This window comes from Odontesthes bonariensis, chromosome 7, assembly GCF_027942865.1.
Source record: "Odontesthes bonariensis isolate fOdoBon6 chromosome 7, fOdoBon6.hap1, whole genome shotgun sequence".
NCBI classification, from domain to species: Eukaryota; Metazoa; Chordata; class Actinopteri; order Atheriniformes; family Atherinopsidae; genus Odontesthes; species Odontesthes bonariensis.
The window spans coordinates 31424137-31496225 of NC_134512.1; the positions used below are offsets into that span (position 1 = coordinate 31424137).

The 72089-nt window shown below is 39.0% G+C and overlaps 3 protein-coding genes and 1 pseudogene across 3 annotated transcripts in view; 2 read left to right on the forward strand and 2 right to left on the reverse strand.

Annotated features, from left to right (window-relative positions):
- LOC142384792 (D(4) dopamine receptor-like) overlaps positions 1-10029 on the reverse strand; it is a 23114-nt gene extending 13085 nt beyond the window's left edge. The window contains exon 1 of the mRNA XM_075471098.1: positions 9737-10029. Within this exon, the coding sequence (XP_075327213.1) occupies positions 9737-9970 (234 nt within the window). The 5' untranslated portion in view covers positions 9971-10029. The remainder of the gene's footprint in view (positions 1-9736) is intronic.
- Positions 1975-2126, forward strand: LOC142384941 (U2 spliceosomal RNA; annotated as a pseudogene).
- Positions 10030-15351: 5322 nt separating the features above from the next.
- On the reverse strand, positions 15352-21711 carry LOC142384360 (cytosolic 5'-nucleotidase 1B). The gene is made up of 6 exons (XM_075470543.1): positions 21188-21711; positions 20400-20513; positions 19816-19951; positions 19581-19703; positions 16906-17036; positions 15352-16791 (listed from the first exon to the last, which is right to left on the reverse strand). Exons 1-6 carry the CDS (start codon positions 21221-21223, stop codon positions 16546-16548), a joined length of 786 nt encoding a protein of 261 aa, XP_075326658.1. The 5' UTR covers positions 21224-21711; the 3' UTR covers positions 15352-16545.
- LOC142384359 (GRAM domain-containing protein 4-like) lies at positions 21401-42575 on the forward strand. The gene is made up of 19 exons (XM_075470542.1): positions 21401-21633; positions 24453-24661; positions 24770-24875; positions 26797-26917; positions 27022-27092; positions 27168-27300; positions 27524-27549; positions 28613-28704; positions 28841-28932; positions 29355-29403; positions 30377-30448; positions 31282-31325; positions 31421-31530; positions 32601-32755; positions 35874-36021; positions 36165-36258; positions 36611-36701; positions 40236-40304; positions 41751-42575. The coding sequence occupies exons 2-19, from the start codon at positions 24494-24496 to the stop codon at positions 41856-41858; spliced, it is 1749 nt and encodes a 582-aa protein (XP_075326657.1). The 5' UTR covers positions 21401-21633; positions 24453-24493; the 3' UTR covers positions 41859-42575.
- The last annotated feature ends 29514 nt before the right edge of the window (positions 42576-72089 follow it).

The window sequence follows — 72089 nt, forward strand, 5'->3', positions numbered from 1 at the left end:
TGACAAAATACAAAGATGAGACGTGAGCAGGAAACAACAGGAAACTATGAGGAATGTATAAATAAGCAGACACAGAGAAAAAGCAAGGTTACTGACAAAATTCTCAGCTAGATTATGGACTCATTGTAGTTGTTTTACTGTTTTTTTTATAATCCATTGTGAGATCGGCCCTTCAGGCCCCTCGCCTGAACTCTGGACCCTGGATGAAAGCAACCTCAAGAGGAATGTAGCCCCCCGACTGTGTTTGGTTGTTGTTCTCATAGCTCCAAGAGACAAAGACGGCACCAGGGCACTGATTGCAGTTTGACCAAGACTCTGCCTCCAACAGTCAGCTGTTACTGTGTTAAAGAAACAGACATTGATTTATAAAATTGATTTATATTAAAGCTGGTGTAAGAACAAGACTTAGTATGCTCTGTTTATCAGATATTTGTGTCTGTTTTAGACTGTCATTAAGCCTGGTCAGTGATGTCAGAGAAAGGTTTGGGCCACTGTGTCAGGAAACACAAGGAGCAGCTGAGGTTCGGAGTTAACACTTTAAGAGACGTTATACTCATTTCATACACAGACTGAGTTTGGATGCAGACTGCAAGGTAAAATTCTGAGGTCCCATTAGAAGGACAAAGAAAAATTAAGTTCATATCAATGATGAAATAATAATCCGACAAATGTAAACTTTCAAATTACAGATACGGTGGCCTGCAAAAGTATTCACCCCCCTTGGCATTTTTCATATTGTTGCCTCACAACCTCGAATTAAAATGGATTGTTTGAGAGTTTGACCATTTCATTTACAGAACATGCCAACAATCTTGAAGATGTATTATTTCTTTTTATTGTGAAGCAAACAACAAAGAGGAGAAAATAACAGAAAACTTCAGCGTGCATAACTGTTCACCCCCCTAAAGTCAGTACTTTGTAGAGCCACCTTTTGCGGCAATTACAGTTGCAAGTCGCTTTGGATAAGTCTCTATGAGCTTGCCACATTTTGCCACTGGGATTTTTGCTCATTCCTCGATGCAAAACTGCTCCAAGTCCTTCATGTTGGATGGTTTTCGCTTGTGAACAGAAATCTTCAAATCTAACCACAGATTCTCAATTGGATTGAGGTCTGGACTTTGACTAGGCCATTCCAACACATTTAAAGGTTACATGTTAAATTTTCTGTGTCTCATCTGACCAGAGCACCTTCCTCCATACATTTGGGGAGTCGCCCACTGTTGTATCGTAATAAGAAGCAGCCGTGACTTTACTTTACCCACTTTATTAATACAAAATAAAAACAGGGAGGACGTTGTGTGTAGCATGGCCTGTTGCTTCTAGGCGGTAACCTCTTCTTCTCTCCTTCTGCTCTGTCTCCTCTCTACTCACAGCGCCTCTAGCATTCAGGCGGAAACACCACATATCCCCCTTAAAGGGACATTATGTAATTTCTTCCACCATCTAGTGGTGCAATTTTATTTTGCAAAGTCGAATGAATTTGCTCTCTAGTGCCTCACGTTTTCAAATGTGCGTTGCAACTTCTTGAACTACGGCAGGCGGTATGTGTCAAGATTCAAGAAGCTATAGCTTCAGACTCAAGGTCCATACAAACAAAAAGACATCAAGACACACAGTACAAAGGATTACATAACACACATACAATAACACTATAAATACAGATGTCAGATAACAGAAGTTGACAGCCTTTGGTGTGCAAGCAATGCAATTAGTCATATTCCGGGAGTTACCGGAAGTGACGTTGACGCAGCGGTAGCGTTAGCAGCAGTGTGTAGTTGCTATCTGGATGTTCTTTTAAATAAACTCCCGGTAAACTTACAAACTTTCTAATGCCTCGTTTTGTGAGTTAAGAGCCTATGTGTACTACGGCAGAAGTTTGGTAACAATCAATGCATTATTAGTGGGATAATTTACGAGATAAAATCTATTTACCATTAGCGCCGGTAGCGGACGTGACGTCAAAATGACGTCATTTCCGCTTCCAGGCCTGGCGTTGGGATACGTCCCCTACCCGGGGACCATATATTAAATTGATTTTTGGAACAGGGAGATGGAATAGGGGCTTGCTCCGTCCACTCCACGCATCGACCTGGTTTTGCAGTATCTCCAGGAACGGTGCACTAAAAAAAAAAAAAAAAGGCCTGGCGTTGGGGAAAACGCGATTCGAAGTGCTTTATGTCCCTCTCGGCACTTCGTCGTTTTTCATTGGCCCGGAAGGACATGGCAGCCTCCATAGAGCTTGCCCGCTCTATGTAGATACAGACAAGTTATTCTTCACTCAGGAGGATAAGTGATATTTTTGACAGAGATAATTTTACACCAATGAGGACTAATTTATGAATGAATATGTTGATTTGAGCTAATAAATGACTTAATATATTACATTGTGTCCCTTTAATAAGCAAACCTTGTCTATTTGAACAATAGCTTTCACATTTCAAAGTAAAATGTTTTCTTTCCTGCTCTAACTTGTAACATGACATGTATGACACTGTCTGTAAATTATTTTCATAAAGAACTTGAAAAAAAAATGCTAGCACGTTTTTTGTTACAAATGTTATCGTGGAAAAATGGCAAATATTTTGGTTACATGCATTTAGTATGGGCCTTTTACGGCCAGTCATTCTTACAGAAGGGCACATCAGAGTTCCTGGCCTGCAGAATATCCTGTGTGTGGGGGTAGGGTGCTGGCAGGGACACAACTCAATAATTAGGCTTCTTTACACAACAATAGGAGGCAGTTAGTGGTATGTTAGACTTATTCATATTCTAGTGATATACATTTTTTTTTTCTCATTTCACTTCACCAACTTAGAATATTTTGAGCAGATCCAGATTTATTCTTAATCACAGAATGATCCCTCTTAGGCATCCCAAAGCTCTTCTCTGGATGTTGGCTGCTTTTTGTTCTGTTCTCTGTCAAGATTATCTCACATTGTTTCAATGTTGAGGTCTGGCCTCTAGCTAATTAACCATAAGCTTATGAAGCTTATTCTTAGGGATGGCTCAGGTGATATTGAAACATCCCATTGTTAAGCTGCTTTAAGGCTTTAGCATGGTTGCTGCGTCCGCTCGCGTGAGCGTTGTTGATGACGTCACGATTTCGTGCCGGCTATTTATAGTGGCGCGAGTCAATGCGCCAGTAGTTGCAATCTTCTCCGTCACAGAGGTGTCGCTGCTACGTAAAGGTTACATCACTTCGACTCTCTGCCCTCGTCTTTACTTTCACGTATCTGTCCCGTAGCTTCTTCCACACTCTCTTACAGAACTCTCCCTCTTTCCCCAAAGTTCTGCCCATCTCTGTCCATGAGTTTTGGGTGTTTACGTGGTCCCTGTCCTGTTTCACTGCAGTGTCGTACAGGTGCTGTACAAACGCATCTCCTCCCTGAGCCTGGTCTTACATTGGTCCATCCGGTTTATCGTTCTCAGCACGCGCAAAGTTACAAAATTCGACTGGTGCACGACAACGCGCTGCGCCGCCTTTTCATGGCACGCACCAGGCCTGAAACATCATTTTGACGTCACGGACCGCCCACGCAGTGAGCGACGCGTCAACTATAAATCCAGCTTTAGGCCCATGCACGCTCAGGACCATGGAATTGGATCCAAGAGACGTTTCGCTGCAATCTGTCGGTTTTGTTAACTAGGAAATTGTTTTTGAATTGGCTCTGTATGTATGAATTGGACTCATTTTTAATCTAATGAATTGGATTTGAATGGATTATGATTTCAATTGGACTGTAATTGACTTGAATTGGACTGTATTATTGAAGTGCCTTGAGATGACATTGGTTGTGATTTGGTGCTATACAAATAAATTTAATTGAATAAGGAAGATTTATCACTCCATCAGATCTTTTGTCACTGATTTTGTCTCATTTGGCATACCTCAGACTTTTCTCCCTGTTTCCCTGTGGAAAAGCGAGATAGTGCTGTGAGCTAGTGGTGGCAAAGCACTAGCTCACAGCACTATCTCTCTGAGAGACCTCAGTCAGTCCGAATCAGGAACACCATCTCCAACACCACCAAATTGAGCACTTTCGGAATCACTTTGTTTGTGCAAAATACTATTTGTCAAAAACAACCTGTTGCAAAGATATATAAAATGTTCCCATTTTATTCAGCTGCTTCTACGACAAATGCCAAAGTGCCGTTTTAAAATAGTACTTTGTCAAGTTGTTTGTTACGTGTAGACAGAAAACCGGTCCAACCCTCGAGGTTGCCGTCTTTTTTTGTGCATCAAGGATTCATAGGTAATTGTTAAGTGGCCAACAATGAAACAAAAAATAACATATTCCTTTAAAAACTGTCAGACATACTAACTGGACGAAAAATTTGTTAAAAACCAGCCAATGTCCAAAGAAAAACTTTAAAAGACTCAATAATTTAGAAAACTGTTGCTCAAAACGTTTTAAAAAGAAGACAAGAAAATCTGGCTCCTTAGGACCAAAACATAAAGACCTGAGAGTGAACTTTTCTATAGTTTAGTATAGATAACAAACTGAGTAAAAGTGCTAATTTTAATAAAATACACACTTAAACATCCAATTGAAAAGCATTCTAGGTTAAGGCTGTGGAGATCTTGCAGTTGCATGTACACTTCAGTTTTTTTCCTTCTGATTCTTGTTCTATGAGGACAGATCCCAAATATTAAATGTATCAAAAGTTTTATTTTCTCTTTCAAATAGTTGGCCTGATCATAATTGTGAGAATTATTCTGAGACATCAGAAAACAGTAAACTTGAAAGAATGCATAAATGCATTGCTTGAAACTCTCTTTATTCTGAGTTACTATGATGCACCCGAACACACTGACATTGTGGACTGAATTTTTACCAGGAAAGGCTTGCTTTGTTGCTTCATGTGTTATAAATCAAATACCAAAATTCATTGAATACACTTAAGTAAAGATAAGAAGAATCCAAAAAAGATCTGACCTTGTTTATCGAATACAAATTAAAACAGAGATGTATATATTAATCTCACATTCTTTGCCTTGTCAGGACAACATAAGCTGTGAATAACCTGTGAGGAAACCTCTACAGTACCTTTCTTATGAGTTTGATAGACACAGGCCCTGGTCCTAACTGTCACCTACAGCTTCCTGATCAGGTCATAACCCTGCCCATCCTTTTCAAATGACCAGACTCACTGCGGCAAACCTGTGATGCATCCTATAGATATCAATATTTGACAAAACTCTAAATAATTAAGGTTAATGACCCTATTCTGTCCACTGCTCGTGCGTGGCTCTGCACTGAGTAACAGATAGCTAAACACTTAGTTTGGCGTTGAAAAGGTGAAAGGATGACACAGACGTGGAAGTAAGTTGAGGCTTAACTGTTTGTCTATGTCGCGCCTTACAAGCCAGATATTCTTTCTCGTGAAAAAAACAAAGCTTCTCCAGAGCTCAAGAGCAGTGGATGCACCAGATTTAAATCAGATTTTCATGTATAAAAACATACAAGATGGCCAGTCTCAGCTGTGACCTTGCCCGTGTGACTCTGATAACCAACGGAAATCTATGGAGTTTCAAAATAAAAGAGCACCTTTCAGAACAGAGTTAAGAGTCACTGCTGTGCCACATCACATACTCTGTTTGTGAACTTTAAAAATCACATTATCCTGAATTTTCAATTTCCTTTATCATCAATTTGCTTAGATTTAAAGAGACCATGTATCACTTTCTGCTTTATTTCCAGTAGGGGTGGGTGAAAAAAATCGATTCATGTACATATCGCAATTTCTTATGGGATGATTTAAAAAAAAAAATCGATTTTTCTCCCCTGAATCGATTATATTACGTTATATCCGTGTCCAGAAAAACTTCATCAATTTATTACATTAAGTTATGTTAAAACTAGCCCACATTTGTGCTGTGCGGACATTTCAATTAACTTTGTAACTGTAAACTTCAAAAAAAAAAAATGCTGTACTTTTTGTCTCAGTTGAAATAAATGTCAGCTGCTGGTGTGCATTGTTTATGAGAACGACATTCATTCTCAAAGTGTATGATTCAACTTGTTTGTTTTTTTAAGGAGGAAGAAAATTGCAATTACTGATTATATCGAACAGCAATACTTGTAGAATCGCAATTATCAAGAATCATGATACAAATTGAATCGGCACCTTAGAATCGTGATACAGTCGAATCGTGACCAAAGCATATCGTCCCACCCCTAATTTCCACATTAATTAGCTGTCACACCGCTGTGAGATCAAGCAGCTTTTTTGTCTTGTCTCCATGTCATGTCTTGTCATTTCCTGTTATATTTTGAAAGATTAACTCTCCTCTCGTTTCAGGTCACTTGCCCTTCCTCTCGTGTTCCAGTCTGATTCTGGCATGAATGATTCCACCTGTTCCCTGTTAACCCTGTGTGTATAAGAGTCCGCGTCTCCCCTTGTCTTGTGCCAGTGTGTCGTATTTGTTGGTCCTAACGTGCTTCACTCTCGCCTTTGCTAAGCCAAAGTCCAAGTACCAAGTCATCGTTTTGATCGAGTCCTCGCTAAGAGAGTTTTTTGTTTCTTGATAACTTTAATAGAATAGCCTTGATTAAGCATAGTTTAAGTTTTATAGCGTTCTTGCTTTTTCCTCCAAGTGGAGTGACCTTTTGTTTGGATAATATTTCATACTGTAGTGCCTCCTATTTTTCAGGTTAGGTTTTTTTGTTTTCCTCCTTAGTGGAGTGATTCTTGTTTTGATAAATGTTCATAGATATGCTTCTCTCATTTTGGGACAAGTATATATATTATTGATAACTTCTATAGTCTGCTTTGTTCTCTCTTGGAGAGTTTTTGGGAAATCCAAAGCTTGTGGATTAAACATCTCCTGCTCCTGTGTGCTCCATTCCCTGGGTGTGACAATTAGCTACCGCTAACAACACCACCAGTCTGATGTTATCTCGGTGCAGCAGCACCACCTCAGTCAAATAATTGATTAGAACCTATTATAAAGTACTTAATGATTAATTTGTGAGGTTTTAAGGGCATTTAAGGTTTGAGGGTTACAACTTTTTTTTTTTTGTAACTTTGAAAGCTAAAGGACATTTTCGAGTTCAATTTCAACAACTGAATTTTGGTCAAGAGTTTTGATACCTTGAAAATCATAAATCACGCATTAGAGCCCTTTTAATGATCCAGCTGTATTCATTTTTATAATCCCATGAAAAACCCAATGTAATGGTTACATTGAGGAATTTTAAAGTAAAAACTTAGGGAATTCAATTATTTTCTTGAATTCACAGGATTTTGCTGCTGCATAACAGGCCAGTGGCTCATTTTTCACACAACACATTTGTTGCTCTACTTTTGTGACCTTAGTTGCCGTAGTACAGAGCAGGGATTTGATTTTAGCAGGAATAAACAATTTTATACGGAAGCAAACATAGCGTAAGAAAGAGAAACGCAGTAAAAGCCCAACAGAGTCAACGAGAAGCTGAGAAATAAGAGTTGTGAGCTGTGTAGTAACAGGATCAGAGTGTGTGTACAACAGCTTTTCTTATGTTTATGGCACAGTCTTAATGGATTTAATTCAAGTTTTTCAATCAAACTCTGATCTTATTACCTTAATAATGAGACAACTAATGGTTCAGTTATGGTCGAAATTTGGGTCAAACATGTTATGCTGTCTGGATTCATTTGAATGGGTGATGTTTAGTGTATTCTCAACTCAACTCAACTCAAACTTTATTTATAGAGCACATTTAAAAAACAACTGAGGTTGACCAAAGTGCTGTACAGGATAAAAGCTGCATTAAAGGTAAAAGTGACTCAGATAATGCAAGCAGTTAAAATCAATAGATGCTAAAACACAGTGCAATAAAATAGAATAAAATAAGTTCAAATAAAATACATTAAAATAAATAAAATAAAGATATAAAATAAATCAAGGTTATCGGCCAAGAGTCTACTTAAATATGATTAAAAGCCAGGGAGAAAAAGTGTGTTTTTAAGGAGGATTTAAAAGCCTCAAAAGATCCTGCAGATTGAATGTGCCAGGGAAGGTTATTCCAGAGCCGAGGGCAGCTGCCACAAAGGCTCGGTCACCTTTGGTTTTGAGTTTTGTTTTAGGGGGGACCAGTAGGAGCTGATTCGAGGATCTCAGTGATCTGGCAAGGGAGTGGATATGAAGGAGCTCGGTCAAATATTGTGGGGCTAAGCCATTAAGAGCTTTAAAAAAACAAACAATACAAATTTTAAAATCTATTCTAAAAGCAACTGGGAGCCAATGCAGCGAAGCTAAGACCGGGGATATGTGGTCACGCTTGGGTTTACCGGTGAGGAGGCGGGCCGCTGCGTTTTATACCAGCTGCTGGCGTTGCAATGGTGACTGATCGAGGTCAAAGTAGGGAGAGTTACAGTAATGCAAAAGTAAATATTCTCCACAGCAGTTTAGATGAAACTGGCTTAGAAGTTTCATAAAGAGATGGAACTTCAAAGAGATGACAAAGTCGAAGTCCATCACTGTCAGGATCTGGGTTTTTAGTGATGTTTTTGTACTGAGTTATTGGTTCTATTATTTTTATTCAGTGCTCTTAGTTCTTAGATCAGTCTTTGTTTCATCTTAGTTCTGTTTCTCTTAGTATTCAGTTATGTTTAATCAATCCTTGTTTATTCTTTGTTAGTTAGTGTGCTCCCCCTCACCCCCTGTGCCATCTCTCTCTCTCTCTCTCCTCAGTCCACTTTCTGCCCTCTTCACCCACACCTGCGTCCTGTCAGTAATCAACCTCCCCAGTGTACATGTGTCATTCTAGTTTCACCACTCCTTACAGGATCCTCGTCTTATTTGTCTCCCGTCCCCCTTCCCGTTATCACCTCTAGCCAGTTTTAAGATTCCTTAGTCAGTTTTGGTTTTGTTCTTGTGCTCCCTGCGTTCTTGGATTTTTGTATCATCATTTACTTTTTCATTAAATCGTCATGATCAACTCACCTCCCCTACGTTGTCTGCATTTGGGTCCAACTTCACAACTCCGCACCATTACAATCACAGTTTAGGGTAATATGACATCTGAACTCCATGCTGCCGACCAATACATCCATCGTTGTATGATTATGTGTGAATGATTAGAACAAAAAACACTGTGTAGCGAGCTTTGAGTGAATGTGACATGTAGTGTGAAAACACTTTGAGTTGTCAGATTGAACAGAAAATACAAGTGAAGTCCATTTACCATACAAAGCCACAGCACTATCTAGTCTGTCAAACACTGTGGCACTTCTGTTATGTTTTGGTCATGCATAGCTGGCAATGGAATACAGAAATGTATTGATAATTTCACTGTCAAATTCATTTAGACAGTATGTTTAAAACAGCCAGAGTTGGCCAATGTGATAAATACACATCAAGATACAACAAAAACAAATAAAGCAAAGAGAATACTTTTAACTGATGGCAAATGAATAGGAGATGTATAAAATACATTTCTAAAAGAAATAAACTATAAAAAGTCTTAAAATGCTGAAGATGTTGAGTGAAGTTAAAAGCCACAGAGAACACATACATCTTCAGATGAGTCGTAAATCTTTAGGTAGGGCATTTTAAAATGCCAGCTGGGGCCCCTGAAACAGACAAGGCCCCACTAGCTTAATTACATGCAACTCTGATTTGGGCATGGTAACACTTTATTTAAAGGTAAATAATTAATAAATTATTAATTTGACACTATAGTACCAAAGAGGATGTTTGCGTTGCGTGTCTAATTTATTCATATTTCCGTTCCAAGACAGCGTGCCTCACCTCGGAGTAGACGAAGAGCGGCAGAACGAGCACTGCGAGCATCAGGTCCGCCACCGCCAGACTCACGATGAAGTAGTTTGTGGTGGTCTTCAGTGCCTTCTCGGTGAACACGCTCAAACACACCAGCAGGTTCCCGCAGATTATGACCACGATCAGCAGCACCCCAAACAGCAGCGCGGGCACGTTGTGTCCCGCCGCCTCCGCCTCCTCCGCTGCGCTCAGGTTGGCCGCCATCCCCGCCGCCGTTCCTCAGTCCGTCCAACCCGGTCCGAGCCACAGCAGCGCGGACAGCGGGCTCTCATGAAGGCCGAGTCTGGCTCTGGTACCCACAATGTCGTCTCATATTGCTGCAGAGATTCGACACAGACTCGAGCAGACTTTAATGAGGAGCTCCTACGGCGCTTCGGTGCGCAAATACGCAAAACCCGGTCTGCGTAAATCAGGACGGCACCAGTCAAACTTTGGTCCTATTTGCGAACTATAAAGTATATTCAAATATTAGATAGGCTGTGCAATGATTGAGTTTCGTCTGTCTTTGTCACGAAGGACATTTTTGTCGAGGAAACACACTCGGCACAACTGACAAAAGTTTGGCCAAAGGTGCACTAAAATAATAAAATCGTCTGAAAGTTGCTGACCATGTCCTCTTCGCTAAGTTGCAAAGAATTTCAGAAATCACTCTGCGTTCAGATAGCGGCCAATGTGTCGGGCAGAGAGCGTTTTCAGCTTCGGTGTATATACCTGCGTCCTCACGAAGGCCACCAGGGCCGAATTAATCGATTAAAGCCGATTATCAGTTGCGCTTTACATGTCCTTCATCCTGAGCTTCAGCAGGAGACAGTTTGTCCACCTGCCTGTATATGCTTTGCGAGCGTCCGCGTTAGTGTTCGTTACACTGTGTGTGTTCAAGGGAGAGAGAGAGATAGAGAGGGAGGGAGAGGAGTGATTGTTGGGGGAAAAGAATCCTAAAGTTTACCAACACTTAAAAAATACATGGCCACATAAATCAGGGTGAGACTGGGTTTGGTGATTAGTGTCAGAGAGGCTCTTGGGTGAGGTCACAGAGAGATTCAACAAAACATGCTTTAGAGTTTAACGAGAAGGACTCTAATGGAGGACTCTGATTTAATTTGAGCAATATAAGTGCAACACTTCTTCAGACAGAAATACTTTTTTTAAAAGACCCAGAAAGATCAGAGAAAGAGGACAGGCTGACCAAACACTACAGTAATTGACTCGATCTTAATGTAATGAGCAGAAAAACATGTCAGAATGCTTGCTGGGATAGCAACACAGAGGATCATAACCAGATGTGTTTCATGAACAGAAGTTTGAGGTTGTGGAGGGTAGATTTATCTACGTAACAGGCTCTGATGAATCCCAATTTCTGAAGATTAGAGGGTGCAGGAAACTAGATCATAATTTGAGGTAAAATCCATAAATCCAGCTTGCAGTCCAAGCAGCTGGTGGTGTAGGTATGGGGAATATTTGCTTGGCAGCTTTGAGCCCCTTTAATACCAATCAGTTATGAAACTCCAGATCCGGTCTGAATGTTGTTGATGAACTTATGCATTCCTTTATGGTCACTGTTTTCCGTCCTTTAAATGTTAAACACGCGACAAAAGTTCTTTCAAATGACTTTCAAGGATATCTAACTTTGGATGTGCAGCTCTAACTCTGCATAAATGGTTTACAGTTATCCTCTCAATAGCCGCATTTGGACTGTAGGAACCTTTGGCAGTTCCTATAACCTTTAAGGAACAGGGCCGTTTTCTCCCCATTCGCACATACAGGAACTCGAGACCACGGCCCTCAGTTCCTATAACCATTTTAGCTCCTTCTCTGAGGCTGGGTCTGTTCTGGTTTCTATAGGAACACATCTGACGGAGGTGTTTGGTGGTCGGTAGCTACCCCCCATGCTCGTTTACCTAGTTTCCATTGCTCATTGCCTCACCTGCAGTTTATTTGGTAATCAGTCATCTGTCTATATCCTTTGTAAACCTTTAAGTTTTTCTTCTTCAAGTAAGGCCAGTGCTGAAAATGAGGCGTACATTACACCATTAAGAAAAAAATTAAACAAAAGAGGCTGCTACTGTTATTGCCATCATTATAAACAAATTTAAAGAAAAAAATAAGAGAAAACTGCAGCTTATCTGGCATCTGAAGAGGAAGACCTTTTTTGTAAAACTACCTTAAAACCTAAAAAAGGGAGTTTCTGTAAGATAGAATTTCCACATCTTTGGGCAGGCATAACATGCATGGGGTCAAAACACTGTTGGTTTTTTTTTCTCTCTCTCTCTCTTTTTTTTGTAACGAGTAACTAAACCGAACAATATGTATTGGAGTAAAAGTATGCAATTAAGTTCGGAAATATAGTGAAGTAAAAGTGAAAGTTGTCAAAAAATTTTAAACTCGAGGAAAGTACAAAGTATTCCAAAATATACTTAAGTACAGTAGTGAAGTATTTTTACTTCGTTACTATACAACACTGGAAGTTATAGTATACTTGACTATACTATCAGAGGTTAAATCCTTAATTAGACTGAGGCTGTCATGTTGTTGTCATATTGTATTAGCTGTGAGCAGAGATAACACAGTGGCTGCCATTAAACATGGAGGCAGACATGAGTAAACGAGGGACAGCTGTGTGAGTTGCTATAGCTTGCTATAGATACTCTAGCTTGAAGAGAAGGACTTACTGTGAGTTACTAGAAACTCCCTTTCAAACAGTCGCTGTTCGAAAACCATGAGTCGTATCTGAAAAATTCTTAAACCATGAGCGGCAGAAGACAGTGATGGAATTTTTATGAAGCTCCTATGTACAGTGTAGATTTTATGGCAGTTTAAAAACACCCCTGACTTTGAGTTTTTTTTTTTTTATTATTTTTTTTTTACGCCTTTAATGGATCAGATAGTTGGAGAGAGATAGGAAGCAGAGAGAGGGGGAAGACATGCAGCAAAGGGCCATCCGGTGCGGGACTCGGTGCGGGACTCGAACCGGGGCCAGCTGCAGCGAGGACCGCAGCCTCTGCACATGGGGCGGCTGCTCAACCCACCACGCCACTGACCGCCCCTGACTTCCAGTTTTGAAGGAGATCAGGACACCTTCTTTATAATGGAAGTCAATAGGAGCATTGGTGGTTGCTCTCTGCGCTCGATTTGAGAGAAAACCGTGAGGCACAGCACAATGATGGTCACATTCGATGTAAGAAGATGAAAAATGCCTACGTTTTGATGTGTAATTTGTCTATGCACAGCAGACATTGTAGACATGAGAGAAGTTTGAGGTTTTTCTGATTAATCTAGATCATGTGAAGTATGAGTGGGAGACGTCATCACATTTGACGAACTGCCATTGTCAAAACTGTAAAAGATATATAAAAAAAACAACCTTTAATTCAGTAAAAGTTTCATCTTTCCTGACCCGTTTAAACTTTGAATGATGTCTCTATGATCAAGTATAGCTGAGTTATAGGGATCCAAAGTGGGATTAGTTTGTCCTTTTATGTGTGGAATCCCATTAATTTCCTATTGGAGCAATTTCCAAATTTTCCCCATTTTCCGGAAAACCGTTTAGAGTAATGAGAGAGTAAAGTCAGAGTAAAGTCGCTCCCTATCCTGATCGAGGGACATGTTTTGATGTATTGTTTGCCTAAGTCGGAGCAACAATGCTGGACTATTTACACGCCGGTGCCACGTCGGCATTGGCACCTATATTTAAATCTGAGGCCTTTACACCCTTTCCATGAAACCATTTCCTTAAAAATTAAGAGGGCAACTCGCAGCCAGGTGATTAACTGATTACCAGTATGTGTGAGTACCTCTATAAAACTATACGTTTTGGCAGTTTGCTGCTCCACAGCACCAGGTGTATGTTAACACAATGCCAATGAGGAAAGGTATCAGCAATAAAGAACAATTGTTGTTGCCTATACATTTAGAAAGAATATAAAGCCATTTTCAAACAATTTGTAATATCTCATTATCTCATAAAGTATATTATACCTCTTAAGACAGAAGAAGGGGCACTGTTCCATTAACATTAAGGAAAGGAGCAACCCTGATCTAGCTTTACCGGTCACACCGAGTCTGATCTTGTGTAAATAATTTTCCACTTAGTATTTTCTATATTTGAATTTTGCATTCCAAGACCATATAATCCTATTTCTTGCTTTACTTCAGGGAGAGTGTTCAAGTTGAACTAAATCTCAACCTTAAATCTCAATCCTCAGCTCTTACTGGCTGAGACTCTTTGCTGCCTCCTGTTGATCACTGTTCAATATCACAGCAACAAAAACATGTAGCACACACAACTAGCCAGTTAAAAATTATTTTAAAAGTTGAAATTTACAAAAAAAAAAAACTAATCAAATTACTTAACTAATACATTCTGTTATGAAAGGTTTAACTGGAACTTTAACAGTATACAATGGCCAAATAAACGGATTACCTAAGATTAAATGAGTCACTGACGTTGTTGATACTAGATGGAGAAAGTGTTTTTTGTGACCTGCTAAATCTGATTGAATTAATGCCGCCGAAATATGAATCAAGATGGAATTTATTAATTACTGTTGGCCACAGCTCTTACTGGAGACTTGTTCATTGTTTGAATTATGGATTTATTTATTCTCCAATCTCTATGAAAAAAAAAGAAAACAGCCTAGAAAAACTCATTAGCACAATCAAACAGTGTTACTGATAAGTTTACCCATTTTACCTTGGTGATAAGGGGTAGGCATTAACCAGATAGCCAGAGCCTTCCTCATAGTGGAGAAAAACAACAAGAAATACTGGGCAAACTAGTTCTGTTAAACACTAATTAGGCCAGTAGGTGAAGTTGAAAAAAAAATCTATTTTAAGAAAAATTCTTAAACAACAAAGCAGATGTCAGTAAAGCAACACAAGGATTTATAAAGTCATCCCTGCTGTCCCAACATGTACAAATATGTCCAAATTTGAGACAGAGTAATTTAGGGATAAACAAATAAGAATATTGTAAAAGTGTGTCAATGTCACATAAAATAGTTTATTAGGGCTGGGCAAGTTAACTCGTTATTGTCGCGTTAACTCATTAATTATTCATCTTATCTATTATTTATTCATATTTTATTGCGCATTAGCGCAGGTTTTATTATTTTTTTTATTTTGTAAAAGTCTGTTGCTGTCTGCTCCAGAACCGGAAAAGAAAGTAATCGGCGGATCCACCAAACCTGGAGAAGGGTACGGAACTTTTACTCGGCCATTTTCATTTTAAAATTCTTCCAGACGGCGGAGTCGACAGAACCAAAGTCATCTGTAAACACTGCCAAGTTGAATTGTCTTCTCAGCGTAGTAGTTCCAGTCTAAAATATCACTTAAAGGCAAAACACACAACTGATAGCAGCAAGTCATTCAAGGAAACAGACAGTGGAGCGAGGCTTCTACATAAAAACTACAGAAAGATGCTGATGTTAAAAGTGTGTTTGCACAACAAATGTTATGGCACTTTCATTCATATGGCAGCACATTTAAAATAAAACTAAATGCTAAAGGCTATACGCTACTTTTGAATTCTTTGAAAACTTTTTGGATTTTGCGTACAAATGCGATTAATCGTGATTAATTAGATTGAAAATTTTAATCGTTGCCCAGTCCTAATCTTCATTAAAAAAAAAACATGTCACCTGGAAAACATGTTTCCATTTGATATTTTCCCAAAGCTAAATATTCACACAGTGTTTATATTCTATATGTGTGTATTTTACAGTTTATATTTTTTACAACCAACGTTTGACTCATAAACAGAGTTTATCAGGGGCAAAGAGCAACCCTCTTTGGTTAATGGTTCGGCCATATATTCTTTCACCTGAAAGATGCAGATTTAACTCATTCAATCATGTGTTCTACAATTTTTTTTCCTATAGGCAAGGCGAGGCATCTTTATTTATATAGCCCATTTCATACCACAGGCAACTCAATGTGCTTTACATAAAGACAAGGCATTTAAAAGAACAGCATAAAGCAGCATAAAAACAAGCAATTTAAAGAGAAAAAAAATAGAATAAAAATTAAAACACAGTTAAAAGCAATCAAAGAAGAGGGGAAAAAGAAAAATATAAACTCAACCATAAGCACACGGAAAGAGAAATGTTTTTAACCTGGATTTAAAAGTGCTTACAGTTGGGGCTGATTTCAGTTCTGCTGGTAGTTTGTTCCAGTTGTGTGCAGCATAACAGCTAAAAGCTGCTTCACCGTGTCTAGTTTGAACTCTGGACTCCACTATCTGACCTGAGTCAGCAGATCTCAGAGCTCTGCTGAGTTTATACTCTGCCAGCATGTCATTCATGTATTCTGGACCTAAACCATTCCGTGATTTGTAGACGAGTAGCAGAACTTTAAAATCTATTCTGTATCTGACCGGGAGCCAATGTAAAGACTTGAGAACTGGGGTGATGTGATCTGATCTCTTTGTTCTGGGCTGCAGCGTTCTGAATGAGCTGCAGCTATAAATTTATTTATTCATTCATTCATGGTTAGATAATACTTGGTTATGGTTAGAAAAAAACGGAAAAAAGATAAACATAACTTGCATAACATTGTCCATTTCTTACAAACCATCACCATGTCACATGGTGCCAGAGAGGGCCGAGGAATGATCGTATGACATTTTCCTGGCGACAGGGCAGTTACTGGAAGACTTTTGGTGGGCTTCACTGGTTCTTTACTGCTGAATGAAATTATTAATTAAAACTGATGCTAAACATTAAGTTTAGTCTGAGGATTTGACAAGTTGTTTCAAAGACTAATCATCACCAATTGTGATGACATCAGTCCTGTAGGCCACTGAAGCTTTCCCTAAGCAGAAAGTGAGGTCGAAGCAAGGACAGGATGGGACCACGTGGTGCCCCGGCCAGGCAGTATGCCTCATCCACGCTGACGCCGTGGGATCGCAACGCCCTCAGGCTGTCACTGCAGGCTTCCCTGCCGCCGTGCGATGTGACAACGCTGATCCAGAGAGGGCTGTCAAACATACCAAAACGCTGCCGCATCTTGCCTAGTTGAGCTGAGAAGTTCTGCAGAGGAAGAACGTTAAATGTCCTTTAAACCGAAGTTCAGGTTCACAACTTAACACACATCCACAGCAACACAAGAGTAAAGATGAAATGTTTGCACATTTTGATTTGTACCTGAGCAGCTTGTCGGCTCAGCAGGGCTAGACTGGCATCGGACTGACTGAGAGTGTCCCCACACAACAAAACTCTGAGCTGTTCTGATGGACAGGAAGCTGAGTTTTCATCCAGCAGAGCTGAGAGAACACCTGAACCCACGACAAAGAAGATGATTTACATAAATACATGATCACTTACCAAAACATGCTGAAATATAGTTGAACTGTGACCGAAGCAATGTCCCAGACTTTGAGACCAAAAAAAAAAACACAAAACAAGGAAAGAATTAATAAAATTGAATGAATGTCGCATTATCATTTGCAACGGAATGAATTGCAACTTTTTCCAGACACTTGATCACTGATGCTTTGGGATCAAGGCAGTAATGTTGCCTAAAATCAATTTGTAATGCTCTTAGCTAAATGGCTCTTTGAGTCAGACTGAAACAAACATTTCAAATAATTCATGTTGAAAAAAACCAGTGTATAAAAGAAAATGAGTAATGCTGCGGGAAACTCTGGAAAATGATTCCTCCAAATTCACTATGTCCACACAAAACATGTAAGTAATCATGCCACAACAGACAAAATTGAACATTAACTCTATTAACCAAACCAGTGTAAATTAATATAAATTATCTGTGCAATTGAATCAATTTGTTAAAAACTGATGAAACAAATAGGAAAGAAACATTGGCCAAAGTTCTCCATCACTTTTCCATCTGAAAGTACTGCTGGTGATGAGTTTACGGTTCATATTGCAAAACATGTGATAGCTTTGGCATAAATAGTAGATTAGAGTAAGGGACAACATACAGTGCTCTACAGCAGGGATGGAGAAAACTTTATGTAAAGGAGCTGTTTGACAAACAACACCCAGAACACAAAACACATTTCCACTGAGGTCCAAGGATTGGGGCAAATTAGGGAAGTTAATTCCACAGAGGTATGAAACATCTGTGCTCACTGACGTCTGAGAGCTGCCACACTGGTCACTACTGCCATCACAGAGCAGTCCAACCAGGAAGTAGGCTACATCTGTACCAGCCATTTGTGCCTTAGAATGAAAATGCAGTGAAACAATCACAAAGTGATAATCTATTACTCAGATGAATTACGTTCTTGTTGCAATCAGAGCTCTCTTGCCTCATCCATTCTGGAGCTGACTCAACCACTTCAGCTGAGTGTGTGCGATGTGTGAAAAGTTGTCTAGTCTGCATGTGCCTGACAGGACTCAAGCTGCAGCATTTTGGACAAGCTGCAGACGAGAATGCAGAGACTGAGAAATAGCCACATTACGATTATTATAAAAGTCAAACCAGGATGATATAAATCCTTTTTTTGAAAGTAAGCAAAGGAGAGAAAGAGCTTAATGGAATAGTTCGCCTCTTTTGACATGAAGCTGTATGACATCCCATATTAGCAATATCATTTATGAACATTGACTTCCCCCCTGCTGCGTCCTGTGAGCCGAGTTCCAGCTTCGTTTTGGTGTTGACGAAGGTAGTCCGGCTAGTTGGCTAAAAAAAAATAAAGCGTCTTGCTTCTTAAAACAATATGCGTTCAAAAGAGTAATACATTTGCATCACAAAATCCTTCTCCAGGAAAAAGTCAGACCTCACAATCACTTGGCGCTTTTTTTGCCTCCCTTGATATCAATGCGTCCAATGTAAACTGTGCAGACCGAAGTGCAGACCGAGCAGGCCCCTGCTTCCAAGCAGTAAACACCTTAACAGGTGCGGCTATCGCTGGGTGGCTGGGGATGCATTGATATCAAGGGAGGCAAAAATAGCGCCAAGCGATTGTGAGGTCTGACTTTTTCTGGAGAACGATTTTGTGATGCAAATGTATTACTCTTTTGAACGCATATTGTTTTGAGAAGCTTTTTTTTTTTAGCCCCAGCCAACTAGCCGGACTACCTTCGTCAACGCCAAAACTCAGCTGGAACTCGGCTCACAGGACGCAGCAGGGGGTAAGTCAATGTTCATAAATGATGTTGCTAATATGGGATGTCATACAGCTTCATGTCAAAAGAGGCGAACTATCCCTTTAACTTTTGAACGGGTTCTTCACTGGAAGACGCTGGCTCTGACAACAACATTTATATGTTTATCAAAAATCAAGCCCAGCTTTATTTTTGGAAATGTTTTTTTTTTTTTTAAACTTTCCAAAGACTGAGATCACTATTGAGTAAAGAGTGAAGACCATAGGGCTCAAAAAAGTAACATTTCAGTTTTTTAGTTTTTTTGCTCATTCGGGTCGACATCCACATCATATCATATCATATAGATAGGTTCTAATCCCTCTGGTGCATGGCCCAATAAATTCCAGGCTCCACTGGGTGGACATAACGTTGTTTACACAAACTCTGAAGAAGTTCCTGCAGTCTGAAAGGCCCTAAAGTTAGCTCCATTCTGCAATGTGGTGACATAGATCTGTTATGGTTTAAATCTGTGATTCCCAGACTGAGTGGTACTGTACCCTGGTCTTTAAAGACTGTGTTACATACTATAACAAGCTAAAATGTCAAACTGTTCAGCGTATTACTTCCCCTGAAACTAAATTAGGACACCTATGATCTGAGATCTAGCAAAACCAAAAAAAAAAAAAAAAATCCAGCAAAACTCAAAGTAAATATCTGTTACCACAGTGTAAATACATGGAAAAGATAAAAAAAAAAAAAAACATCCTGACCTTTCTGTGACACCTGTGATGCTTCGTTTCCATCCGTCGACAGAAAAAGCTGCACGCTATTTTTCAAGAGACTCTCTGTGAAATCCTCCTCGTTGGAAAAACAAAACCTGCCAACTTCGAGACCTGCAACAAAGCGGCGACAACATCACCACAGGAAGTCAGCAAAAACACAGATACACAAACTCAGGGTACCTGTAGACTGTGTACCATCTCCAGAAGTTTGATGTCAGATTACCGTGATGTTTGGTGCTGCTGATTATGCAGGAGCTCTGCTGCTGCTGTTGGCGGTCGGTGGTAATCAGGATGACGTCAAATAGCAAAGATTCTGCAGGATTTTCCTCTAGCAGACGTTCGTTTATTTTCTGCAGTGACTGAAAAAGAAATGCGAATAACATCTAAATATTGTCTACTCTTATTCTAGTTTCCTTATTATCTCTCACTACTTTTGGACTTGTTTTCTGTGTCTGTGGCTCTGAGCGCCAATAACATCAGCTCCTACTGCGAACCAAAACCCATAAAAGCTGACACACCTAGTTTAATTAAAAGAATGCTTTTAGCAAGCATTATTCAAACAGGACAAAAATAATATGTTTGTTGGGGACTATTTCCCAGGTGTCTTCTAATCCATATTTGATGATCAAATGATCATTTTTCGAGCAGCAGGAATGGTGTATGAGTGTTTGAGTCAAAGGAAAGTGTGTGTTCTCCGTCAAGTACAAAGTTGACTTGCTGGTGTGTTTTAAAATTTTATGAACTAAGTATATTTTTAGATTTAAACTAGAAATATTTTATTGATTACAGCTGGTCATGATTTCTAACCTGTAACAGTGGAAAAGCCACGCTTTCTCCGTAGACATCGCTATCATCCTCAGCTCTTGAATTAAAAACTGCACGAGATGTGACTGCCACAACCACCGCGTGGTCAGCATCTTTCTGCAGAGGGGACAAAGACAGGTGAGCAGAAATGACGGGGTTGTGGGGATCACTACCCCAGCTGTCATTGGGCGAGAGGCAGGGTACACCCTGGACAGATCGTCAGTCCATCACAGGTCCACATAGAAACAAACGAGACAAACAACCATGCATGCTCACACTCACTCCAAGGGGCAATTTAGGGTGACACCGGAAGCCGGAATACCCGGAGAGAACCACACAAAGAACATGCAAACTCATATCGGACCTGGAACCTTCTTTTCAGGATGCTTTTACGAATTGTACCAATGATAACAATATATGCTTTACCGTTACTTTATAAATACATACCTGTCTTTTACATAAGTAGATGCATAAATTCAGTGTAAGTCATTATAAAAGAGTGGGTCAACCTCGGTTTCCAAACAGGACATTTGGGTTTGAATTGAAGCGGAAAAGTGGGTGGCAAAATAATAATTTGGATGCCGAAATGATCAGAATAATATTATTTATTGACGTGTAACATCACCATTATTCCACTTAGAAAAAATTCCAACATTCTGTTAAAATACATGGTTATTTGAATGGAGGCTGGGGAGAAGACTGTGGAATGAGGTGGGAGTTTTCGCGGTCGTTTGACATTCTGATTTTAAGAAAGAGCTTGTGCTTAAAAACATCCTCCAGGTGGGTCTTACCTGCTTTACATCAGTGTTCTGGACTGTGGAGACCATGTTGGCTATCGATAGGTTTTAAAAACTGCTTCTACAGACCTACATCGTCGCAAATGCGTCCAAATTTTTTTTCACGTTGGAGAATGGTTATTTTGGTTCCGCCTGACGTGACCTTTGACGTTCAGTTAAGAGTTCAGCGTGGTTGCGTCACTTCCGCTTTAAACAGCCACTGGTCACCCCGCCCACAGCAGTGATTATTGTGTCAGGTGGAGACACGCACAGTTGGTTTACTCTCCGAAACCTTTAGATTTGGAAAGGCTATGAGGAGGCAGGATAGAGATTGTGTCTTGGAATAGCCCGGTTCGGTCTGGAACGGCTAAGGAACGAGCTTAAACCGGTTTCCCGTGGTATTGAATCGCAAGGAAAGGCTAATAAAGGAGAAAAAAGTTAGCTTCATCCTCTGTTTCACGGTGAGAATCTTCTCCTTCCCCGCTTTTATCCCTTCCTTATTACAATTATGCTCTTAATATCAGCCCTTGTTGATATCCGGGTGTGTCCAAGTTGGATCCCGCGGACCGCCTTGGGTCCTTCAGTTTTCCTTTTAGATCCATAGCTGCAGCTGATTGGCTGTGACCAAGTGGGAGGCTTCTTGGTCCGTGTCTATGACGGCCAACTGTGGAAGTTTTTCTGTGCCATGCCAGAGTTTGAATACGAATTTCTAATATTGATTTTTTACAGTATCAAAATCAGACTTTGAATTCGAAAAACTAACAGTGGAAAAAAAAATTCAACTTCCAAAAATTCAGTGGAAAAAGAACCGGACTTAACATCCGGGTAAACAGGGAGAAGCAATCAATCCCTGTCTCAATTCATCAATTCAGCCATGTCCACCAACGCAGGTGATGGTGCTTCGGTGAGTGAGTTTACTTTATTTGCCATTTGTGTTAGTAAAATTTAGTAATAGATATTACTAATATCTATTGAGCTGATCTGATGATGGCACAGAAAAACTTCCATAGCCAACCGATTTTACTTTTGATATTGAAAAAACAAAATGACCAATAGTAAAAGGAGAAACGGGAACGACTCGTTGTTTTATTTTAAAAATACGAAAAACAGGTTTGGGTGTGTCTCACTTGTCTCGACATCAGGCAAATGGGGATGTGGATTGGAAAGTCTGTTGTGGGGGTTTCTAAAGCATTTCTTCTAAGAGACAGAATTTACCATAACAAAGTCAGTCAGACAGTAGGGGAAGAGTCACTTCTTTTTTTGCCGTTGTAGGTCTACTGAAGGTAAAAGCCATTTATTCACTTAATAGGCAGTCATTCTAACACCAGCAGATGGATGCTGTCAATCTGCCAGCCAGTCATTGAGTCTCGCTTTAAGGTGGTTAAACCGCTCACTCTACGTCGATCAGTCTGTAGACTGACTAACTTTCTGACTGATGTGGATTCTATTCAGACCTATTCAAACAATGATAAAGATCATGTGCAGTCAGACCTGTCAGACAGCTTTGTGCTCACCACACCTTCATTCGTTTTCAGCTGTGAAGAAAAAACAAGAGTCTCTAAGTGTCTTAGACAGTAGCTATTTTCACACTGAAAATCTGCTACTATCGCGTGTCCAAACTGCCAGTTCATCCCGCGTCGAGCAATGTGAAAGCTTGGCGTATGAGGTGACCCGTGCTGCCTGAAGCCGAGTTCCGGGGGCGTTGCCTAGTGGCAGAGCGTCACACGAAACATATAAAATGCTGGGCGTGTACAATGACGTAGGCACAACCCATGCGTCGGAGGTAGGGTTAAATACACCTGTCTGCATCAAATTTTTCAAACCAACGATGGCGGGACACCTTGAGGACTCGTTTTTGTTGCTGGCTGTTTGTTCGGTCACGCAAGTGTATATGCAGTTCATGGAGATGTTATTTTACGGGGTGTGGATGGTCACAACGTGGGATGCCACCGAAGAACATATGCGGAGAATACAAGAGCACTATAATGTCCAAGTTGAGGAAATCCATTGACAATTTGAAGCAGAAGAACGCGAACGGCGTCGACGCTCGCGGACCTCCTTGTCTCCCCAGTTGGCCATCTTGCAAAATGTCTCGAACTTGCAGAGTAGAACTTGAAGTGAAACTTGTCCTCACCTGTCGCTGTTGTTCTGATCAGCTGTCCATCCTGTCTTTTAAACTCCTCACGTCACGCCACGCCCACGTCCGACCCGCGTCAATGTGAAAGTGTGAAAGGAACAGCGGACACACTAAATTCGCGGATTAAACGCGGGTTCTTCCTCAGTGTGAAAGGGGCTAAGGAGAGGGACAGGTCTCACCAACTAATTTACTTTAAGCAGCAAGCTCTCACGGTGCTGATTTACAGGAGCATTTGTGCAAAAAATTTAGTTTAAATCACCTACAAAGACTGCAGATCACCAATACAGCATGTTGGAAGGCTATGTCATCATAATTAAAGCTATTGGATACGAAGCAGAAACTGATATATTGGTCTGGAAATATTAACAGAAACATTCACATCACAGGATGTGGGGGCTTCTATGACTTTCTGTCAAGACACAAAAAAATGTCCTCCATAACAGTTTTTTTTTTTTTTTGTCTGCCCCGGTGCAGCTGCCTCTTGTTCTCGTTGATGTTCCTCACAAGATATAGTTCATCTTGAATTAGCCTTATACGCACATTGAACAGAAAGTCTTGGTCTGAATATTCATTATCCATTACTGTATAGTTTGATTTTCTCCCTCATCATGAGTGTCGGCTGATGTGTTGAGAACAGACTCTCCCTGAATAACCAGAAGTTATGAACAGTGGAATGCAAATGCACGTCAGCTATAAGTTTAATTAGAAACAGAAAGAAAAACACAAGTCTTTCTTCTTTTTGATGTTTCTGCTTTTCATGCAGCTACAGTGGTCATTGGAAATAGACCGGATGTGGTTTCTGCCAAGCTGTGTTTGATTGATTTATATAAACTGCAGTTTCCTATTGGTTAAGTAGTTGACCCATCTCTGCATTCATTCAATCCCTTGAAAAAAACGCAAAAAGTGAATCTAATTTTGGAGTAAAATGGAAGATTGAGGGAATCACCAAAGTGGAAGGTTGTTGCAAAATTTAAGACAGCCCTCCCGGTAATTATTAGAATATTTCTGCATCCTTCTAGCCATGTGGATGGGGCCACTACAAATATAACTTAGATGCTCTGGGAAAGTCAGTAAAAAAATGTTGTTCCATTTATTTTCCCAGTATTTATCGTTTCTTTGTCTTCTCATGTTTCTGAATCTCAGGCATACAATGTTCAGGTAGAGACTACACTCTGCGGTCCACCATGCTCAGGCGCCTGGACAGGATCCGGTTCCGAGCCCAGAGACGGGATGAGTTCTCGGATCTGGCGGAGTCGCCTAACACGTCTGACACAGAGTGCAGTGAAGACATCATGATAAAACCTCCGGAGGAGTTGAGGGAAGCAGAAGCAGAGCAGCAGAATGATGCCCAGGTTCAGAAATGACACAAAGAAAATCTCTTTTTATTTCCTCTTATTAGAGCAGGTCAATTTTTTATTTTTTTTGTACTGCTGACTTCTTTTACTGTTGTTGTGTTTAAGGCTGGTCCAGGATCATTTTGTGCAACTCTCCAAGATGACTCGAGGACGGATTTAAATGAGGTCAAAGGTCACCTTGAAATTGCCTTGTTAGAAAAACACTTCTTACGTGAGTATTCTGTGGATTGTCTGTGGTAGTTTTGTTAAGTTTCTTCTCTGAAGTTTTATTAAAGAAATTGAACTTTGATATTATTTTTTAATACGGCTGCTATATTTCAAAAGCAAAAAAAGTTGAAGGAAATATGAAAGAAGTGTCCCTAAAGCTCTGCATTGTGTTAACACAGTTCCTCACTCATCAGATCATCATCAGTCATTCACCCAACAACACAATAGCATGTTGGATAATCTGTCAATATTTTCCTTTTACATAACACATGAATGGCTATAAATAATCTTGCGGTCCTCATTTGACCCACACGCTTGGACACTGCAAAACACATTATAGTGAATCAGTTATCCATGTTTCTTTATTTGATAAAAGGTATTTATAGTAATATGAAATTTAAAAACATTTTAGTCAGGCAGAGTAAAGCCAAGTTCAAAGCAGCATTTTCTCTATTAATCTACTTAAAAAATTAAAGTGAAAGCATCTTACTTTTTTAAAGATTTTTTTTTTGAAACTCATTGTTAAGGTAAATTTATTTAGCTCTATTTAATCACTGTAATCTTTACAGAAGTATTCAGACCATTTGATGTGGCACCAGGCTTTGGTCAGGTAACTTGCAATATGTGTCCATGCCATTAAGTCAAAAGAACTCCATGTAGACCTTCCTTTATAACTATGGTGAGATCAGAATCAATTTGGTAATAGTTATTACGGTCTTATGAGCACAGTGGTATCACTAACTGTGACATGACAGACGTTTGTAATAACCAGCAGCTTTCCCACATTTGGCTATCTGCCCAAACTGAATTACTGAAGCAGAAGGACCTTGGTTAGGGAGGTGGCAAAGAACCCAATAGTCACTGTTAACAGAACTTCACAAATCCTCAGCAGAAATAGGAGAAATGGCCAGAAGCATGACTTGCTCAGTAGCATTTAACCCACCTAGACCTGGTGCAACATATGCTTTTACGTTTCAAGCCTGATTGGAGGCTGTGTTGCATCATTATTTTCAAGGCATGAGTTCAAAGAAGGTAATTTACAATTAAAATAGTAGTAAATAGTTCTGTGTTTCTAGTTGTTTAACAGGCTTAAAAATAAGCTTTTTGTTGTTTTTGGTGGCAGTTTTTTTTTTTTTTTTTTTTTTTTACTGATAAATTTGTTTTGGAAAGCTTTTTTGAACAAACCTTGGATGGGTTAATATCTCAGGTCTCATTGAAAGGACAGCCAGACAAGGACCACTTTTAAGTGAAAGGCATATTTGCAACTCATTTGGACTTAGGAACTGTGGCTTGTTAAAAGAGTATTCTAGTCTTTCAGCAGAACTTTGACATTATGTCTGGAAAACATACTGAAATCATCCCTACAGTGAAACCGGTGGTAGCATCATGGTATAGGGGTGCTTGTCAGCAGCATGGACAGAGAGACGGGGACAGGTTTTCACTTTGTCTTTGAGGATTATGCAGTGTCCAATTATTGAAAAACAAAACAAAATTGAGTGTCGAAATCCTGAAGGGGTGTGTATACAGAAACTTCTGAGGCAACTAGTTATTACCGCTGATAGTTTTTGGAATGATTATTTGTACTTTAGCAGAATTACACTGTTGTAAAAGAAAAATCTAATCCCTTCCTACCTCTGCAGTGCGTATTAGTTGTAATTTATACTGTAAAACCACTAAGATAATATCAGAACTTCAAGGTAAATAAAGGCAGCATCTGTCAAACTTCTCAATACGACACAACTCCAGTTCCAGTGTATATGAGGAGTTCCACAAGTGATGCAGAGGCTGCAGCTGGTTTTCATTTCACTTCCACAACCTCTGTTGTAAAAACTCTGGCACCTTATTGGACATAAACGTAATAAACTAAACATAAAGTGTTGAGAACTTTTAACAGACTGATGATCGGTCAAATTCCTCCAATTCAGAGGAGGAGCTGAGGAAACTTAAAGAGGAGTCCAATGTGGATTCACTGAGACAGGAGCTGGAGAAGGAACGCTGTAGACGCCTGGAGCTGGAGCAGAAGATCAACAACACCCCGAGATCCAGGCAGGTTATTCAACAAAAAAGTCATGAAAAGTTGCATCACTGACAAGCTAGAGCAGATGCTTTCTCTGGTTTTATTCCTGGAGTGACATGCCTTCTGCTCACAGACTTGATGACTCACCATCTCAAACACCCAAAGCCACACCTCCTCCTCCTCCAACTGCAGGCAGCACTGCAGGTGAGCTACACTCTCTTACTTTTAGATTTCATTGAACTATCCTGCCTTCTCATCACACTCTCCTTTTCCTTTCAGACAAACAGAAAGAAACTCTGTCCAACAGCTTCCTGAAATGGCTCTATGATCGTTTTGGCGTTTATATCGAAGATTTCCGCTTCCAACCGGAGAAAACAACAGTGGAGACGGAGGAGCCATTAAGTGCCAAGAGGTGAGGAGGAGTGAAGAAAACATCTGTGCAGAGATCATTCAGCACTGTGCGATATTAATGCTCTTCACTTGATTTATCATTTCTTTCAAAACTGACATTTGACTGATCTATTATGTTGCCTGTTAATGTAGTGCACTATACAGTAAGTATAGAGTCTCTGTAGTTCTAATGTCTTAGACTTATGTTTGCTTGAAATCAAAATTATTATGTTTTTTATCAACAGGCTGACTGAAAACATGAGACGGCTCAGTGAGTATTTCTCTGTGACATTTAATGTGTACATTTATCTGTATACACTGAGGTGTACAGCCTGGTGATTAAGTGTTTGCTTATACTTTATTAAATATTCCTAAAATGAAATATGAAAAGACGGGTGAAGCTGCTTTCTGTTTTTATGCACCAAAAATTTGGAACTCTCTAACAGTGTTTATTCGTCAGTCAACAGATATTACAGACTTTAAAAAGCAGCTAAAAACACATCTATACACCCTCGCCTTCTACTAGTTTTATAAATTCTATTATTATTATTATTACTATTTATATATTACATTTATTGTTTTTCTATTTTATTGGTAAACTCATTTTTCTATTTTTAGTACTTTATATCTATTTCCTCCTCACTGTATTCTCTCCCCGAGTAACATGTTCTATTGTACTCTATTTTGTTATTCTTGTAGTTATTTTACTTTATTTACTTTGCATATTGATGTTATTTGTAAAGCACTTTGAGCTAAATTTTGTGTAGGAAAGGTGTTATATAAATAAATTATCATTATTATTATTACTAGAGCCAAGTATGTTACCTTTTTGAGTTTTGAGTTTTCCTATGTTCTCTGGGAACAGTGTAGGCTATGTATTAAACATATTTTGGCTTCAACACAAACAGCTCCTTCTTTTAATTTGGACGTGACTTTAATATCCTCTTTTCTGTAACATCTGGAGATTCTTTTACACTGATATAATGTCAGGAATATTATAAAAATGTAACAGATTTAATGATAATAGTTTGGACTAAGGGCTGAAAACACGTCTCCTAGTTGTTATATGAGCATTTATTAACACTGCTTCTTTGTCATTGAACTTTACCCAACAGTCTGATTCATAAGCCTGAAGCATCAGATTTACCAGACCAGAAAAAACGTGGCAAACCAAATGCATATAGCTGTCTGCATACAAGATGTTTTCTTTTTTTACCTGATAAACATTTATTTTTTAAAGTGACAGCGAGACAGATGTGGGGTTTTCTTTGTCATGATAATTCATCCTGGTAAGAGCGACACATTGGTCGGTCTTATTGTTGTTGTGTTTCTAGAACGAGGATTCAGACCTGTGACCAACTTCAAGAGGAACCTCTCTGCCTTATCCAGCTGGTACTCTGTCTACACATCAGCCATTGCCTTCATTGTGAGTCAACACATACGAAATACAGATGCTCAGCACTCAGTGTTGATGGGCCCAACACATCATACTGTTGCCAATAAATGGACACGAAACATGTTAAGAAACAAAGTTCACATTGCAGTGTGCGTGTTCTCCACAGGTCTACATGTATGCTGCGAGGCACGGCTGGGCCATCCCCATGATCCTGTTCCTTGCCATCCTCCGGCTCTCATTGAATTACCTCATTTCTAGGTCAGTTTCCATCCACAGTCAACCAATCACACAGCCAAAAACTGAACCAGACTATAGACAAAAGTGCTCTGTCTGTATGACTTTAAATCAGGTCTTTGTTCAGAACAGAATATTTCTGTAATAATGGCTAAAATAGCACACGGAATTTCATGATTCATTTTTTTTTTTTGTTGCTGTTTTTATAAATGTATTAAACCTCCTTTAGCTGCTTTAGTTAGTGATCAGTAGTCGCATTGCAAGACCATTGTTTAAGACCATCTGAAGACGGATTCTGATCTCTCATCTTTTCACTGTAAAAATGAAAAAGGCATTATGATAACCCATATACTGTTCATTATCCCATTAAAAAAAAGAGTACTTGTAGTTTTGTTGTATGCGTAAAACAATTTTCTATGCAAGTTCACATGAAACTCTGTTCTCAGAGGCTGGAGGATCCAGTGGAGCATTGTACCTGAAGTCTCTGAGCCAGAGGTGAGAAATCTCTCTTTACTCAAGTATCAAAACAACCCTTTAAACACTGAAAGGTTCTATAGCCGCTTTCGGACAGACCGTTCTAAGAAAGTAGTTATCAGAACTACCCTCCTCGAATTTCGTTCTGATAACTATCCTTCCCCAGCGGAACTGTTTCAGTCTGCATTCGCACATGAGTCGGGACCTGATAGGGACTGATGCGCCGCGCGCAGCCGTCTGCTTCAGTGACGTGTTAGCCGTTAGCCGTTTAGCGCTACATTCAAACACAAAACAAAACGGTAAAAGTAAGGAGAGTAGAAAAAACACCACCAAGAAGCTAATATGGAGAGCGGGGAGGCCACTGTGTTTATGGTCTGCATGATGGTGATATTAATCATGGACGATCACATCAGGCGTCTAATATCGAGGCTGGAAAAGCTCACAGAGAGAGTCAGGAGACAATACTTTTTCATTTCATGAAGGAAGAAAGGAGAGCAGAGCGCTGCAGATAAATGAGACCAGTGTAAGTTTAACTTATTAAACACGCGCCTGTTCTGTCTGTGTTGTATGAGTAAACATTTCAGCTGTGATAGCATGACATGGGGCGTAGCTACCGACCACCACACACCTCCTCAGATCGTTCTATAGAACCATGAAAAGACCCGACCTCGGAGAAGGAGCTAAATAGTTATAGGAACTAAGGGAGAAAGCCCCGAGTTCCTGTATGTCCGAACACGGGAGAAAACGGCCCCGCGGATTAAAAGGTTATTAGAACTGCCAAAGGTTCCTACAGTCCGAAAGCGGCTTATGTGAAACTGGCCTGAGTTCCACTAATCTGACAGACATCTTCTTTCCTTGGACAAGTTTAATTGCTACACATACATTAAAAGACTGTAAATGAGTAATGATTAATGATTCATCACCAGATGTTGCTTTAATATCAAGTGTTCAGGTGGTGTGCAGCCGATAGCCACAGCTCTGTCTTGTTTTCCAGGAGCCTCCAAAAGAAGACTTGACAGTATCTGAGAAGTTCCAGCTGGTTCTGGATGTCGCTCAGAAGGCTCAGGTGAGACAAGACACACAATCAGAAGCTTAAATGGATGGTTCGATGATTCACCATAGGGTCATTTGAACCGTGATATCCAGCCAAGTAGCCCACCCGAAGTTTTTCCGATCTTGGCCGAACATCAGCCGAGTTACTGAGTTATCCCGAATAGTTTAGTACAAGCGCTAACGGACCCTGGCAGTATCTCCAAAATTACCACACTAAAATCACATGCCATGACACCAAACTTCTACAGTAGTACAAATATGGTCTGTACTCACAAAACGATGCAGAATATAGCATATACTTTGTTGTCTACAGTAGTAGATCAACAAAGTATATGCTATATTCTACATGAATTTTTATGTTGTGGAGTTGTGAATTTATTTTATCAATGGAGAAATTGAGCAGCCTTGCTTTGTTGTCTACAGTAGTAGATCAACCCTCATCTTACATTGAAGCTCCCAGATCAAGGAAGTGACGTCGACGCAGCTTTAGCAGCAGAGAAGCTATCAGGCTTGTGTTGATAATAATAAACTCCTGGACTATGTACAAACTTCCAAATGCATCGTTTTGTGAGTACAGACCATATTTGTACTACTGTAGAAGTTTGGTGTCATGGCATGTGATTTTAGTGTGGTAATTTTGGAGATACTGCCAAGTTCCGTTAGCGCTTGTACTAAACTATTCGGGATAACTCAGTAACTCAGCTGATGTTCGGCCAAGATCGAAAAAACTTCGGGTGGGCTACTTGGCTGGATGTCACGGTTCAAATGACCCCAGGGTGAATCAACTCCGAACCATCACTTTAAGTCGTAGCAAAAGACCTGTCACATAATTTATTTTTCTTGCAGAATTTGTTTGGAAAGATGGCCAACATCCTGGAGAAAATAAAGAAGTGAGTATATCAGAGCCCATGTTTTCTTATGAAGTTATAGTCAATGCACATAGTTGCTTAATGCATTGTGAACTGGAATGTATGTGTGTGCGCAGTCTATTCATGTGGGTCCAGCCAGAGTTGACTCAGAAGCTGTACATTGGTTTATGGGTGGCCCTCCTCTCCACATGTCTACTGCCGTATCAGCTGCTTGGATTCATCATAGGTACATTATGAAATATATCATAGGTACATTATGAAATATATACTTTGTGCATATTGATTTAATCCAGTTTTCTTTCCACACAAACTGCAAATCTTACTGCAACAAAAGAAAACACTACCTTTACATCTATTCATTTGGACGATATTTAAGTAAAGAACTACATTTAAGCTTCAGTGCAGTAAGAAACCCTGATGTAAGCATTAAATACTAACAGATAAAGAGATGTAAAAGTTAAAAGCTGGATTACAGAGAGATTATGAGCCTGCTTTACCCTGCCTTCACAATGATAGTCTCGAAGAATGTTCAAATCTTCTTTACACAAAACAATCAAGTGAAAAGAATTATTCTCTACACGTTTTTAAACAAAATACAGGACTGCAACTAAATGGGATTATTTCAATCACTCCTTATAGATTATTTCTTAATTAGTCAATTCAATGTTTAAAAAAAACAAACAAACAAAAAAAATTCATTTCCCAATGCACAAGGGACATCTTCAAATCTTGCTCTGTTTTATTACACAAATTTAAATATGTTCCCTGTCTTGTGTAGCACTACTTACCTATTTGAAAAGCCTCCTAAATCAATCCAGTTTGACTTCACACAGTGAAATACGTATGCACGGGTTTTACTGATCGTCTATTCTATGATATTTAATGCAACATTCACTGAATTAATATAACGAGCAGTTGTTTAAATTTCCCACATATTTATGATTCTCATTGCCTAAATAAGATATGTTATATCTTCCTCACACTGGGTTGGGTTTCCTCACAGTACAAGGTGATTGTTGCATTTATGCAGTAAACAAGAATAACTAACTAGATATTTTTTTTTTATTCACTGAATGACAGAGTAGAGAACTTCAAAACCTCTGTTGTATTTCCAAGCCAATCCCTCTATAACATGTCATAATTATATGATATAATTTCATCTCACGTGGTAGCAAATTTATCAGATCACCCTGTCCATTATTCATTTAGTTATTGAATGTATGTTCCTGTTACTCAGTACAGGCGTGAGACTCCATGCTGCTGAATATGTCTGATTACAGTTTTCCTCCTCATCAGGGGTGTATGCAGGTATCAAATTCTTTATCATCGACTTCATCTTTAAGAGTTGCCCCAAGCTGAGGCAGCGCTACGACACCCCCTACATCATCTGGACTAATTTACCTACTGACCTGCAGCTGAAAGAGCGCAGCAACGCCCAACTGAGCAGACGGGTCAGTCCAAACTCCCAAATACATTCACAGACACAGCTTCCAGGTTCTGGAACTGGTATTAGGTAAAGCCAAGACGTTAGGCTCATTAATGTGCTGAGTCTGAACTTATTGTCCTCACTGCAGCACATATAGCCTTCACACACTGGATCAGTGTGTCACTACAGCTTTCACTTCTGAGTTTGTTGTGTTTTCCTCTCTCTCAGCTGTCTGAGTGTGAACAGGTAGGAACAGCTGTGTGTGTGTGTGTTATATTTAAAGTCACAGTGTAGAGCAGGCATGTCCAAAGTCGGTCCTCGAGGGCCGCTGTCCTGCAGGTTTTAGATGTTTCCCTGCTTCAACACACCTGATTCAGATTAAATGGATCTCTTCAAAAGATCAAGTTCTGCACAAGCCTGCTGATGATGCATTGATCTGAATCAGGTGTGTTGAAGGAGGGGAACATCTAAAACCTGCAGGACAGCGGCCCCCGAGGACCGGATGTGGACGTCCCTGGTGTAGAGGTCAGTTGTGCTTCCTGTAGGTAGAGATGTAGTCACGAGAGTCTAATGTAAAGTAACAAATCAGCGGTTGGTTTTCTCCCGACTTACTGAACTCATTAATGATAGTGATGTGTGTTTGTCCATGTGTTAAACTTTAGAAAGAGACGACCTGACTACCACTGGTCATATCGTCAGTAAAATGTCCTTCATCTCAGTCCTGCTCTTGTTTTAGATTTTAAGGACCCAAACACCTTTCCTCTTGTGCCACCTACAGGTCAAACAGACTTTTTTTTTTTTGTTGTTGTTGTTTTAACCACATTTTTAGTTCTCTTCACAAATGTTTTAATGTACTTTGTACATACTTTATGTATGCTGTCAGCAAAACATAATCCAGGACTTAGTGATGGGAGCATATATACATATTTACAAAAGGTATCCCTTTTTGCTTGACAACATATGGTACATTTGTATGTCCGAAGTGACTCTCAAATGAAAAGTCTGATATTACACCATCCCATATCTTTGTTTGGGGACAGTATGAAAATACAACTTTCGGTAAACCCCTCAGATATGCAGGATAATGATATGTCTTCACTTACCTTGAGAAAGAAATAAGCTAATAATTAGCCAGTACTTTATCTAATGTTTTATATCCTGACTAGGAAATCTTACCCTCTTTTTGGTACTTACTTTGATTTTTTTTTTTTTTTTATTTTATTTTATTTTTTTTAACCCCAAGTTCGAAATCCATAGTTCTCTTTTTCTTTTTAACATTGCACCAATAGTGCAAGAGGAATGGTGCTTCAACGTGAAGCCTGGGGTTTATTGAGCTGATCAGCAAAAGGGCCTTTTACTGGCTGCATTCCCATCTGCAGTGCTATATATCATTAACCCGGGCTTGTCCAACGCATGACTTGCGATGAGGTTGTGTGTAAAACAGGGATTAGTACCAATTGTTGTGGCCAAACTAGGTTGTGGAAATGCAAGTATTTGATAATATAACATTGCCAGTCAAGTATTTCTTGAGTGAGTTTAGTTTGCTTTGTGTGGTTTCGTGTGCTTTCTCATATAATGGGATGTGTTCCAGGGTTATTGAGAGTAATTTGTGTTCAAATCTATGTTTTTATGGAAGAGTAAAGCTTGACGACTGATCTCAGATAAGGCACACCCCTCTGAAGAGAGGGCGTAGAGTGGAATCAAGCCAAGTGGGTTACTGCACGTCATAAAACTGGTTGCTAAGAAGATGGTTGTAAATCTATGGTTACTGAAGGAAGCTGTTCCACTTTAATCCTGTGGTATTCTGATCAAAGCTTTCAGCAGATATTTCATTAAGACCTCAGGAAATGATGTCAACCTGTGAAAATAAGCTTTACTGAAAAATAAGAAATTCAGTTCACTGCTGATGCATATGTACAAATACAAAATGTAAAATCAGCTATTTTTAGTATGAGCATTTCAAGCCTATTATGTGTATGCTGCCCCTGTAGTGGCCACAGTGAGGAAAAGTGCATCTTGGGAGCCCCCCCGGCAGTCTAGACTATAGCAGCATAACTATGGGATGTTTCATGGTCACCTGAACCATGCCTAACTACAGGCTTTGTCAAAAAGAAAGGTTTAAGCCTAATCTTAAAGGTAGAGAGGGTGTCTCTTTCCCAGACGTGTACTGGCAGCTGGTTCCACAGAGAGGGGCCTGATAACTGAAGGCTCTGCCTCCCATTCTACTTTAAGAAACTCTTTGAACAATAAGTTTGAGAGGAAAGTGCTCTGTTTGGAAAATATTGCACTCAGACCTTTAAGATATGATGGAGCTCGGTCATTAAGAGCTTTATATTTGAGCAGAAATATGAATTCTATTCTGAATTTAACAGGGAGCCAATTAAGAGAAATATGATCTCTCCTGATAGTTCTCATCAGAACTCTGGCTGCAGCATGTTGGATCAGCTGGAGGCTTTTCAGATAATTTTTTGGACAGCCCAAAAATAAGTACAGTAGTCCAATCTGGAAGTAACAAATGCATGGACCAGTTTTTCTGCATCACTCTGAGACATGATGTTCCTGTTTTTGACAATATTACGAAGGTGAAAGAAGGCAGCCCTGAAAACCTGTTTTATATGCGAGTCAAAGGACAGATTCTGGTAAAAAATAACTCCACGGTTCCTCTGTGTAGTACTGGAAGCCAAGGAAATGCCATCTAGAGTAACTATATAGCTAGGGGATGAATCTCCTGCTCAAACCATGATTTTTCTAATGGCTCCCCCTTGCTAGATTTTATAGGAAATATTTTTTTTCTTGAAGAAACTCACACAATATAAAAGTCAATGGAAACCAATTAAAAACATAGCCAGGTAGATAAAGGCCATTTGGCTAAATATTTACAAACTTTTGACTTTCAAGATTTTTTAGGATTGCTCTGTTTGTGCTATGACTATGGGCTTAGATGTTATTGGCATTTGACTTTTAAGAGGCCTACTGCTAGTGCTCCTGGAGTTCTGACCTTTTCTAGAGATCTTCCTCTGCGTTATGCACCATAGAAGTTGGTCAAGTTGTGCCAGAAGATCTTATGATACTGTAGCTCCTCAGCTGCTGGCAGTTCGCTAATCCGGTGCTTACCACACCCCTTCTTCGTCCACCTTTTTTAGGTTACAACATCAGGGGCACGAGGCAGCGTCTCTGCAGCAGCTCCGCTGGGTGTCAGCCGAGACGAGGATGGAGGACGATACTACAGCACCAAAAGAGGGGCGTTTCATGAGGTTTTCAATCTGCCGGAGAGCGAGCGCCCTCTGACAGGTGGGGCTATGGTGTAGAGACAAATGACTTTGTTGTATGTGTTTTAGCAAGTGACTTTATCTATGATTGTAAAAAAAGCCTTTATTGGCAGCAATGGGTGGGGTTTGAGAAGGTGTGTTTTAATCACTGTGGCTTTGTTTCAGTGTGTGAGAACGGTTGGCGCTGCTGCCTCATCAACAGAGATAGGAAGACTCCAACAGACTACATACGCAATGGAGTCCTCTACGTCACTGAGAAGTAAGCCCCTCCCACACAGAGTGAAGAGGCAGTGAGACATCTTGTCCATGTGGAGCATGTTATCACACAGCTCAGACCCTGCGGTTGCTTTCTGAGATTGTGTTTATACTTTTATTTCATAAAGTAATTCATTTCGTATTGAAGTTGCAATCCTAGCACACGTTACTTTGGTTTTTGGAATTGTCTATGACAGCAAAAGCTTAAAATACAACGGGTGTAATTTTCTGTATGACTGAAGCAGGTACAAATCTCCCTTTAAGAGCCAAAAGTATAGGCCAACAAGACGTAAACTAAACAGTACAAAAATAATCAGTACCAACAATGCTTCAATGAGTGTCGTTTGCCTTCTCAGTCACCTTTGTTTTGAGAGCTCCAGCTCCAGGTCTGGATCTTCAAAGAGAAACAAAGTGATCAAACTGCTCGACATCACTGACATCCAGAAGGTAGGATTTTACTCCACGTTTCATTTTGTTTTTAATCTTTGGGTTTATCAGTGTTTGACTTCTGTCCTAGAGTAACTTCCTTTCAAGTCTCTATTGATTTAACTTTTATGTGAAAGTGTTAACTCTTTATTGACCATCTTTGATCAGTCTTTTGGAAAAAACTCAATGACTTTTAATGACTTTTATTTTTTCACATATTCTGAGATGATACTTTTAACAAAGTCACTTTCAGCTCAGAAAAAAAAGCATAATGGATGCAATCATCATTACTTTTGTATCCTTACAGTCAACATGTTTACATGACACTATAGGAAAACATATTGGAAAGCATCTTTTAAAATGCATGTAAACATGTTGGTCCAAACAAAAGTCTTACAAAATCAAGCTTCTCAAAACCAGACTAACACATCAAGATAATATAGTTGGAGATTGAATCACTCTGCATTTATACGGCCAGTTAGACTCCAATGGGCCTTGCCACTTCACACATAGTAAAATTCCAAAATGCATCAGGCCTGTTTATATTTTATTTGCAAGCCTTTAGTACAGAGGTCCTATTCACAAAGCAGTTTTAGTGAAAAGCCATGGTGACTCGTCAAATCGGGGCTCCATTAATGCTGGCTTTTTATAGTTGTGGTGCACGCGCTAAACTCAAGGTGAACCTACTCAGAGTTGACTAAACTCACTCAAATCAGCGTTTCTGGAACCGAAAACTCAGGGTTTTCTATCTCAGAGTAGATCAACTCAGAGATCAGGAATAGACTCAGAGTTGGTTGAACCTGCTTTGTGAGACGGACCCCAGGTTAAGGGCAGTTTATGGTCGGAAACCAGGTCGTCTGCGTGTGTGTCGCAGTTAACACAGACATGCCCCCCCCCCTTACGCAGACACTCTGGTGCACCTCCCCAAAATTGTAACTCACCGCAGACATCGGCTGTGTTCGAAACCGCCTACTTTTCCTACTATTCCTACTAGTCATACTTTTTTAAGTTCCCGGATGTACACTAGATGCATACTAGATTCGCCGAAATGTTGAGTATTCATCATGAGGTTACTTGTCACACTCAAACTACCCAAGATGCAACGTAACGTGACGTCGCCCATCGCCATTTGAACGGTCAAATTCCGTTAACGGGACGAGAGCAGTCAAAACGGCGAAACCGGAAGTGCGTTGCTCACAGCGGCTAGCTTTACTAGCGGCGAATTCGTGGGAACAAAATTGTAAATAGCCGGTATTTTGTCAGATTTTCAACACCTTGGGGGTCTAAATGACTACTTTCTCGCCTGAAAAGGTTTCAAATGTTGCTAAAGTTATATATTTACAGAGTTTATAGCTTAAGCGAAATCAGCTTTTCAGGCCGGCTGATTTCGGCTCGGGCAGGAGTGAAGTGCACTGTGTGTAAACGCTCTGCATACTGTCTGATCGATGATTATGCCGTTTTCAAGTATGTAGTAGGCGGTTTCGAACACAGCCATCGCCGCAGGGAGGAGAGAAAGGAGGCCTCTGATTGGTCAACTCTACATCCGCTCTACACTATGCGTATTTCCGGTTTGCTAACCGGCTAATGGTGACGCTAACCGTGCTAACCGTGCTAACCGTGACGCTTCTTTTGCCTCTCTGCCAGCTCCAGTAGTAGCAATATTTCTTCTATTTCTAGATCGATCAGCTGCATCTCAATCAAAGTCTGCATTCGTCCAGTCGCCATTGTTGTTGAATGACCTCCGTAACCGGAAGAGAAACACGCCACCCACCCACCACACCCACAATCCTAGCTTGTTCGTGATTGTCCCTCTTGCGTTGTGGCGTGGGATTAACATAGCGCAGACAGTGCTTCAAAATTGGGCATAAAGCAAAAATAACTGCGTCATGCCTGCGACAAGCTCACTGCGACACACTGCTGCGAGAGTATACACGGCCCTTTAGGCATATTGTGTTTGTTCAGGTGTGCCTTTACACTACAACAATGCAGCATCACTTCAGAGACTATCTAAAGGTTCAGTCAAATGGAGTTATGAGTTATTTTTATAGTCATTAAGATATCTGTCATAAATGGTGGTTGTGTGATGTGGTGGTGAAGGAGGACCCGGATGCAAATATTCCAAAAATAAAACTTGATATATTTAAATGTCCAAAGAAAAGGCATGGCTAAGCCGGAATACAAAAACCTAAACAATGAAAAAACTTGACAAAACAAAACCTGAAGAAGACAACATGGACAAACCTAATACACATGAGAAACCTGATTCCAGCATGAATGACTTTAGCATGGATGACTTTAGCATAGATGACTTTAGCATGAATGACTTTAGCATGGATGACTTTAGCATGAATGACTTTAGCATGGATGACTTTAGCATTAATGACTTTAGCATGAATGACTTTAGCATGGATGACTTTAGCATGAATGACTTTAGCATGAATGACTTTAGCATGGATGACTTTAGCATGAATGACTTTAGCATGAATGACTTTAGCATGGATGACTTTAGCATGGATGACTTTAGCGTGAATGACTTTAGCATGGATGACTTTAGCATGAATAACTTTAGCATGGATGACTTTAGCATGAATGACTTTAGCGTGAATGACTTTAGCATGGATGACTTTAGCATGAATGACTTTAGCATGGATGACTTTAGCATGAATGACTTTAGCGTGAATGACTTTAGCATGGATGACTTTAGCATGGATGACTTTAGCATGGATGACTTTAGCATAGCATGGATGACTTTAGCATAGCATGGATGACTTTAGCATGGATGACTTTAGCATGAATGACTTTAGCATGGATGACTTTAGCATGGATGACTTTAGCATGAATGACTTTGGCATGAATGACTTTAGCACGGATGACTTTAGCATAGCATGGATGACTTTAGCATGGATGACTTTAGCATGGATGACTTTAGCATGGATGACTTTAGCATGAATGACTTTAGCATGGATGACTTTAGCATGGATGACTTTAGCATGAATGACTTTAACATGGGTCATCCATGCTAAAGTCATGCTACATGCTACCAGGGCAAGAGTGACTGAGGAAATCATGGAAAAACTAAAGACAAAACAGGAACTTAAAACATAACAAAACTAACAGACATGACAGCATCCAAACTTTTGCTTTTTTTTTTTACTCTAAATTGTGCAAGACAAAAATTATACTCTGATCTTGCTAAAAATGTTGATACGTGTTTAACTTTATAGTTTGTTAAAGGCTGCTTAAAATTAAACGGTAATGCTTTATTGATTCATAAATGATCCATGTGTATTTTGATATTTGAAGTGTGTCACATGTTGTTGAGGAGATGCAGATTAGAGGTTGAATTTTTTTTTTAAGAAATAGAATAACTACAAACAGTAGGAACAGAACCTTTGGTTACTTCAGTTCTAAGTTCTGTTTTTTTTTTTTCATTATTTCTTTTTTAAACTGAGTTCTGTTTTTCAAGTACAATTTTTTTTTTCTTATCACAACAGTTCATTCTGATTTATTCAGATAAATGTGAAATTTGAATGTTGTCTATTCTTCCCCTCACAGTACAAGGTGTTATCAGTTCTGCCTGGGTCAGGGATGGGTATCTCCATAGCAACGCCATCCACCCAAAAGGTAAGGGCACAATGAGGGAGGCATCAGGCAAAGTGCTAATAACAGATAAGTGTGACATAGAATAGAAAATACTTTATTCATCCCCCCCGTGGAGGAAATTCAAATAGTCATGTAGCTCATTTTAAATATTTACAATGATTGTAGATTAGAACCAAAAATAATAATAACATTAAATTAGGGCTGGGCAACGATTACAATTTTTAATCTAATTAATCACATGATTTCCCTGATTAATCACGATTAATCGCATTTGTACGCAAAATCCAAAAATGAATCCAAAAGTAGTGTATAGCTTTTAGCATTTAGTTTTATTTTAAATGTGCTACCATATGAATAATAGTGCCATAACATTTGTTGTGCAAACACACTTTTAACATCAGCATCTTTCTGTAGTTTTTATGTAGAAGCCTCGCTCCACTGTCTGTTTCCTTGAATGACTTGCTGCTATCAGTTGTGTGTTTTGCCTTTAAGTGATATTTTAGACTGGAACTACTACGCTGAGAAGACAATTCAACTTGGCAGTGTTTACAGATGACTTTGGTTCTGTGTCGTCTGGTTTGGTTGATCCACCAATTACTTTCTTTTCCGGTTCCGCAGCAGACAGCAACAGACTTTTACAAAATAAAAGCCTGTGAGCAACAGACTTTTAAAATAATAAAATAAATAATAAAACCTGCGCTAATGCGCAATAAAATATTTGGCGGCGTAAATAACTGAGTTAACGCGACAATAACGAGTTAACTCGCCCAGACCTACAATAAATAGATAGATAAATAAATTTGAGAAGAACATGTTAGTAGTCACTGTTAAAACGCCTTATGGCTGTGGCAACAAAGGAAATGGGAGGCCTGTTTCACAACACAGACAAAGAGATTGAAATTTGGGAAGGCTAATGGGACTAGTGGGTGATAATGAGCCACTACCATCAATAATAATGTAATACGAGAACCTGAGACTAAGTAATTTGAATTCACAAAACATAAATCACAAGGAATGGAAAATTAAATTAATCCAGAAATAACTTTTTATTGGTATACATATTTGCTGTTGTGAATACTATACCTATAATATACAGTTCAACCAAGTACAGAGTAATATCAATAATACATTTTAACCACAGGATTGTTAATTCTAATCACTTAAAATTGACTGACTAAACTAATGCAAAATACCACAGCTTTACAGTTAAGGGAGTTAGTGTGTGGAAAAACTGCATTGAGGAAATAAACACTTCATAAATTCACGGGACTGTTTAAAACCAACATATTAAGAAAGTATGTTGAGGAAGTGGACAAGTAAGAAAGCTATGTTGTTATTTGTCTCATCCAGGTAATCTTGATATTAGTATTATTATTATCTTATTTTATCTTGTCTTTATGTGAGGAAAAGCTTTTGCTTTGTTCAAGCTGAATTTAATGCTTTTCTGCTCTATCTGTTCTTTTGCAGCCTATGGTTTTTGGTGCAATGATCCACAGAGACGAGGCATTCGATGCCATCTTCTTGCAGTACACAAAGGTTGTTTCCACGGCTGCAGCCATCAACCCAGAGACATAGTCTGTATCGAAACCCCTTGGTGCATACTGGAATGTGTTTCTGGGTACTTCAGGCATTGTTTTTGCTTATGTTTGCATATTGTATACAACTAGGGTGACCAGATGTCGCGCTTTGTGCGGGACAGTCACGCCTTTTTATTACTTTTCACACGTCCCGCAAATTGAGACGTTGTCCCGCATTTTTATTGACAGTCAGACTCCAGTTTTGAAATGCGTGTTTTATAATCTGGCTTTTATCGAATGGCTGTGTGGATTAAGCAGTGAGGGCTGTCATCAGGGGGCGGGGTGGGCTGTTTGATTATGTCAATCAAAGGGGAAAGCGGACGATGTTAAGGGCACACCCACCAACAAAAAACAATACAAATCAGGTCAGAACGGCACCGGCATGCAGCACGAGATATGCTCGGTAAGGGAGGAAAGCATGATTCGTACAACCAAGAAAAGAAAATGCTGCTACAACAAACAATGAAACTATCTACCCCTGTGTGACACCAGTGCAAGGCGAGTCTGGTAAAGTTAGAGAAAATACAGGAAAGCATTACCCTTATTAAAGCACTATAATTGAAAGAACCAATGCTTACTATGTTTTCTTACGTGAGAGAACTTGGGAAAGTTGCATTTAAAGGAGAATTGCGGCCATTTTACAAACATATCCCATCTGTTGGAGACCCAGGAAAGTTGGCCAAAGGGAAAACCGCCAGAAATTTTCATGCCCTCTGCGCAAAGTTGTCCGATTGCGCTGATTTCCATGAAAGCGGGCTCTATCGGGCAAGCTTTTAACCTTTCCTGAGGCTCTTAACGTGTATCAAAATACTTTTTACCGAATTGGCCGTGGTGTCAGTAGCAATACAATTCAACCCAGGGGCTAACCATACCATTAGCTAGCACAGACATTATACATTTTGAGATTTCAAAAACAGCGCACCTACCTCTCTCAGCTTCAGTCATGTGACACGTCATGACATCACGGCGAAAATGGGTGTTGAAACGAGTCAGTTGTTCGATAGGAAACAATAACAAACATGGCAATATGTAGTTCGGTTCCCGAGTGTCGTTTTTGGTGGACAAAAAAACAATTTTGGAATACTATAGTGTATGACTTCGGTGATCGATTTGTGCGCACGCCTGTGGAACACGGAAGCTGAGAGAGGTAGGTGCGCTGTTTTTGAAATCTCAAAATGTATCATGTCTGTGCTAGCTAATGGTATGGTTAGCCCCTGGGTTGAATTGTATTGCTACTGACACCACGGCCAATTCGGTCAAAAGTATTTTCATACACGTTAAGAGCCTCAGGAAAGGTTAAAAGCTTGCCCGATAGAGTCCGCTTTCATGGAAATCAGCGCAATCGGACAACTTTGCGCAGCGGGCATGAAAATTTCTCGCCTTTTTCCCTTTGGAAAACTTCCCTGGGTCTCCAACAGATGGGATATGTTTGTAAAATGGCCGGAATTCTCCTTTAAATAAGATATATTTGTTAAGTTTTCATTATGTTTGTTATGTGCTACTGAATCAACTAGATGGCAATGCATAGTGATGTTACAAGCTAAGGGGCAGAATTAAGATGTTTATTTTATTTTACATTATTTTAGACTCCCTCGATGCATTGGTGTCCCACATTGTCCCACACAAACATAGTCTTTGTCCCACATCTGGGAATCTGGTCACCCTACATACAACATGGTACATTGTGGCCAAGCCAGTGTGTGCTGCTAGTATAGTAGGCTGTCTGGATTACAGCCATAGGAATGCCTTTATAAGACTGCAGCCTTAACACAAACACTGGAACTGTTTCACTATTCTCCCTAAGTGACTTCTTTTGATATCTGCTGACTTCAGTTTGAGCTGCTGGTCTGTTCTCATTAGATTTCCTCATCGGTCATAAATCGAAAAGAAATTGTGTGACATTATATCAGTTAATGATGTTAAATCGGCTGATTCCAACCAATCACTGTTGACTTGCTGAAATTGGACAGTCCAATATTAGTCTGAAGAAAATAAGGGGGGGAAGCTCCATGGATGTTTCCAATGTTTCCGCAAATATTTTGAAAATTAATATCCAGAAAATTCATTTTTGTACATACATTTACAAAAGTTGATAAAAAAGCTTGGTCAGTGCTTTCAAAATTGGATTTTGGCCAATGTATACAGTGTCTTTGTATCTTTTATATTTTCAAAGATATTAATCAACACTGCATGGTTTAACAGGAAAAGGAAAGCTTCCCTTACCAAAATCATGTGCCTTCCCCACAGATGTACACTTTCACATATAGAGATATTTGTTTAAGGAGGTTACCACTGTGTTTCTTATTGTCAGTTCACCATAAATTCATATATATATATATATATATATGGTTCTCATGTAAATATGGTACTTTTGTATTAGCCAGCACAATCAAATGACAGGATGGTTGAAAAAACAAAGAAAAAGAAAATGAATTTTTTTTTTTTCTGTCACATAAAATTTGCTTTATTGTTATTAAAAAATGTTGTTGAATTACTGTTAGTTAAGTTCAATGTTTCTTATTCACATTTTACATCAAATCAAAGCCCTCGAGTAATTTCAAGTTTGAGTGAGGCATAAATAAATATCCAATCTAAATTTGTTACATCACAGCAAAATGCACTGGCTACCCAATGGAATTTAGATTTTTCTTTTACCTTTTTATGTTGCACTAGCAACACTACTAGCAAACATGTTGAAAGCTCATTAATGTATTTAGTGTCTTCAGGGAATTGTAAAAACTTTACTATGTGACTCTGTAATGTATTACTGAAGCTAAGCCTTACTGTCAGTTGATATTCATGTATTTTCAAGTGTTTGTATTCTATATGATGTTGAACAACTATTTTACACTCGTGATACATAAGTCTGCCACAGGATTAACGTAATCTTCTCTCTTTATTTTTTTAAACATATTTTGTTTTGGCTCAGCTTGAGGAGCTTACAAACCAATTATTGCCCTTAAAGTAAAAGTTGGGTCTTATCAGGTTGTATTTTATTAGCAAAGTCTCATGTCACAAAAAAAAACAAGACAGAACCCACATATACTGAAGTCAATTTTTTTTTTTTTTTTTACCAACTTCAGCTTTTTGACTAGCTTCAAGCTAAATGAAAACGGCCTCAAATGGGATTGCAATAGGTCAGCTAACTTTTATCTGTAGCTTTCTTTTGGAATATGCAAATGTCCTAAAGAAAAAAACAAACACTTTCTCTTTCTCTTTCTTTTTCTGTTTTTCTTCTGCTGAGCTGAAGCCATCTGCCTAAATTAAAACAATTTAAAAAAACTGCATTTTCTAAAGTTAATGTTAAGTATATTTATAATTTAGATTTTTTTATGAAGAATATTCAAAGGCTCAGTGGCTTTTTTCTGATGTGCTTAGCTAATGTTTTAACCTTTTTTTTTTTTTTTAATCTTTAAGTACCTATAAACTATTGTTTCTTAAAGTAATAAGATAGTAATAGATTTTGATCTCGTCAATTTAGCAGATTTTTTATTCACTTAAATGGAGTTGGGAGGTGTCAGAGTAAAAAGGAAAGTCTTCATTTTGCCCTCAAATTACAATGCTCTTAAATTCTGCTGATCCTCTTAAATTTTTGTTTCATTTGCCAATTTTAGATATTTGTCTTTGACATTCTGTCAAATATGGCCTATTGTCAGCTATGAAGCTGCTCTATCTTTAAATAGTATCTGTGTTCAGTTCTATGTTACATGTGCTTTTCTGTTTAAAAGAGAACTAATTTAGGTAACGGTAAAATTACTAAAGTCAATAATGCAAATGCAGTAGTAGAGTTGCAGCACTAGTTTGTTGTTTTAGTTTGTGGTTAAAAAGTTTTTATTGTCCACATTTTTGTAAAACTGATACCAATTGCTAGTTTAGTGCCATGTTGCCTCATTGAGACTTAAAAAAATAATCATTTCTTGACCTTCGCTTTTTACTCTAACATCTCTCATTTTGTTTGTGACCTCTCAGATTTATTACATGAACATTTCTCTGTGCAATGGTACTGTCTTTTTGATTCAAGTGTTTTATAAAACTGTAATTATACAAATAGGTGTAAAGTTTTTTAATTGTTTTGTTTCTTCTGTCAACATGTAATGTACATTTTTAAAGTAAAATCAGATAACCTACGTAAGGAATGCTGTTTTTTCTTTGAAACAGTACTTCAGCCTGTTGGTGTCATTGCTCATGTTGGATTCTTCCTGTGTGGTTTCATGTAAAGTTTGCGTGTGTTGATATTCATTATAGATTTCTTTTTGATCACACCCCGAGTGAATTCAGACTTCCTACATCAGTGAACATGTAGATCTAAGAGAAATTTGACAGATTAACTATTTTTAATTGATTAAAATACGCCTGATACTCATTAACAAAAGTTTTCACACTCTTAATTTAATCATTTGTGAATTAACAGCTTCAAGTTTTGATAAGTTAGCCACTTATTATGTGAACCATAGAGTTCAATACAGTGAGTGCACTCGAGGACCGTTTCGCTCACCCCATCCTTACTCTAACTAGTCTCCATGTCTGTTGAGAGCTAACCCAAAGGATTATGCTACCAACAGCATGTAACAGCAGTGGACACATCACCAGATGAACTGTGCCTGACAAATAATGCTGTTGAGATATAAACCTTCTGGCAGGTTCTCCCACTTCTGCAAAGGTTCTCTGATACTCTGTGACCATTAGGTCCCTGGTCACTTCCCTGACTACTCCAACCATGTTCTGACAAAGTTTTATCACAGTGGCCCTAGTGAGGTTAAATCATTTGCCTGTCGTAGCTCATACTGGGTAACAGTATGGCCGTTTTTATGGGGAGTTCTGGCGGTTTAAAACAAATTCCATTTCACAACGAGGGCGGTCAGACCTTTAAAAATTGGCATATGTCAGGATCTAAATCCTGGCTTAGTTATATCACAGAGAGGCTTGAGACTTTGTTGTGTCCTGACATGCAGTATTAATTGCACTGCAAAAAGCCAGCTTTCAAAACCAAGAAAAAAAAGTAATAAAATTAGGTGTATTTTGCTTAAAAATAGCAAAATTATCTGCCAATGGAACAAGAAAATGTGGCTCGTCAAGTAAAACTATCTAATCTCAATTAACCAACAAATACCTTAGAATTAGTGTATTTTAACTAATAACAAGTACATTTTTCTTGATTCTAATTAAATACACGTGGCCTATTTTCTCGTTATATATTGAAAAATATTCTTGAATTAAGTAAATGCTAGAGCCATTATCTTGACATAGTGGTATGCACTAGGCCTGATATTTCTTGAAACCAGCTTTGAAACTGTTGATATTCTAGCTTCAAGCATGTACTTACTCAAAACAGGTCATAAAAACAAGCTGTAATATCTTATTTAGATAATTAAGGACAGAAACACTTAAAACAAGTGAAACAGTCTAACATAAAAACTGCTTACTAAGAAGAACTATCTTATCGGACAAAAAATAAACATATATCCCTTTGATCTAAGATATTTCTTTTTACTTAGATTTCACTTTTTGCAGTGCGTGGGATCTTGTATACACATGAGTTTTTCTAATCTATGTCACATCGGTTTACCACAAGCAGAGCTCAGTCAGGAACAGGGCACGAGGAAAATCAAAGCAATCATGATACACCTGATATCAGTTTGGAGCCACAGAAAGAGTTTGAAATACTTCTGTATGACCCTAATAACCATCGAAGCAGACTAAACAGCTGTTGTCAGAAATGCAGTATTGCACATATCGACCTTTCATACATACATGGTCATGTATTGGCTGCAGCTCCTAAATATAAAATGAAGTTTGAGGTCCTAGCTCATAGTCACCTCTACAGTGACGATGAGGAAGTCAGAAACAGTCATAACTTTACCTCTGTGGCAGTGAACTCTGAGCACAGCATTAGGATATCTATTATCCTGGAACATGGGTCTGTCAACACACTTTATGGCTATTTATGAGTATCTAATCAGCATGTCAAATACTTTCCAGTTGCAGCTAGGTTACTTTAATTACATTACTCACTCAGTCTTAGATATGTCACACCCAGCCACCCTCTTAAAGAAAAGGCTCTGTCATTTAGAAGTACACCAGTACCAAGGCTATTGGGTGAACTCTTTTTGATATAACCTGATTGCATTAAAAGAAAAAAAAGTCATTTTAGCAAAACATCCAACTATCTCATTAAATAAACACAATTGTAAAAAAAAAATTGAATTGTGTTTTAAATGTTTGGCAGCAAAAATGTGAATATTTTTTGGAATGGGAGATTTCAATTTGTGTTTTCTAATAAAGGCTTTCTAACTTTCACTACTGTGAGTTATTGAGTGTTGACAGAAAATGTGCCTGTTTTGTCATTTTGAAATTAGTGTAACAAACTGGTGAAGTGGACTTAATACTTGCCACTAGGTCAAACATTATATAAAATATTGTTTTAATATTTTCTTTATCACAATTGGAAGATACAGTATTATTATTATTATTCAGTTTAATTACTTGATATTACAAAATAGGTTTTTTAATTTTGGTTTTATCCAAATATCAACATAAACAATAACTCTTTTAGTTCAGCTACTGATGTTTGTGTTATTTATTGGAAATTCAGAGTGCTCTTAGTGTGATAACGTTTTACAATCTTCACTATCACAGGGCAAACATTTATTACCATGAACAGCAGATGATGGGTTTCTGTTTTTATCTCACACAGTTCCTCTAGTTCCTCATGTCTAGTTTTTATTGACATGCTGTTATTCGCCAGTACTGATCAACCAAAGCAACAAGTTAAAAATTAACCAATATACCAGTAACTCATGTGAATTAGTTCTTTATTTTTGCCCGGCCTTACCTATTTTCAGTGTCAAACCATGTTTACTGGTAACTCCATTGCAAAAAGGAATTATTAAAAGAGTAGAGGAAGTAAAAAGTATCTAAAAGATTTAACCGACATAATTTCCCCCACATTGATCATAGCCATCTCAAACTACTTTCACACATTAATATAATGTTTTAAATCAGGTTATAATGCAACAGTTATGATGTGAGACATATCTACATAAACAATAAGGGCTAAAAAGGTTACGTTTACTGACACTAACAAACAATGCTTTGGATTAAATAAGTCATTCATAATTGATTTTTTTTGTCTTTAACCTTTCCTTAAACTGCTCTCAGTCCTCACACCGTGTCAATGGTCCTATGTGATAGTCTGATAAGGCTAAATGTTACAGGCCTGACTGCTGATAAATCAATCTCAAATTTTATTATGGGTGGTTCCTGTCATGTCTTCATCTTTTGGCTTGTCTTACAGATATTCATTCCGTTCATTATAACTCTCCGAGTCCTCTGCTGGATCCTCAATCTTCACCCCGATTCCACTGTCCAGATCTGTGTCAGCAAACATGACCCTAGAGGTCTTTCTCTGCAAATCGCCATCATTATCTTCTCTGTTGCTGGATGATGGTTCTTCCTCCTCACTTTCATCCTCTCCACTGTCTGGGATGATGACTACCTCCTCCTTGGCATTCGGGTCAATGTCCTCCTTAAACCATACCGACTTGTATCCCTCCTCGACCCGCTTCTCCTTAGTCAGGATTGGTTTCACCTCTTTCTCGTTGTCAGTTTTGTCCGAGTTGGTGTCACTGGCGTTGTCAGGCAGCAGGGTGTCCATTGCTGCAGATGACTTCTGGATGGCCTCTTTAGAGGAAACATCCCATGCCGGCTTTGGTGGCTCCCCACCAACCTTTATGCTTCTCTTCTCTGGACCACTTGACCCCATGCTTCCTCCATCTTCATCTCTCTGGAAGGCTTCATTGGTGTACTGGATTACCTCCTTCTCACCACCTTGACCCAGCTGCGAAAGGATATTAAGAGAGAGAAGATGGATATGACCAAGAACAACGATCTAAATCTTTACTGGTAGCCACTGTGGGACACAACATTGATAACACTTAACAACAAAACTCCCCAATTACAGTATAAACCTTCATTCTTTTCTGAAGGATGAGTTGTTACTGGATCTACAGCTCAGCCATCTATTCTGCAGTCGCCTCCACCACCACCCAGATTTTCTGGAAAACTCACTTGTTGTTAATGAGCAGCTGTATCAAAAAGTCACATGAAGATGCTTGAAAGAACACCTTTAATCTTGAAGTTAAAGGCATACTAAGCGACTATTTTTGCACAGCATTCGCTCCTGCCCTCCCTTTCCAACTGATATTAACAATTTAACTTACAATCTGTGGAGTTGTCTCCAAAGAACAGGCAGTGCTTGACTATTCTTTGACTATTCTTTCTCCTCCTTTTTGACCAGTTTTGTTAAATTCCTAAATGCCTGAAGAATCATCATTATTTTGCTTAAAACCATACAAACTGAGCAAGTGAGTCAAGATAACCACACAATACTGATGGGCATATCTAGACTGTACTACATACATAAATGGTCTGTCCTGGTATTCATTCATTTTTAGCTATGTGAAAATGCAATGAAATGACCTCCGAGCTTTTCAGCCATATCACAAATATAAGTCATTCTTTTGATTTTTTACATTTCTCTTCTCCCTTCCTCTCCTCTTTTCTTCTAAAATCATTTGAACTTACAGAACTTCTAAACATGCTTGCTTCATAGATCTTCTTCCAGTCTCCTTTTCCCTTCTTCATGCCATGAACAAGAAGACCAATGACCACCAGACAAACTAACAGAAGAACGCCCAAAGTTGCACCAAGTGCTGCCATTTCGACCACTCCGTATTCACCTGAGGGTGCAATCACTGCAAGAACAAAGGTCAGTGCGTACAAGTGTTACCCAAAACACTGCAAAAAAAAATTGGTGGTGAATCTTAACTATTACGGCAATTTAAAACGTTTAGAAAACCATTACTGGTTGTGACAGACAACCATTACTCATGAACAATTTCTAAACTGATCTGTATTTTGAACTAGCAACAGTTGTTTAAAGTAGGTTCTGGGATAATAAACCTGAACAAAAAGTTTTAGACAATTTGTCATGCAGCTTTCCATCGTTACTATTTTTGTTCCTGAATTGTGAATTTACTGTCTCAAACTGCAAACTGGCAAATATCAGATTTATTCATTGAACTTAAAAGTAGAACCTAACAGTCTATACACTAACCAGAATCAAGAAATTAACACCTTAAAGGGGAACTCCGGGGCATTTGAAGCGCAATTCCATTGCTAGAGGTTGTCAAATACTGACAGTAGGACACAGACAGGTGCAAATCGGCACTCCCTGTGCGGCGATTTGCACCGGTATGCACTGGGCATGTATTGTTGTAATGTTTTAAATAGTTGAAGACAGTTTTTCTAGAGAAGATAATTGTTTTGTATTTGGGAGTATCGTCCATTGACTCTTTTGGGCTTTCACATGCGCGCGCATACCGACAACCGGTAAGTGACATGCTGTTTATAAAGTTGTTTTGTAACGTCCCCATGCCAGTAATGTGAGAACCATGCATATGGTTTTGATGGTAAGGCTTGTGACTTTATTGTCGGATGGTTTATAAAGTGGTGTGACGTTTCTGCAGTGTGCAAGTTGTTGTTTTACGTGGAAGGTTTATCATTGCCCCTTGGCCACCACTATTTGGCTAGCATGACAGGCTGCGCAAACAGCGCAATCGCCGCACAGGGAGCGCCGATTTGCACCTCTCTGTGTCCTACTATCAGTATTTGACAACCTCTGGCAATGGGATTGCGCTTCAAATGCCCCGGAGTTCCCCTTTAAAGGCTAGTGAACACTCAAACTAACTTTTTTTTTCTTCGCAAAATCAATCAAAGTTTCAGGTCATAGTTAATGTACCAAAAAAGCTGATATTTGAAATGCTAACCAATCTAACAGTTGAGTAACAAATGTTGGTATTGTACATTAATCGTGTTCGATCTGGTCAGCATTCAAAAGACAGTTTAAATACAACAGAGGAGAGATCATGTTTAGTTACTCATAATCATTAGTAGCTTTACTTCAGGCTTCAGACAACATGCAAATCGTGAGAGCCCACATTGATAGATTAGCGAAGAGAATCCCAAATGATTTATTTCCACATAATTCCTTGGTGTGTTGAGACCTGGTTGAACCTTTCATTGACCTATCTGCTTTTAGTGCTGAACAAACATTATTCTGTGGTTGGTTTTTTATGTCAGCAACATTCCACGATGGTCACTTGAATTCCACAACAAAGTAGATACAGACTTCTTAATTTCCTGGCTTGGCCGCCACTTTGCATCATACATGGTGAAACAGGTCCTTCCAGATGCCTGCTGTGTGTGTGGGATGTGCGATATCTTGGCATGCTCTGTATAACAAAAGGGATGAACCGGTGTTGTATCTACACGGCAGACTACTTAGCAAAGAACCAGTTTTGAACTGTATTTTAACTCTAACAGCACTTTGTCACTAGCAGCCCGTCCCAAAGACCCATCTTCCTTTCCCCCATTTCTTTAGAAAAAATGTCTAAGTATGACAGAGATAAAGTTGTATTTTTGCACAAACATGGCAGTTTCTAAAGGGCTATTGTCCAAAGACTTGGCATAGCTCAGCATGCTGCAGTGTGTCTCCAAAAAAGAAAAAAAGAAAAAGAAGAAAATGGACAAGTGGAGGTGAAAAGTAGAAGTTACAGTCCTGAAAAGCTGTGAACTGAACAATGAAATGAACAGAGCCTAAAAGTGATTTCTTTAAGAAATAGTAAAAACTCCAGAAAAGACCTGACACAGGACTGAAGGGAAACATCTGGACCTTCAGTTGATTCATCAACTATGCTCATTAGAAATGGTCTCCATGGAAAGGTGGCTGTCAAGGAGCCATTCTTAAAGATGGGAAAATAGGAGAAAAGGCAAAGTATGCCAAGTTACACAAGAATTTAACTGACAATCAGTGGTAACAGGTCTTATGGAATGATGAATCCTTTGAGAGCTTTGAAATGTCCTTCAAGAAGCCTGGAGAACTATTCCTGAAGGCTACTTACAAATTACAAGAAAGCTTGTCCAAGAGCATTCAGGCAGTGTTGAAAAACAAAGATAGTCATACCAAAGGCTGAATTTTAACTTGCTAGAAATGTACAAAATACTTTATTTAAAGTTAAAGAATATCTACACCTGTAACCTGTTTTCACAGCAGTCACATACAGTGCCGTTTTTGAGTGGCTTCAGTGGATCCTTGCTGTAAGTACTTTGAGCATGGTGGCTGACAAACAAAAAAGAAAAAATAAAGCTGACAAAGTATAATCTCGTAGCAAGCGGAAAGCAAATATTGACTGGATGGCAGCATATACTGCCCCGGCTTACATGTACGTGTCAATAGATGTACAAAGTCCATACACAAGTTAAATGTCAAGTCAAAAGATGAAGTTGTTACTCCTGACATAGAACAAATTAACTGAAGGCCATGACTCACCTAACAGGTTGTGGACGACAAAGAGGAAGGATGTGTGTCCCACTACAGACCTTTGACTCACATGGCCGTGGACCACTAAAAAGCCAGGATGTGAGGAAGTCCACTGCTTCCTTATCTGAGGAACGGAGACAACCTGTTCCCATGTTTAGCCCCTTATTCCAAAGAAAAGGGAACCAGATAAAACAACTATCAACCAAGCCGCATCGGAAGCCAAGCTCTATTTGTGGGGAGAGAGCTGGAAAGATTAGAATTTTTTTGCCTTTTTGGTTTTTCATGTTTCAGTTTTTTAAGCAAATTAGACAGATTTAGACATGTTTTAATGTGACAGTCTGTGGGATTTAGGGTCATCTTGTAGTAAAGTTGCAAGGTTCAACCATCCAACTTCCCCACACCTGCTTCGCCCACTACTAATGAATGATACGCATTCATTTTTGGGATAATTTGGGTAATTCATTATTTTTGACAGGACAGCAGAGGTCCACGCGATCTGCTGGTTGTGTTTAGACAATTAAAAATTAATCAAACTCATATTAGCTTCATGAAAAAGTTCTACGGTGTAATCGAAACTAAAAGATATGAGTGAATCTTTCAGTCCAGAGTGACGAACAATAAATTCTTCATTCTTGCTGGCATTTTTGCTTGTATTTCTATGGCCATGCTGCAGTTTGAAGGATAATGCAGCTCCTAGCCATAACAGAGCTCTGTGAATTTTTTTTCTTTCACCTTTTGATTTCACCTCCACTATAAGCAGCGCTGTAGCTGTTTCGTCATTAGTTGCGTCCTTAGCCAAAACCTGAAAATTAAGGGTAGATTTCAGTGCCTGATAAAAAAAAGACCACTCAATCAACTGTACCAAATTTGAACAATTTTCAAACTCACCTGCAGGGATAAAATGCCCTCTGGTAGATCCATAGTCAAGAACAAGTATCCACCAATAATGGAGAAATCACTGTTCCCGTTAATCGAATAAGTGATGTGGGGATTTAGACCCTGTTTGAACACATGAAAAGGTTAGTGCTGAAAACTAAATTAGTGTTTTACCTATGATATCTGTAATTGCAAAACATATTGTGTTAAAAGTTATGGTAGAATGGCTGCAAATGCATTGCATACATGCAGCTATTATACCAAAGTTACCAATAAATGTAATTTAAATGTGAATGTAATCCTTTCATCTCATCTTATAGGGTCTAAACATTGTTTATTTGTATCTGGTTTAGACTTGTGACACAATGCCAGTAGCTAATTTGGAAGGGACTAACATGTAATGTGTACATTCTCCGAGTCCAAGTCAAGAGTGTTGCAGAATGCAGTCTGTAAATCCAAATTAACAGAAACCAGATGTTTGAAACTTCCATTCAAAAATTCAGAGATGTTAGTAGAATTTCCAAGAAATTCATGAAACATATTGCAAAGATGACACACAAAGAGACACTTGAGATGTTGATAAGATATATAGATTGTTTTCATGTGGAAAAGTAAGGAAAAATGGTGAAATAGAAGACTACAAATCAAACTACAAATTAACTGAAATGACTGGGTAAATACACTTTCATTTTGGAACTGAATGATGTTACAACATCCCAGTTCTCCAGTTTTTGATGTTTGGTATTTGTATTCTGATTTTTTTTTTTTTCTAAAAGTCTGATTTCAATGCATCCCATTAACTTTTCCACCTCAACCAAGCAAACAAACTTTTCATTCAAAGAATTAAGGATTTTACCCCAGTGGCAGCATAGTCCTCATCAGTGGCCAGGATCTGTAAAGGCTCATCTTTGTTATTCAAGTCCATTGCCATATTACCCACTGAAGTCACGAGGGCTTCATACTGAGGTCTCCGAAATTGTGGAGGGTGAAGGCTCTTCACCTGTACACTGATCATGACAGTGGTGGTAGCAAATTGATGAGTGTTGATGCTCTGAGCAGCCTGGGTGTGAAAATATATAGTGTTAATAACATTGACTTTATTTCGGAACATTGCGGTCTTAAATTATGTTCCAAATCCTGCTTTAATTAAGCAGGAAGATCCCATTGAGATTAAGAACCTCTTTTTCAAGGGAGACCTGGCCAAGATAGGCAGCAGCAAATACAAAACACAGTTACAAATTACACAGATAAAAACACACACAAATGAAAGAAAAATTAATTGAATTTACAAGCAAATTATGAAAAACAAGTACATGTAGTGGACTCGGCCTCTAGTGTTCTCAGTTTGGATTTGAAGGCACTCAAAGAGATTAACCCTGTTAGTTTCCAGTCATTCTACAACATATTCCATGCTAGAGGTACAGAGTAGCCAAAAGCCTTTTTACCCAATTCAGTACGGGCATATGGAACAGAAAGCAACACGTAGTCTTGAGAACGGAAGGAATAAGGAGCAGTACCTCTCTGTGCAATTAAGGAACAAATATAGGAAGGCAGTAGACCAAGTAATGCCTTATATATAAAAGTATACCAATGACTAAGTCTTCGGGTGGCCAGAGCAGCCCATCCAACTCGAGTGTATAACTCACAGTGGTGTGTCAATGGTTTACAGTTAGTAATGAACCTCAGAGAGGCAAGATAGACAGTGTCAACCATATACAGACATTTAGCAGAAGCATTCATACATAAAAGATCTCCATAATCCAACACAGGTAAAAAGGTAAAAAAAATAAAATAAATAAAACTCAGTTTTCTTCACAAGTTTCTCTATATGCGGCTTGAAAGTGAGGGAGTCATCAATTAAGACACCCAAGTATTTTTACTGGTATTGGTTTTGTCAGGATTGAGGACGAGTTTCAGCTGAAGTGATGAGTGCTGGACAACAACAAAGGCTTTCTGCAGGGATTCAATGGCCTGAACAAGAGTTGATCCACAGCTGTAAATAATAATGTAAGATTAAAAAGGAATGCCAAAGGTTCTGCTACAAAATTTGCTGCCAGTTAAGGGTACAAAATTGAAAGGCTGATCACTATGGATTGAAAATTTGGTAGGGGGTCTCTTGGAGACAGATCCCACAAAGTCAAATAGAGAGTGGAGATTGTATTTAAAAAAGCACTCAAAATCTTAAATAAAAAACCTCTTTCTTACCACCATTGTAACATTTTAGATAAGTACAATCTACTGAGCTTTGACAATTTCTGTAAATTTTCTTACAGCTGCTTATTTTATAAAACTTTGCATGGCCTGGCGCCACCCTGTTTACAGGATTTTTTTAAATATCGTCAGACACGGGTTACCCGAGCAGTGGCTAACAAAGATGTGGAGGTTCCTTTTAGGAAAACCGCTTTTAGCCATAATGCACTATCTATTAAAGGCAGTGCATTATGGAACTCAATACCACTGCACATAAGGGAATGTCCCTCTTTAGCCACCTTCAAGAGCCAGATTAAAACGTGGCTTCGAGCTCAACAAACATGTACACACCACTAGTTTGAACCCGCACACATGCACATCACTAATACATAGCCCTATTTTGGGGTCTCTTTGTTTCTATTAACATGCGTATTGCTTTTGTATTTGTACCATTTCTTTTGTTACTAACAGTGTTCTTGTTTGTAATGCTTGTCTTTGATTTTAATTTCTTTGCTCCACCTAGCCTGTTTATTTGGACACCAGATGGAAATTGGCATTTGTGCTAAAATCTGGCACATTTACATGTATGTACACTATGTATATGTTCATTAATGTGCAATGTCCTGAAAAATAAAAAGTAAAGTAAAGTAAAGTAAAGAAACGGAAGATATAAAATGCTTGTTAAAACAATTCAATACCTCCATTCTGTCATAGATAGGGACATAATCCTTTAGAATATATGTAGGTGGAGCTTGAAGGCTTTTACTCATATATACATGATACGTACTACATGGTGGGTTCCATCTATGACAAAAGTTAAAAGTTTTTCTTCTTCTTTATATTCAACTTTTTCTTATTTTCATTATCATTATTATCATCATTATTATCATAATTACTCCTGTAATTTAATTTAATTGGCCTTATTTGCTTTGCAGTCTTTACCTTATTTTACTTTACTTTACTTTACTTTATTTTATTTTATTTTATTTTATTTTATTTTACTTTACTTAACCAGAACTGTCAGACTGATTGTCCCCAATACATCAGTTGGCTTCAGCATGGTGATGTTCCCAGTGTTTGGGTTGATCTCAAACAGACCGTCGTCATTTCCTAAAACAGATACAGACATGGTTACTTTTAACAACCAGCAACTTATTCCTGCACATTGTAGAAGTCCATCTGCAAAACTGCTACCATGATCCAAGCTACTTACCTCTAAGAAAAAAGTACATTATCCTCTCATTTATTCCAATGTCTCCATCAATGGCATGTAGAGGTCCTGGTTGCAAAGGTAACACTCCAGTCTGAGGAGGAAAAAGCATTTATATCCTTGAAAAAAGTGATTCAAGAGATGGCAAACCATTTTTTTAGCCTTCTATAAGGCCACAGTCTGTTTCAGAATGTAGTCAGGTAATCAAACAATATTTTAAACGTCATTGCAAGTATTGCAAGTGACATCTGAAGTATTTGGTAACTTGAAGGCTTTTCTTTTTGTGCCTGATTGAAAACATGGAATCCCTTTAACTTTGCATGGTTGGACAGCAAGAAAAAATATCCAGGCCTTCAGGAACCAAGCTCTATGATTGCCTGGTCATAATACAATACTCCACTTTAGGTACAATTTCCCTGCTGCACTCCATGATGTTGGTCACCAATAGGCTCAGTATCAATTAGGGGTGGGTATTGGCAAAGAAGTCACGATTCACATGCCACGATGCGATACTATCACGATGCATCACGATACTTGAATTATTGCGATGCGTTGCGATATTTTCACTGAACATACTTAAAAAAAAAATACAGCCATTACCAGTGGTTGACTGGCTGTGTATGATCTGGATAGTGTCTTCAATTGATACATAACTCAAAGCAAATCAATTCATAACTGTATTGAAACAACTTTTGGAGGTATTGCCATTAAAACAAATATTACTGGACACAAATATTACTATTACTGGACACACTCATCACAAAAAATGCACAAAAAACTTAAAATAACAAAATAGGGATGATCAGTACAGACAGAAAAAAGTGCATAGGCTTTATAAAACTATAAAAAAAATTAAAAAATATTGCAAACATCCCTTGCAGCGAAATGCATCAATTGCATGTGTCCTATCATTAAAGGCATAAAAAGCCCCCCAAAAAATAAATAAATAAAAATAAAAATAAAATAATCGATACTTGGCGTCAAGAATTGATGCAGTAGATCGCGAAAATTAGAATCGCGATGCATCGTCATGACGATTATTTTGCACACCCCTAGTATCAATGCTGTTACCACTATGGAAGGGACCCACCTCTTGCTCATTTAAGACGACTCTGCTGGTGTAGCCAGCGCTCTCACAAATCAAACTCACACCCACGTCATGCTGGTTGCAAGGCTGGAACCATGGTGGTCTGTTATCGATGTCTAAGATGTTTATCATTATGGTTGTGGAGGCGGTGAATGAGTCCTCTCCAGGTGGTGCAGTGAATGCAGTGTCCTAAAATATAACATTTCAGAGAGCATAGCTTACTTCTAGAGACAGAGAGAACATTTTTTTTTTACCTAGTTAATAAAAAGAAATCCATGTGCAAATGAGCAATGAGCTATACTCACTTGAACTGTCAATACCACTTGCACATTTTTGACTTTGTCATAGTCAAGATGTGCATTCACAAGAATTTCTGGGACAGTAGGGGATCTCAGTTGAAAATCATTCTGTAGAAATTAAATGAGATATAAAAAACTGCCTTAACTATGAAACATCCTCGATCTAACTTGATTTGAAGATGGAACTCTATCATATCATGAGGATCTGGGAGAGAACAACTGTTTATATATATGTAAACTTTACACCTTTCAATGGCATGCGAGACAATAAAAAAATTAAGACAATGAAGAAAATGAGGCCTTACAGTTTCAGATGTTAGTGTGTAGAAGAGCTGCGGATGTTGATCTCTGTCTGTAGCATCAAAGCGACCCACAGTCGTGCCTACAGGAGACATCTGCAAAGAAAGTACAAATGTTAAAAAACAGATACAATTGTGGCCTCATCTGCATGAATGAACCAGTAACCAGAAAGAAACAAACCAAAACCTTACAATTATTTAGGCTCACTGATTACAGTCTTATTATATCTGATTATACGTATTAATTGATGTCTTACCTCATTAACGCTGACACTGTACTGATTCTGGTCAAAGACTGGAGGGTTGTCATTCTTGTTTCCCACAAGTATAATAATGCTGAGACTCAACTGAAAACAAAGAAACAATCAAGCTCTGTTGAGCCATGTATTCCTTTAAAGGGGATAGAGAATCAAAATCATCTTTTTCACATTTTTTGGTGTTAGTTCTGAGTCTCCCCGCTGTGAATGATGAATGAGTGCACCGAATTTCGTCGTCCCACGCGAAACTAACCCCAGTAAGGGGACCATTTTTAAGCATCGTAGGGGGGCGCTACAGAGTCAATGAGCGACTCCCAAATATATAAAGTTTAGATTCTTTCATGTCGTCGACTGGCAGGTGGTGCTTGCAAAATTTCAAGAGTTTTTCGAGCACTTTTCGAGAAAGAAAGAAAGGAAGAAGAAACCTTACAGATACAATAGGGTCCTTGCAGTTTCACTGCTCGGTCCCTAATGATAAATGACTAAATAGATAAATAAATACATTTGAATAAATTTGAGAAGAACATGTCAGCAGTCACTGTTAAAAAGCCTTATGGCTGTGGGAACAAAGGACCTTCTGAACCTCTCAGTCCTGCAGCGCAGAGAGATGAGGCTCTCACTGCAGCTGCTCCTCTGTCCTGCCAGGATGCTGTGGAGAGGATGTTTATTATTCTCCAAAACAGAATCTAATTTCCTCCTCCTCCGTTGTATGCATAACCTTTTCACCTTTTAAAAATCTCTCCAGCCAAACAAAGGGCAAGGAAAATAAAGAGCTAAACTGGCTGCTGATTAACAAAAACCTTTTAAACTTCTTTGTTACCTAAACAGCTTTTTCAGGATCTTGGAAATCCCTCCCCAACAGTTTGAGTGGTTTTAGAAAAACGGGACACTCTCTAGCTTCTTTCTGTCCCTAATGTGTTGTGGGACGGTGCCATACTTATCCATGATAATAATTTTATTAGATAAAGGTTTATTTTATTAAAAGCCTCTGTAATTACAGTCATTACTTTTAGTTTCAATGCGATACAAAGTGTATAACATTGTAATAAAAAAAAAATAGTAATTGCAAATCAACATGTTCACTCTATGAAGGCACTTTTACCTGGTTTTCTGTTTCGTCTTTACATGTAATTCGAACCACATGATTACTTTGTGTCTGCAAAAAAATAAAAAAATAAAAATTAATTCTCAACAGATTTTACAGTAGGCTATAAACTGACACATGAAGCACTATTTGTCACGACCCACAATACCTCATAGTCCAACACTTCTGTAACTATCAGTTGGTTTCCTTGAATCCTGAATGGGCCTTCAAGAGGAGAATCAATCACGAGGGTCACTCCACTCTGGACATTGATTGTTACCACAACATCATTCACCATGTTGTTTTCTGGAAAGTTTACAGGAGTCGGAGCAGAACACACTGTTGGGAATGAAGAAAACACAGCTGTCATAACTTGAGGTACAGTATAACGTCAGTTTAATTGCTGTGTATCTGGTTACAATCTGGTATCTAGTTATATGTAGTAAGACTATTTCTGAATCTATTTAATGCCATTAAGAATTTATCAAGCGTACAGAAATAATATTTCGAGTTTAGATAGATAGATAGATATATTTTTATTCAGTCACACAATAATAACAATACAATCATAATAACCTCAAACATCATAAAGTGACTGAAAAGGCACAGGCTGAAGCTTAATGCTTATATTAAAGCCTGTCCTATTTAACAAATTAACAAATTAATAAATTAATCTGCCCATCAACGTACAGTATATATACATACACACATACACATACACACATAGGACATGTATACAAGGATATGTAAGGATATGTATACAAACACATATACATAGATATACATATACACATAATGATAACGATAACGTAACAGAGTCAAAGTAGAAAAATTATAAAACAAAATACAACAAAATCTTAAATAAGTACAATATCCTTCACAAATTATAAAAACTTGTAGCCCTCAAAAACCGCCTTACAAACCATTTTTTTGAAAACCAAAAAAGGACAACAATTTCTTACTTTTATATTGGCATCGTTCCACAATGCAACCCCAACAACAGATATACATCTCCTTTTAATCTCTTTTTTGGCCATGGGCACGGCAAGTCTGCAGGTGTCTCTTAAATTATACCCTGTATCTTGAAGTGAGAAGAACCTTTGTATCCTGACTAAGAGTAATTTTGCATTAGCTTTATACATTATTTGCATTATTTTGTAATGTACCAGATCATTGAACTTCTTAGCATGAGATTTTACAAACAGTGGGTGAGTGTGTGGGTAATAATCGGCCTTATTAATTATCCGTATAGCTCGTTTTTGTAAGAGAACTATTGCGTTGATAGTTGTTTTATATGTCGAGCCCCAGACTTCCACACAATATGACAGGTAAGGAAGTATGAGTGAGCAGTAAATAATATGTAAGGCCTTATAGTTTAATATGTTTCTTGATTTATACAGTATTGCTATTGTCTTCGAAATCTTTCCTTGGATGTAATACACATGTGGTTTCCATGTTAATTTTTTGTCAATAACCACCCCTAAAAATTTGATCTCAGTCACTCTTTCAATTTCAGCATCACATATTTTTAATTTCATGTCCTTATCAATTTCTTTACGATTTCCAAAGACCATGAATTTAGTTTTTTTTATATTGAGTGACAATCTATTAGTGTCGAACCACATTTTGAGGATTTCTAGCTCTTTTTCAATAGCAGATAAAAGTTCCTGTAAATTATTGCCAGAACAGTACATGTTTGTATCATCTGCAAAAATAATGAAATTCAACAGATCTGTAACATTACAAATATCATTAATATAAAGCAAAAAAAAAAGTTTCTTTAATAAGAGATGGCTTCTTCCTCCAAGTATTGCATTTACTTAAAGGGACACCGTGTCATTTCTTCCCCCATCTAGTGGTGCAATTTTATTTTGCAAAGTCGAATGAATTTGCTTTCTAGCGCCTCGCGTTTTCAAATGTGCGTTGCAACTTGTTGAACTACGGCAGGCGGTATGTGTCAAGATTCTCTTTTTCGCTTTTTTGGCGACGAGGATCCCTTCTCCTGTGGCGTGGCATAACTATGGTCTTCCATTGCGAACAAAAGTGCAGGCCGTTCAGGCCGGTTTATACCAGAGAATGTCTAATGGCTCTGTTTATACCTGCGTGCAAACGTGACGTCAAAATGACGTCATTTCCGCTTGCAGGCCTGGCGTTGGGGAAAACGCGATTTGAAGTGCTTTATGTCCCTCTCGGCACTTCGTCGTTTTTCATAGACCGGAAGGACATGGCAGCCTCCATAGAGCTTGCCCGCTCTATGTAGATACAGACAAGTTATTCTTCACTCAGGAGGATAAGTGAGATTGTTGACAGAGATCATTTTACACCAATGAGGACTAATTTATGAATGAATATGTTGATTTCAGCAAATAAATGACTTAATATATTACACAGTGTCCCTTTAATGAAAGTTGGAAACACAACATAAATTCTGCAGAATGTTATTGAATATTATGTGTAAGTTTCAATTGAGTATTAGTTTGACACTGACACCATACAAGTATGTGTAGTGTGATAACATGTTTGCATCAAGGTGGCTCAAACAGTAAAACTCAATTATGAAACAAATCACCTAGCTACCTACCCAGATATAGATATATAGTACATACAACTGTAACAGTTGTATGTACTATATACAACTGTAACAGTTGTATGTACTATATACAACTGTTCAACTTTGTGTAACTCATAGTATAGTAATTTAGGCATGATCATATAAAACTTTCCAATCATTATTCACCTACTCTACTTTACCTACTTTTGAATATCAGTAGAAACTGAAGTATTTTAGTTATGTTATATATATGTATAACATAAGTTCTCTGTACTGTAAAATTAATTGAATTGTAAATGTCAAGTGAGTACACAATAGATTATAAACTTTACAATGTAACATCAAAAGTTTTGTTACATTCAATTTTGATTAACGAAAGTGACACTTTTGACCATCAACATAAACTCAGTTACCCATACTTTTGCTTTTATATTTTTGCATATGTAAAGGTTGATGGTCTCATCACATCTGAAAATCTTTTTTGGGGGGGGGGGTTACGTAGGCTGGAGGTGTGATTTCCTATCCTTACCAGTCAAGAAGCTCTGGACTCAGGAGCAGAGTGCACTGGAAAAAATGCCCCTCCAAAAATAAGTACAAAAACAACAAATACAAGACGTTTTTGCTTAAAATAAGCAAAAAAATCTGCCAATGGAACTAGTGAAAATCGTCTTGTCAAGATTTCTTGAAACAAAATGTGATATTTAGGACTTTTGAATTAAAAGTGATCTTGAAATTAGCTTAAAAACCTCTTCAAATGAAAAAAAAGCTTGTTTCATGTGAAATCCGACTCAAAACAAGATGTTTTCAAGACGTTTTCACTTAACAAGATATTCAAGATGTATTGTATTAAAACAAGTCCTTATATCTGGCTGAAATGGTACTTGTTAGGCAATTGTGTCTTATATCAAGTGTGATGAGATATTCAATTAGACAAATATACTTGGTAAGATTTAGATTTTTTCCAGTGTGAGGAGTTCAAACCCAGGTCCCTGAGCTTTGTGACCAGTCTGTGGGGAGCTGTGGTGTTGAATGCGGAGCTGTAATCAATAAACAACAGCTGCACGTAGTTCCCTTTTCCGCTTTCCAGGTGGGTGAAGGTGGAGTGGAGGATGTGATTTATGGCATCAGTGCTCATATTCGAGCAGTAGGCGAACTGAAGTGGGTCAAAGGAGGCGGGCAGTGAGGCGCAGATGAAGTCTTTAATCAGTCTTTCAAAGTACTTCATTACTACCCTCATACCTCCAGGCTACGGTCAAGCCCTACACCCCCGCCCGACCACTTCGCTCTGCGGCCTCCAGGCGGCTGGCTGCCCCGTCACTCAGCGGTCCCTGCGCACGATCCACACGGTCAAGCGGAGTTTATGGTCGGAAACCAGGTCGTCTGCGTGTGTGTCGAAGTTAACGCAGATATGCCCCCCGCCCTTATGCAGACACTCTGGTGCACCTCCCCAAAATTGTAAAGGGCCGTGTATACTCTCGCAGCAGTGTGTCGCAGTGAGCTTGTCGCAGACATGACGCAGTTATTTTTGATTTATGCCCAATTTTGAAGCGCGGTCTGCGCTATGTTAATTCCACACCACAACGCAAGAGGGACAATCACGAACAAGCTAGGATTGTGGGTGTGGTGGGTGGCGTGTTTCACTTCCGGTTACGGAGGTCATTCAACAACAATGGCGACTGGACGAATGCGCACTTTGATTGAGATGCAGCTGATCGATCTAGAAATAGAAGAAATATTGCTACTACTGGAGCTGGCAGAGAGGCGAAAGAAGCGTCACGGTTAGCACGGTTAGCGTCAGCATTAGCCGGTTAGCAAACCGGAAATAAGCATAGTGTAGAGCGGATGTAGAGTTGACCAATCAGAGGCCTCCTTTCTCTCCTCCCTGCGACGATATCTGCGGCACTGTCTGCGGTCAGTTACAATTTTGGGGAGGTGCACCAGAGTGTCTGCGTAAGGGGGGGGGGGCATGTCTGCGTTAACTGCGACACACACGCAGACGACCTGGTTTCCGACCATAAACAGGCCTTTAACTGACTGCAGACAGTGCCGCAGATATCGTTGCAGGGAGGAGAGAAAGGAGGCCTCTGATTGGTCAACTCTACATCCACTCTACACTGCGTATTTCCGGTATGCTAGCCGGCTTGTTTTGTGGAAAACGAAATGGACCAGCTAGAAGAGCGAGTCTGCGAAGAAGTGAGGAAGTACCCACATCACAATCCTAGCTTGTTCGTGATTGTCCCTCTTGCGTTGTGGCGTGGAATTAACATAGCGCAGACCGCGCTTCAAAATTGGGCATAAATCAAAAATAACTGCGTCATACCTGCGACAAGCTCACTGCGACACACTGCTGCGAGAGTATACGGCCCTTCACGGCTTTTCTCTGTTCTGGCGCCCCGATGGTGGAACGATCTCCCGACTGATGTCAGGACAGCTGAGTCTCTTCAGGAAACACTACCCTGATCCGCCCTCTGAGGACATCACCTGTTTTGTCCCAGCTTCTTACGCACTTATTTGTTTCCTAAATTGTGTTTGTTTTCTAAATTGTCTTCCCATTTGTCCAGGTATCTGACTCATTGCACTTACTCTAGCACTAGTGATGCTCTTAGCTGTTTGGTTTTGGAAGGAAATGCACTTATGATTTCTTGTGACCTGAAGTTCTTTTGCCTACCGATGTGGAACACACTTATTGTAAGTCGCTTTGGATAAAAGAGGCTGCAAAATGAGCGTAATGTAACGGTGAGTGCTATGGGGCGGTAATCATTGTTGCAGGCAGGGCTGGGCTCTTTTGGCACAGGGACGATGATGGACCGCTTGAAGCAGACGGTGTGAGCCAGGTACAGGTTGAAGATGGAGGTGAACACAGGGGCCAGCTGCTCTGCACATGATTTCAGAAGCCGCCCAGGGATGCCATTAGGACCAGCAGCCTTCCTTTTGTTCGCACGCCTCAGAGCTCTCACTTCGTGTTCTGAGACGAACAGCATACAGGTCTCACTGGTTTTGCTGCTGGGCTCCTCCGCACTAGCATTAGCGGTGTCATAATGTGCGAAGAAGGAGTTTAACTCCTCTGCTAATGAAGGATCCACAGTAGCCGGTGAGTCCTTACGTCCTCTATAGGGGGTCATTTTCCAGGCATCACTTGGGCTTTGTGGAGCTCAATCAGCTGTTCCCATATGCAAACAACATTCCCATCGTCATGGGAAAAAAAGGCAGAGTTATCAGCAGCAAAGCATCTTAACCAGTACAGAAAAACGTTTTAAAATGTATGTTTTCATAGAAAATCTCAAGAAGATACTACAGTAGTAAGACAAAATATGTCCAGAATTTAAAATAAACGAATAATCATTAATAAAGGAATTACAATAAAGTGATTAGTGTGTGACAACTAAAGTTATTGTAGTATTTTATGAGTGGGGACAGTACAGACAAATAATAATAATAATAATAATCAAAAATAAAAATACAAAAAAGAGACCCAGTTATAAAAAGAACATCCTAAAAAGCAGTGCAAAAGTGAAGAAAAGTATAAAAGTTGATGGAACTAAATAAGTAGTCACAGTATATAAGTTAGTGTAACAACAGTCAGTGGTTCTTTAGGTCTTTCGTTTTTTTAATTACAAACCTTGATTATAAAGTATCATTCTGGATAATCTCTAATATAATGTACATAAGATACTTTGTGCAAAAATGTGGCGAGAAAGCCATAGATGAAGTATCTGAAACAATTTTTTTGAAATATTTGTTGAACATCTGTAATGTCAGTGCAACGGACCTAAATCACAGCTTAGTGTAAGTGCAGTGTCAACTTTCCTTAACCCCATGACGTTTTCTACTGACGTCAAGGAAAAGACCTTAGGAAAAGAAGATAGGAGGTCCTTCATTTTTACTATTTGACCGCACTCTATGTGTCTCTGCCACTGTGCAGCTAGCATACCACACAACTGCAAGAGATTAGAGAAGTCTCCGGCTCACACCTGCTGACGGAGATGCGTGTTTCACTGTTAAGCTATCTCCATTTTATTCCATTTTCTTGCCCAGAGTGTGTACATTAGAAAGAAATTGTGACTGAAAGACTAATTTTCCAGCAACAGCTTTTAGCTTTTTAGCATTCCAAACCTCTTGACCCTTTTTTTGCTTCCTTGTTCTCTGTCTCCTTTTGCCTATAAAATGGCACAATCTTGAACAGCTGCAGTCTGCTGATCGGTATGGTGGCAACTGCTCCTAGCACTCGTGGAAACTAAGTTGGGAAGTTTTAGTTTAGTTAAAGAAGTCCAGCTGGACTATATCTTAATGAGGGTCCACACACATGATGCTTAATGTAACTAACGCAAAGATCTAGGAGAGCTGCTGCATTGAAGCTATTGTCATGTCGTCTGTGTATTTTTCTGTTGTCGGGTTTTTAATTTACCAAGTTAAGTTTTGTATTCTGGTCAAATTTTCTTCCTGATTTATTTTGTTGTTCATGCCCCCTCTGTTCGTTCCAATTAGTTTTGCCTCCTGCCACACTTGCTTTACATTAAATCATTATCTCCCTTGGTTACAATACTGTTTCCTGTTTCTTTTCTGTTGTCATTTTCCTTACATGCCAGTTTCTCTTATGTTTCTCCTCTGCCCCTTATCTTGGTATTGAAAATGTATTTTTTTGGATTTTCTACTTTGGTTCTTTACTTAGCTGTTAGCAGCTAACAATGCTGTTCAGTTATGTCATCTGGTTGGGAAGTATATTAGTGAATCAGTAATGGGTTGTTTTTATTTATTTTTTAATCTTTTTGTCATTAACAGTAGCACTTGCTTGTCTACTCAACACTCCATTTGCTTGTCCAAAGCAATATACCTTCCTCGTACCAGTGGTTGTCGCGTTCGGCAAAAAGAACCTAGACTTTAAGAGATTCTATGACTTGTTAGAGAATTAAATATTTTGCTTCTTCAAATCAAATCAAATTAAATTTATTTGTATGGCACATTTCATGTCCAAACAATTCAAAGTGCTTCCCATAAAATAAAAGCATTGCAGCAAGGAGTGGAAGAAGCATTAAAAATACATAAAAGAATATAAAGAGAAACTAATAAAATCATTTAAATGAATTTAAAAACAAGCAAAAGTCAATATAAGTTAAAAGATATCATGCAGATTTCATGCATAGACACATGAGAAAAGAAATGTTTTTAACCTGGATTTAAAAATGTCTACATTTGGTGAGAGTTTAATCTCCACTGGCAGTTTGTTCCACTTGTTTGCAGCATAACAGCTAAATGCTGCTTCTCCATGTTTAGTCTGGACTCTGGACTGGACCAGCTGACCTGAGTCCTTGGATCTAAGAGCTCTGCTGGGTTTATATTCTCTGAACATATCACAGATGTAAACCATCAGCAGGCTTTTAAAATCTATTCTGTGACTGACTGGAAGCCAGAGTAAAGATTTTAAAGCTGCTGTGATGTGTTCAGATCTCTTAGTCCGGGTTAAAACTCCAGCAGCAGCGTTCTGGATGAGCTGCAGATGTTTAATGCTCTTTTTGGGAAGTCCAGTTAAAAGAGCATTACAGTAATCGAGTCTACTGGAGTCTTAATTTATCATTATCAGCGAGGAAAAATGTCTCCACCCCTCACCTCTTCAGATGATTCAATGACACAACACTTCCTGTTTCAGTCACCATTCTGCTAGTTTTCATTATTTCATATTTTTCCATTTATTCATCCAAATCTACAATGTTAGTCATTGCAACTAATTTTATATATCTCATGTATCTGTTAGCACAATGTAATGAGTCTATAGTTTATTCACTATCAGAGAGATAGCACAATTGAACCTCAAGGGAAGATACAAGAACTCACTCTGGCCAGTCGCTGTGGATGTTTGAAGCAGAATCAGAAGTAACAAGCTGAAGGACTTGCTCACAGCGAAGTGTGGATAAATCCTCTCCATATCCTCTCCGTCTGTCCTGCGTGAACTGAACGCTGTGTGTCTATTCTCTGCTTATCTGCTTGCCGTTATGGCTTCACTGGACTTTTACCCATCATAAAAACCTTTCATGTCTGTTTGCTGGGAAGTCTTAAAATATTTTTAATCTTATATCTTTACATTTTTTAATACATTTCCATGTTCAGAGAGGTTGTCAAATCATATAGTGAGGGTGCCAACACAGAATAAAACAGTTAAGTGGCTTAATTTAGCCAGAATACAGAGTGACTCGCTCTAATCAATCTGCTAGGTATTGGGAGCGCTGAGAACAGTCTAAGGTGTTTAAACTGTGGATAATTTCATTGCATTGAATTGTTTTGATGTTTATCATGTCGGTAAATTAAACCTAGATAACAGAAATGAACAGAAAACAGAATACAACAAAGCCCTCTCTCTCTCTCTGCATTTTGTTGAGCTCACTTCTCTTTGGCCAGTTTCCAAGTCACAAGAGTCAGGCCTCATAAATGACGCAAGTAAGTGAAGCACAATTTGGCTCTTATTGAGCTATGATAAGAACTTTAACATGTGCTCAGTCATATATTTTATTTCTTCATGGTGATTGAGGTGGCAGCTTATTTAGAGTGAGTGTACTTTTTATGCTCTTTTATACGGTGGCCCTGAAGTGCAAAACACAACAGAAAAAAGAGAAAACACAACGGCAAAAGAGAAAACACAACAGCAAAAGAGAAAACACAACAGCAAAAGAGAAAACACAACGGCAAAAGAGAAAACACAACAGAAAAAGAGAAAACACAACAGCAAAAGAGAAAACACAACGGCAAAAGAGAAAACACAACAGAAAAAGAGAAAACACAACGGCAAATCAAAAAACACAATGCTGTTTTCTCTTTTGCTGTTGTGTTTTGCACTTCAGGGCCACCGTACTTTCATACTGATGGAATCACACACGATCATTTAATTATCCAAGCAACAATGACATGTCTAGAAGACATTCAAAGCTGAGCGCAAGAACATTATATATGTATGCCATGTGCCAGCCGCGGCTATTCAGAGACAACACGGGAAGCCGGACAGCCTCTCCCATTCTCTGGCGAAATTGCTACATCTTCAATGTTAAATTGACGATAAGACAGTTATTCACAAAACACAAGATATGCCCAATACTGCATTTACTTTCATAACTACAACATGTTGTCCTGTAGCTTAATGAAGTGATTTGTTCTGAAATCGCCGCCGTTTACTGAGGAAATCATGTTATGAAGCCGCCACTAACTGGCTTCCGAGCCGAGGGCTGCCCGGCTTCAGGAGGGGGCGGGAGAGTCAAGTTTTTTTCTACAATTCTAGGTCTTCATTGGCTAAATCGACAAAAACTCATCACTTCCGAGGCTGCTCGGCGTCTCTGGAGGTAGATTAGAAGTGGGCGTGTCAATATGAGGGGCTGTGTCTGATGATTGGAGTTAGTGTTTGTCCATCATGAGAGATGTTGTGGCAGCCGAATTTTTAAACGGGGACGCTGGAACTCCAGTCCCAAAGCGGATACGAAAGAGACTGGTTGTCTGTGAAAGTGCTGTCAGAATTTCACTCATACTTTTAGTTGTTTCTTTCCAGAATTCATGCTGCCCATTCACAAATGTTACCTTTTTTATGAATACTTACCACCACCATCAAACTCTAAGTATTCATTATGACAGGGGAAAATGCTCCACAGATTCTGATCCAGCCACAGATCCAGCCATTTACAGGCCTTAGATTCGATCATACTTGATTTTGGCCTTGCTGTGTGAATTTTCAAAGTCTATACCTTATTTCTGTGTATTTGCTGGGCATACTTGTCATACTAGACACAGCTATGTTATAACTAATTCTTTTTAACTTTGCTATCTTCTGCTTTGGGATGGCACGAGCCACTACAACCCTGAACGCGTAATATGGGCTTCCCCTGTTTTAAAAGTCAGCAGCCGCCACTGCCATGTGTAGTGTGCTTGAGGACCCTGATATGGGAAGAGAACCCTCAACCCTTGTTGTTTCTTTGTTTTTTCCCAACTTCAAAAAAACAGACCACCTAATTTACAACCTGAGAAAAGCTTTAGACAAACATTCCATTGAAACCCTTTCACCTTCATGAGGTTTGCTTAAGATAAACGTACCATCTGTGTGCCTGAAAATAGCTTGTTTGGAATACACAAAGGCTCACCTATGTTCACCAAAGCGGGGGAGAAACCCGTCCGAAGAGAAAACAGCCTTTTTTATCGAGAAGATGTAAATTAAACCTGACACCTACAAGGATGTGAGAATCCAGACTAGCTCCACACCCTTGGAAAATAACAAAACTCTCAGAATCCAACTTCAGACGGATTAATGGAACTATAAAAAACGTGTTTCATACCTGCAGACAAGTATTGAAACCCAGTCATGAACACCTTAAGCTTCATTTTAAGACTTTTCACCACTTTGTACGTGATACGCCAGAGAAGTGGCCAACCGGCCATGACCTAAGCAACCATGCCATGGAGCCACAGTGCCACCTAGAGGACCCTGATAACGAACCTCTGGATTAGAATCACCCTGTATTTAAATACTCCGGTAACCAGAACTTCATAACGGAGACGAATGAACTGCGTGTGTTTCTTCTTTTGTAGTCGCTACGATGCCTACAGGATGACATTCAGTTTGAATCAAATGTGCATGTAATCACCAACTCCTATCTGGAAAGGGTACCAATTTTTATAAACTCACTTTAACCAGAAGTCATGTCATTGTACATGGATGCTGCCTGTTGTTTTATGCTTATATCCTGCATGTGTGTTGTGTTTGAGTTCATGCCTGTGTTATATTCATTATACAGTATACACTGTGACATATAGGGTATACAGGGATCTCTCTTATTCCCGTATACAATGGAATACGGGGATAAGAGAGATCAATTTTACCTTAACAGTTAGCTTAGGACAAAGACATTCCGCTATGCCCTGAAACCATAAAGTTCAGATCTCAAACACATTACTGGCTAAGAGCCTGGAGCATCACTCTCTGCCTTCAGAGGGGAAGCACCTCCAAAATCGCTTTCTTTCGACTTCCT

Coding starts and splice junctions, on each gene's coding strand:
- LOC142384359 (XM_075470542.1), top strand. CDS start 24,494: ATGCTCAGGCGCCTGGACAGGATCCGGTTCCGAGCCCAGAGACGGGAT. Junction 28,705..28,840: donor CATCAGCCATTGCCTTCATT/GTGAGTCAACAC, acceptor TGTTCTCCACAG/GTCTACATGTATGCTGCGAG. Junction 32,756..35,873: donor ACGCCCAACTGAGCAGACGG/GTCAGTCCAAAC, acceptor CACCTTTTTTAG/GTTACAACATCAGGGGCACG.
- LOC142384360 (XM_075470543.1), bottom strand. CDS start 21,223: ATGGTCTCCACAGTCCAGAACACTGATGTAAAGCAG. Junction 19,952..20,399: donor TGGCTTTTCCACTGTTACAG/GTTAGAAATCAT, acceptor TTTCTTTTTCAG/TCACTGCAGAAAATAAACGA. Junction 16,792..16,905: donor TGAGCCGACAAGCTGCTCAG/GTACAAATCAAA, acceptor CTTCCTCTGCAG/AACTTCTCAGCTCAACTAGG.